Genomic DNA, 72,089 nt, shown 5'->3' with positions numbered 1-72,089 from the left:
CTGGTCCAATCAATTACAGAGGGTGGGCACACTCATTGTGATACACCGGGGATACTTGGCACATTTACACAACACTACAGAGATATGTATGAGGCTAGGCATACTGCGAATGAGGACGACATTGCCCAGTACTTGGATGACATTGCCATGGTGTGGTTGCCGAAGGGGCAACGGGACTTCCTGATGCATCCGTTGACAGCAGGTGAGATTAGGGATGCTATCGCAGCACTGCCAAATGGTAAAGCTACAGGCACAGATGGGCTTCCGGCAGAGTTCTATAAGGAGTATGTGGATGTCTTGGTGCCACAGTTGCAGGCTATGTTTGATGAGGCATATGAACAGCAGCAACTCCCGGATACACTGCGTGAGGCTCTCATTATCACATTATTGAAGCCAGGGAAAGCCCCAGACAAATGCGACTCCTATAGACCTTTATCGCTGATGAACACAGATGTCAAAATCCTCGCGAAAGTGCTAGTGACCAGACTGCACCTGCTAATATCGGTTATGGTCTTACCTGACCAGTCAGGGTTTATCCCGGCCCGCTCCACTGCTCACAACCTCAGGACTCTATTCGCAGTGTTACATCTCCTGAAACCTAAAATGTCAGCGGCTGCAGTCCTGCTGGATGCCGAGAAGGCATTTGATTCCATCGCGTGGACTTACATGTTTGCGGTGCTGCTTCGTATGGGGGTTAATGGCCAGACCTCGGGCGCGATACCAATTAGGCGTGGCACGAGACAAGGGTGCCCACTGTCGCCTTTACTTTTTGCGTTAGTTATGGGGTCTCTGGCCTGTATTCTGCGGCAATGGCACGCCGATGCAGCACTGCATTTTTTACAACGGCCGTTAGCAGTGTCCATGTATGCAGATGACATGGTCCTTTACGTGCGTGAACCGGCAGCGCATCTAGACAGGTTGATTCGTGAATATGTAAGGTTTGAATGGTATTCTGGCCTTGCCATAAATTGGAATAAATAGATTGTATTACCCTTGACGGACAGTACTACTCCGTTTGAGTTGGAATGTCCTCTAGCATGGACAACTGAGCCAGTCAAGTACTTGGGTATCTGGGCTCATAGGGACTCTCAAGTCGTTATTAGCGCCAATTATGGTACTGCAATAACGCGGCTAGAAGACCAAATAGCTAGATAGATTAAACTGCCACTTACTTTTGCGGACAGAGTGGCGCTCATCAAAATGGTGGTGCTGCCACGGTTTTTATATTTTTTTGTGAACATACCTATATGTCTCACGCAGCATTTTTTCTCTACGTTACGGTCACTGTTGATTACGTTGGCATGGGGGGGGGCAAAAAACCAAGAGTAAAATGGGAGACGCTCACAAGACAGTATGCAATGGGAGGTTTTGCTGTACCTGATATGCAGTTATACTATCTTTGTGCCCAGGCGCACAACGCATATTATTAGCAAAAGGCTCCGCCGTATACACCACACGTTGCAGTAGAGGTGGGCGCAACCCATCCAATACCCCTTAAGGCAATGGTAGTGAATAACACTACAGTTCTTGAAAGGGACGAAATTGACATGGTGAGGTGTACATATCAGGCATGGCACGAACTGGGACGTCGGGCTAAGAAGTTACCACTATATGCACCGGCGATGCCTCTAGTTCATCATATGGATATATCGGTGACTGGTGAGACAGGATCACTTAAAATGATGTATGTTGCTGGGGCGCACAGTATGGGTGATGTATATCCAAATGGGCAGTTTCTGCAACTCAATGACTTTGTGGGGGATAGGGAAAATATCGTTATGCTGACATTTATTTACAGCAGGTTGCGGGCAGTATTAAAAACATTGTATCCCAGTTTCCCAGCGGAACACTAGAAGCTCTGCAATCTCTGTACACTGCACAAAACACTACAATGCTGGTTTCACGCTTGTATACAGCCTCACAACGTGATGAGGAGTTAATTGCAGAAAACTCGCTAGCAAAGTGGAATGCTATCCTACCACAACCACTGACGGAAGAGGAGTGAGAAATTAGTTGCCGTCTCACGGGTCAATTTGCTGCAAATGGTAATCTTAAATATATTCACTATAAATATGTCCATCAGGTATACTATACCCCAGTACAATTGTATAAATTTGGTTTGCGAGACTCTCATTGCTGTAAAAGATGTGGGGATGACAACGCAGATTTTCAGCACTTAGCCTGGGCCTGTGCAAAAGTAGCAGACTTTTGGGGTGAGGTTACGACCACATTGTCAACTATGGTGGGTGAGGTAGTCGAATGTAATATGAAAGTTTGCTTGTTGGGACATGTACTGCATCTTAAGACTGTGAATCGCAAACTTGTGGCGCTGGCGCTACAGTTGGCGAAGCGCAGGGTCTCACTGCACTGGGATGGCCGCCCAGCACCTAAATTGGCACACTGGCTGCAAGATGTAACCTACTGTTGTGATCAACTCACGTGTTATGCGGAGGAGCTGCGCAGTGCGTCCCGTCCGCGGGACATTTGGGCCCCCTTTACTGCCTACCTGCTGGCTAACACTGCTGATTAATGCCATTTCTGCTATTGTACTCATGTGACTACCTTGCTCATCGATGTACTTGTATTTTATGACCACCTTGATTTTGTGTACATTTGTGATGATTGGCTCTTCTGTATTCTGTGCGATATGTAATGATATCTCTGATGGTTCTGTTCTATGAAACTTTCAATAAACAAAATAATTAAAAAAAAAAAAAAAAGTATGTACAATCAAGTGATGTGCCAGAATCCTGCCGAATGATATGTGTATCTAACAAAATCATAAATATTTACAACCATAAAAAATATTGAGAACGTCAGGGTAATTGATGGTACTTTTGACAGAAAATAAAAGAGTGATTGATCCCTCCATACTACTTTCTTTTTCACATTCTTTAGATGTTTTATGCCCAAGTATATGAGGGTCATTTGGGCATACCACCCCCATGTTTGTATTGTGTTGTCATTTTAAAGGAAGCCCGGCTTTGCAGACTGTCTTTAAAAAGTAAATTGTGTGCAAACTCGACTTTGGTGGTATGGGCGCTTTAAAAGTGATAATCTACCTTATTATTACATATTAGGTGCCCCCGGGTCTCCCCTAGGTTTCGCAGGGGTGAGAGGCATGTAACTATAAGCAAGGACCTTATGAGAGATGTTTTACATGCCCTGGTGAGGAAAAGCTGTCCATTTAATTTTCCCCATTGTAGGTACTTAGCTTCGTAGGCTCACATTGCAATATTTTATTTAGATATAACTATTGCTGGGAAAGGAGGAAAATATAGTTGAAAGACTTATAAAGATTTGGTATTGAGAAAGTCAACAACTTCCCACTGTTGAATTTATCACTAGTATAAAGAGAAGTTATACAACTGGGGCAAGAAGATGCCACACTTTGGAGGAAGTTGTCATGCTTTTGAGTGGCACTCAGTATCTCATTGGACAGAGATTCCCCCATGCTTGTCGCCCCAGAACACTGAATAAATATGTGAGAACTGCATAGGCTCTAAGATCTGCTGCCTGAAACTACAAGGAAAATGAGCACTGCCCTGCTGTAATCTGCATTTGCACCCAAAGGTCTGCACTCTGAATGACTGCACCTGCTGCACAATCCGGCAATACAGCCCCAGGGGCTGTGCCTTGCTTCAAGAAGGATTAAGCCGTGGAACCCCTGCAAGCTACAGGTTAACAGAGCCCACCTGCATCATCTTCTCAAGAGTACCCATCCTGGGGTGCATCCAGTGGACTTTTAAGGATTTGGACAGGTGCATTGTGGGAATTGTGGTCCAGACATCCCAGAGACCATCTAGGACCTATTTCAGACCTTTGGATTGATGATTTGGACACTTTGAGTCTACAAGGAGATCTTAAGGAAGCACCTCCTGATGTTTGGAGAACACTGGAGAACTTCTGTGAAAAAGCTCCATGAGGTGACTGACCCGACATCGAGAGTCATGCCGACTACCTTCAACCGTGACCCGGCCAGGATTTCGGGTTTGTCCCATGGAAAGCTCCGGAGCTCCAGACTTCCAAGCTTTGACCGGGGCATATCAGAAAGTCAAGCCGGCGAACCCTCTCCAAATCCAGCCTGATGAGGAGCATCAAGCGTCATCGGAAAAAAAGCTCCAGAAAAGTTTCTAAGTGTGAAGGTAAAATTTTGACCAGGACCTCTGGCTTAGTGATCCGACCAGGGCTCCATTGATGTCGGCTTCAAACTTTGACTTTGTCCGGGTCAAGCTTGAGCAGATGCCCAAGAGTAGGGCTATAGGTTTTTAAGAACCATAAAGTGGTTGATCTTTAAAAATTCATATTCCTGGTACCCTACATTGGAGCTTGTAGTTTTGGTATCTATTTGTTCATACATATATTTCCTATTTTAATAAATTGGTGTGGGATTTTTCTTGTGTGTTGTGTCTTACTTATTTGATGTATTGGTGTTTTTACATGCTTTACACTCCTGTCTCCTAAGTTAGGCCTGACTACTCATTGTCAGCTAACAAGGGTTGAGCAAGGGGATAATCTACTGAGACCTTTACTGGACCTTATACCGTGTTAGTGGCCTTATTACTAGTGGAAGGTGCATACTTACCCCTACCAATAACCCACTTTCCACAGATAATTAATGTCTTTCAAAATTGAGTACCCATCCAATAATCAGAACCACTGCAATCCTCAAAGAACAAAACCTTGAAGGTTGAAAGAATCTCTAAAATTTGCTACTAAGAGATGATAATACCCTGCATACATAGTGATTCCAACCAATATCATACCCAAAAAGTTGTTGTATGATTATGGTTCACAAGAATGATACGTTAAGAAGTAGCAAGAATGAAACATTAGAATAGGTATTCTGTCTAAGCTCCCAGAACCAATAGTGTTAGGAACTAATCTTTCTGCATTTAACAAATACCTATATTACTATCAAGCTGACCCCTCCCCCATAGAATAATGTTGGAGGCCACCTGTTGCTCATTGAGTTACTTATAATGCAATAGTTAGCAGTTTCACCTAGTAGTGAATTATAGGTGGGAGATAATGTGGCCAAAAATGAAATGAGTGTGACATCAACCAACTATGTTGTATTTACTGTGTTTAATGTAATACACATTTCTTTTTTAAAACAACATTTTTTAATTGGGCGTAAAGGGCAGTTTTTATGATTATTGAGATACTTATATAATGCTTCTGAAATGTACCTTGTTGGTTGCTATATGCAAAATAGAATAAAGACATTTTAGAAAAATTGTCCCAAGCTTCAAACGGGTAGTGGGAAGATCCCCAATACTAGTCAGCAGTTATTACATCAGTGAACGTTGACCCACCGAAGCGACAAAGGGAAAGAAAGGATGTAAAGGGAAATTGTGAGTCCATGCACAAGATGAACAAAAGATGAAACCTGTCTGGTGCTCACATGCAGATAGAATAATCAACGAAGTAGCTCAAGAGACTGCTAAACCACAACTTTCTGTCTATAGAAAGGTGCTTGTAGAACACTGTGAAGCGCTTGTTCCACAATGTCCATACTTTCAAATTAAAAGAGGTCTGATTTCTTGCACTAGTCCTCTACCTGAGCAAGCACCACAAGTCCAGCAATACGTTGCACACTATTATTGACAATTCAATTTACAACTAGCAATCTGTCATATAAGTAGTGAACATGTAGAGAATGAAAAAACTCAAGACAATTTACTTAATCCTTTTTATGAGCCTAGAATATTCAAACAGATAGATTACGCCAACTGTGCCTGTTAGAACTGACATCCTTGGCGTGGTATTCCCACAAACTTGTTGCCTTCACTCACTGATTTTTGTTGAACTCGTGTTTGTTAAAGAAGAGAGACCAATGGCCATTAATAACAGCAAACTGTGATGGAAATCAAGTAGTCATTCTTTTTTATGATTAAATAATCCTATACATTCACATATTTTTCCAACAATAAATCACAATGTACAGTGAGGTGCAAAAGTGTCTGTGCTTGGTACTCAGGAAAGTGACATACTCATGGGGGTATAGAGAAATGGTTGTGTATCACAATACTTTCTTAATAGATGACCCAGAGTACAAGTTTAGATACAAATTTCATTGGGTTCGCCTAATTCGTAGATGGCCTTTTGATCCCTCTTGATTACAGGATCATCCTCAGGACTCCAAATATATATAAGCCAGAGAAGAAGCTATATGGAATTAGAGGGGCAGGTGGGGTTGGTGGTGGAGGGTGAAGGGTTACATAGAAAAAAGGAAACATAAATAAAATAATATATACAGAGGCACATTATATACAATCAACCATCATAATATACAACCACTTACTTAAGACCTTATACCTTCAGGAGACGCAAAAAAAGGTTATGGGAGATCTATAAAGAAGAACGGGAAGAAGTAATAGGCATGTTGAATTACTGCCAGGGAGAGGAATTATCAAGGGCATAGGCCAATTAATACATGAATCTGTAGAGGGTTTTGGCTCTGTTGAAGCTCTGGTCCGAAAAGTGCAGGATGAATAAGGGTAATTTTCTGTGCCTAACAATATCTCAGATAAGAACCAAGGCAAAGCATGGAAGGGGGCACGTTTCAAATAAAAGACCCCCAAGGGAGGTAACATTCCTGACCCAGCTACCAAGCGGGAGGAGTAGCACAGCAAAATGAAATTAAGCTGCAGCAGCCCTCAGTGATGGGAGGCACAAGGTCATGGTGGCCCACCTCCTAAGAGCAGAAACCAACAATGTGTGAAAGAGGCGTCTTGGACACTACACCACAGTTGGCCATGATAAATGGTAAACAAAGAAAGAGGACTATGCTCTCATACCATGGACCGAGATTGGCAGCCATCTTAGAGTTACAGAAGCAAGGTTAGGAAAACAAAGATGAGCCAGTAATAGAGGTTCAGCAAGGGAAAAGCAAACAGAGGGGGTAGAAGATTAAATTAAACTAAAAGGGATTCATTAAAGACTCTATCATTGGTGTAAAGTCGGTAAAGGGGGTGCTGACATAACAGTCTAACAAATGATAAAAAAAGAAAGAGGATACGCACTGACACCATGGACCCAGTGAGGGGCCCATATTGGAGATACAGAGGTATGGTTAGGAAAACAAACTTGAGGCAGTAATTGTGATACAATGGAGGTGTAATTGACATTCAGGAAAAGTGAAAAGCTGACCAAAACAGACTAGGAGGGTTTTACTCTCATTCTACTTGCACTATATTGCATGCAATATTTCATTCATACACTATATTAAGCTAATCATTACATCGCATGCTAAGTCTAGGTAAGTAAAAGTGATTGAAGAATAGTAAATATATACTTATCTTGATGATGTAGCATTAGGCGATGTACTGGATGCAACATTTTGGTAGGTCGATATTATTGACCTTGATATAGTGTCATACAGCAATATTGGACATGATTTCCTACCTACCCAGCCACTTGGGATTGTTCAAACAGCAAAGCAGACATGCCCTGATAGTCTTCTTCTCTTATTGATCAATTCATCACTGACGATTAACCCATGGGATTCTGAACTGCAAATGAATACTGCACATCCAGTGAATGATTCAGTTTTTGGGGGTGCTACCAAAGTCACTTTTGATTAAATAAACTTAAAGAATCTAACAACTTTCTTACTGATCTATCTTAAGGACACCCTTTGGGTTTGTTGTGCTTTTCAAATCATTCATTCACCAATGAACACACAGAGCATTTGTCTGGTGATATTTCTGCACCATCAGCTTCTGAACACCCACTGCTGCTTCAGCTGAGGAAATAATTTCCAGTAGCCTCTTCCTGGGCAGCCTCAAGTCCATTTTGATTGAGTACAGCTCAGTGCCCAAATAATATTTTTCAGCATCCTGTATCATCCTTCCCTAGCACATAGAGGACAACTAATTTCCAAGCTGAACGTTAAAACCTCTGTCACAATCTGAATTCTGAATTTAAATATACAATTAATTTCAAATGAATTTCACTGGGGCGTTAGTTTAATTCCCTGACTCCACTGCGTTCTATGAGACTGTGTTGCAGTAACCATGCATTGTATTGTATTGTAATTGCATTTATATAGCGCTCACTACCCCTGACGAGGCGTTGAAGCGCTTTCTCGGCGAGTAGCACGCCACTCTGGGACCCATAGAGGATTAGTGTTGAATTAGTATAGTGAAACATGCAAGTACATTTTAAGTTCTGGATAGGTTAGTCAGTTATGTGGATTTTGAAGGATAGCAGAAGGATAGAAGAGGAAAAAAAAAGAAAGGTTTGTATTTATATAGCGCTTGTTACCCCTGATGGGGTGTTGAATCACGCTACTCCAGAAACCCATAAAGGATTAGTGTTGAATTAGTATGGTGAAATATGAAAGTAATTTGAGTAGTGGAAATTAGTCAGTTATTTGGATTGAGAAGGGTAGCGAAGGAATAAAAGGGAAGAAAGGTTTGCATTCATGTAGCACCTGTTTACCCTGATGGGTGTTGAAGTGCTTTTCTGGCAAATAGGACGCTACGCCGGTACCCAAAAAGGATTAGTGTTGAAAATTAGTATGGTGAATTATGAAGTAATTTGAGTGGTGGATATGTTATTCAGTTATTTGGATAGAGAAGGGTAGATTGCGGGATAGAAGAGGCAAAGAGGTTTGTATTTATATAGCGCTTGCTACCCCTTGTTGAGTTTTAGAAGCGCTTTATTGGCAAGTAGCACGCTACTCTGGAACCCATAAGGATTACTGTTGAATTAGTATGGCGAAACATGAAAGTAATTTGAGTGTTGGATATGTTAGTAGGTTATTTGGATTGAGAAGGGTTGGGGAGGGGTAGAAAAGGGGAAAAGGGTTGCATTTATATAGCGCTGGTAACCATGATGGGGTGTTGAAACGCTTCATTGGCGAGTAGCACGCTAGTCTGGAACACATAAAGGATTAGTGGTGAATTGGTATGGTGGAATATGGAAATTGAGAAGTGAACATGTTAGTCTGTTATTTTTATTGAAAAGGATAGTGGAGGGACAGAATAGTGAGATTCTGTTTTTTTGAGGTCATAGCAGTAGGAGGAGTCTTTTGGATGAGTAAAAAGGAGTTTTTGAGGGGAAGAGTCAGAGGGGAGAGTTTATAAATGTTTGTTTTGGGGGATCGGTATAGTAAAAAAAAGGGTGTCAAATGATGCAAGGAGGGGTAGAGTAGGAAAGAGTCTAGAAAGGGTTATTTTGGGGATCATAGTAGTGGTATGGGGTTTGGGATAAATGAGACAGTGGAAGTAGAGGACATGTTGATAGATGTATAGGGTGAGAGATAGGGTAGTGCATTGGAAAGAGTAGTAGAAAGAAGTCTGAGATGAGTTAGAAGGTTGGGCCAGAGGATATATTGAGAGAAGTATAGGCTGAGAAATAGGGTAGTGCATATGAAATGCCAAGGTAGAAGAAAGTGATAAATATATAGATCCATAAGTACATTGAAAGTATATAGATGCATAAAGTAGGTAAGTATATATAGATTAAAGATATTGATAGAGGTACAGGATGAGAATTAGGGTAGTGCATTGGATATGCTTTTTCAGGAGAAAGGTAACAGACACACAGATCCAAGTACATGGAAGGTACATAGATGCACAATGGAAGTAAGTACATATAGACCAAAGATGATTTTTATTTATTTATTTATTTATTTACAACAACATAATCATTCTACAGGTTTATACAAAGCAATACACAAAGATAGGTACATATATATAGTGAAAATAAATGCTTATATACAGAGGATTATGCTGTAAATTTCTGTTTACGTATGGTGCTTATGTGGGGAAGAGCCAATTCTTGAGTAGTTAAGGTGGTTGTCGGTGGATCTTATGCTGGGGGTTAAAGAGTTCCATAGTTTGGCTGCTTGAACAGAGAAGGGTGTGCCACTCATGGTTTTTTTCTTGTATCTTGGGATTTTGAGGCGGGTTGCCCCTTTAGAGCGTAGGTTCCTTTATTGAATGTGTTTGGTGATTTTATTCCTGATGAAGAGCGGTCCCATTCCATGTATTGCTTTGTTGGTGATACAAAGTAGCTTGAACGTGGATCTTCTGGCAACCGGTAACCAATGCAGGGTTTTTAAGGCAGGTGAGATGTGGTCTCGCGGTTTGATGTGCAAGAGTAGTCTGGCAGCCGAATTCTGAATCTGTTGTAGTCTTTTCATGGTCGGTAAAGGTGATCCGTGTTAGAGGCTATTGGCATAATCTTGACTTACTCCAAGGATGAGCTGGAGTTCATTTAACACTGTTTTCATACAATTAGGGCTTCAGTACATTTATAAGTGTGTCCTGTGAATTGAAATGGTCTTACTCTTTTGAGACTGTGTTTTTGTAGTAGAATGGCCCTCCCTAAGCTCCTTATTAATTCTCCGGTAGCTCATAGTAAGTTGGTAGTGATGACACCAAGAACAAGTTCAAAGTAAGTGCCAGCTTTAATGTGGAAAACCCCTTAGCCACAGTCAAGAAACTGTAAGGACTGATCCAAACTAATACAAAGACCACTATAGCAGTCTGTTGGTTCTAGAATAATGCGACAACATCTTCATATTGGTCACCAGTTTGGACTGCTCCACCATAAAGGGAAGATATGACCCATCTTACCTTTTTACAAACGTGGAAATAATGAAACTAACAAATCAACAAAAATAAAGTTGAAACAATAGAAAACTAATTATACAAATACAGGAGAGATAATTTGTCTACAATGGGAACACAAAAAGCCTTTTAGCAAATGCTTGCTCAAAAGGTATACGAAATCTGTAAATATATTAGAAGATAAGAAACATGTTTGTTGCCCTTCTCAAGATACTATTCCCACAATTTAAACTCTTTAACATCCTTCCATGTCACACCTGAGTGTGGTTTGGACACACTCTCTAAGAAACCACCCTTCCATAAGGTCACATGGCCCATGTTCGAAATCATCAGTTTTTTACTACATTTAAACAGAGTTTAACTATTTTCTTCAGTCTTGTGAGCTTTAACCAGGCCATTGTACTCGTAGGTGCTCTTATTCTGAACCATTGACACACTTTAATACACATATATACTCTTGATCGAGTACCAGTCATCATCTCCTATCTTCCTTTTCTCTTGCAGTCCCAGTTTCCCTTTTCTTCCATTCATCCTCCACATCCACATGCACCCAACCTTTCTGCCACTTCACTCACCATGGAACCAGGTTGGAATTGGGTCTTCTTCTACTGAACAACTTGAATGGTGTATTGCCCATATCCTGATGGGCTAACCTAAATCAGCCAATCTTTCAACTTCTTTCGGCGCAGCCCATTTACTCTCACCAGTTGGATTTCCTCTTTAAGTGTTTTAATAAATCTTTCCACAATCACATTTGATTTGAGATTAAAGAAGGCACATTTGTGATGCTTAATTCAATTTTGCAGTCAAAAAGTTCTCAATTTCCTTTGAACAGAACAGGACTCAATTGTGCCTTAACAGTTAATGGAAAGCTCTCCCTGGAGGCCATCTGTTCCGAAAAGTTCAAGACACTTTTAGTGCTGATATCCCTCACACTTTTGATTCCTGGCCACTGTGAAACTAAATCAACCAATACAAGCAGATACATTGTATACACTTCACCAGCCAGTAGACCTACAATGTTTAGATGTAGCCGTGTAGGCCTCAAGGAAACCTCTTCCCACGGTCTACATGGAATCTTGCTGTAACGCTTGGGAGGTTTCCTAGTGACTAATACCTTATCGCTTTTCCAACCCTCAATATAATCCGTAACTGGCCTTTCAAGAAGCAGATTAAACCAGGCTACCAGAAATCTAACCTCAACACTCAACATTTCCTTTGTTTTACACATGCCCAAGTGCCCCTCTTGGGCTATTTCTATCAGTCTTTCCTCTCACTGACCTTGGTGGAAACAATCTAGTTCCTTGAAACAAATAACCTACCTCAACTGCCAAGTCTCCTCTCACTGCCCAAATTGGACTTTATAACCTTCATCACCACTTGGTGCTTTTCCAATTCTTCCTTGCACTCTACCTTACCTCCTGTGACAACACATACCTTTTCCATGGAACACTCCTCATTGTCCATGTTTGCCATTACTGAATCCTCAACCCTCTCCAATTCCACAAGCCTTCATAAACATTCTGCCGTTGAATTAATCGAATCTGGATATATTTAGCATCATAGGTATACTCTTCCAGACCAATCATCCACCTGAGAATTCTGCAAGGGACTGTTTCCAGCCATTTCTTCAAAGATATCGCCTTAAGTGGTTAGGGATCTGTTCTTAACACAAATTTGATACTCCACAAAAGTTTTCATATTTACTCCTTTTCAATGACTGAATAATTGAGCTCCTGCTCACCTAGGGATTTAGAGGCGAAAGTCTCTAAAAAAGCCTCTAAAATCTCAAACTTCTGTAGTAACGTCACCCAGCCATTTTGAACTTGCATGTATCACCACAAAGACCTCTATGCCAGGGACAAATGTCTGAATGTTCAGGGCTTCTTCAAAGGCCCTCTTTACTGTGGCAAATCTTCCTCATTTTTTCTCATTCCAAACTCCACATTGTTTTTCATCAGTCTCCACATGCTGTAAGTTTTTTTCTGTAAGATTTTTAATTAAACTACTCCAAAACTCAATCATACGGTAAACGTACTTCATGTTTACACTTTGGTTTGGCCAGTTTAACAACTGTTTCCATGACTTCTTTCTTTGGTTTCAATCCAGTTGTGAAATCAAGTGCCCTAAATAATTAAATTCACTACATCCAAAACGGCATTTGTCTGCTCCCAGCCTAAGTCCAGAATCCCTGATTTTTTTTATAATAGCCTCCTAACACTCTCATATGGCTCCACACAAGTGCCATTAAAAAACAGAACAAAATCCTGATAACAGAGAACTCCCTCAATATCTCTCAGCATAGACGACATATCCCTCTGAAATACCCAAGATGCTGAGAAAAAAACAAAGGGCATCCTTTAGAACTTGAACACCCCTGTAGGTGTTATAAAGAATGTAGGTTTCTGAGATTCCTCAAGCAACCACATCTAATAGTAAGCTGATGTTGTTATGTTATGTTATATTTATCTGTATAGCGCACTAATCACTGAAGAGAGTATCCAGGTGCCCAAGCAAGTGTTTAGGTGTGTGGTCCCCAAGGTGCTTATACAAAAAGCCAGCTCTTCAGCTTCTTGCAGAACTCAAGAACTGGAGGAGGCTCTTATGTTTTGAGGGAGGTCGTTTCATGTCTTGGGTGCAATGTGGGAGAATGAGTGACCTCCAGCTTTGCTTTTGCAAATGTGGGGAATATGTGTGAGTAAGAGTAAGACAGAGCATAAGTGTCTGGTGGATTGATGAAAGTGTATGCAGCTGTTCAGGTATTCTAGTCCAGCGTTGTGTAGGGCTTTGTATGTATGCATGAGAAGTTTGAATTGACTGCGCTTGTGAATTGGAAGCCAGTGAAGCTTCTTGAGGTGCGCTGTGATGTGGATATGGTGTGGGAGGTAAAGTATGAGTATTGCAGCAGTGTTATGGATGGTCTGGAGTCTGTGTAGGAGTTGTTTGGAGATTCCAGCGTAGAGAGTGTTGACGCAGTCCAGCCTGCTGGTGATGAGTGCTTGTGTGACAGTCCGTCTGGTGTTCTGAGGGAACCAAGAATCTGATGCCAAATCCGATATCATAAACACTTTAGGCACAGTCAATATCATCATTATTTTAGTGATGTCCAGGAGAGAGCACTTATCTACAATCACTTTTTGTTTAATGTTGGAAGGTTTACACAGAGACAAATATCTCCATTGGACTTCCTTGTCACCACAAATGGCACCAGCCATTCTGCTGCCTCCACCATTTCTATCACTGCCAAGCTACTTACTTCCTAAACTCTTATGTAACTTTTTCACACACATACTCAATGGTAGTTTTCACATCATTAACACCACTGGCAGCGCAGTATCTTTCAATCTGAATGGATGCACATATGTTTTCAAGCAAACCAATTCAGGCTCAAATACTTCAAAGTATTCTTTCTCATTCATTGTTTTGCCCTCAACTTGTCTTACTTGTACTTGTCGCTCAGTGTTGGGATTTAAAAGCACTCCCAATTCTTTTTGTTTTAGCCAGTCCAAGATGCTGCCCCCTTATACAGATACAAAATATGTACTTTTTGTAATTATTTCTTTTGACTCTATCATGGCTTGGGAAAATCCCTTCATCTTAGTTGCTTGCTTTTAGTACTCTAGCGGTCTGCTGTTCATTCTGTAGTGTAACTTTCCCTCAATACAGCTTAGAGTAATGTTCATCTGAAATTAAAGTTAAATGAGAGCACAACTCAAACATTAGTTCTAAGTTCACCCCATCAACTTACCCCAAGCTTTAGGATTCCCATCTCCTTTTCTTGTGTCTATAAAATTATTTAATTGAAAACGTTCCTACTTTTACTTTTCTTTACCCAGACACTGGAACTCTGCTTCTACATGTCATAAAGTCAGTAGCAACTCCTCGAGGGAATTGCTGCGGGCGGAGGGGCAGGGCGGGGGGTAGGAAACTCCGACATACGGCAGAACAGAGGTAAGTAAATAAAACTAATTACATTGTGCACGCTGCAAAGCCAAAAGGTGATGCAGCGCGCAATGTAATTCGTTTTATTTATTTATTTATTTACTTACCTCTCTTCGGCCGTATTCTGCAGTTTACTACCCCCCCACCCTGCCCCTCACCTACCGCCCTGCAGCACTCCCTCGAGGAGCCCCTACTGTATATAGTGCCCTTTTTACCACGCTCGCATTATCCTTCTTTACTTTATAAACACACAGCATCATGTGCTCAATTCTCTTTGCCACTACCAACACATTACTTAAAGGAGGTTCATCTTTCATCCATAGTTGTTCTCCTACCTTGTCAATGCTGCAGGATAGCAAAAACTGATCTTTGACTCTCTCATCAGTCAAGTTCCCAAATGTAAAACTTGCAGAAAATATTTGAAGTGATGTTGCATAATCTTCCATTGATTCTCCCTCTTTTATTTTATATATAGCGCAAACTTGACCCAAAGGTATTAGAGAACTTTGCATGAGCGCCAGTTGCGTTACAGATGGATGCATTCATTTTTGTTAGGCACAGGGAGATTAACCCCTTCAATGCTCATGACAAAATGGTTCCATCATGAGCATCGGTGCTGCTGTGCTGATGACAGAACCGTTCCGCCATGAGGACAGGGGCACAGAGGGATTTCTTTTTCTCCCTCAAAGCCTCGAGAGCTGGGGAAGAGCTTCCCCAGCTCCCGAGCCCCCCCCCCCGCCGTTTCTGTGCACTGACGATCAGCGCTCATGTCGCGCTCACGTCATTTCACAGACACCGAAACTGAAATGAGCCTGTAGTAATGTGGTGATGTGTTGAGTGAGTTTGGACATATGACAGAGTGATTGGTTTATTGAGAGTGTGCGCAAGCGTATGAGAGTTGTAAGTATAACAGAGTTTTTTAAAAATAGAAAGGGGAAAAGGGTGGGTCGTCTTACTTGTTAAAAGAAAGTCAAAAATTCAAAGCTACGAGCTATAATTTGTGGTTTTGTTGAAAATTTAATGTAACTGTTTTCAAAGAAAGTTGTGGATTAAATCCAACGGAAAAAGTGGTTGTGGTGGCATTTGTTTTGTTCATTGCACTAGAAACAGAATGTGAAGTTAGTTGCAGCACTGGCGCCCTTCTTTGTTATTTAAGTATAGTATGCTTGGCCTTGCTGTATATAGGTGTCAAACCCTGTTTTTGTTATCTCTCTTCACTCCTCATGGCGTGCCTTTTATTTGCATTTTTTAACCAGGCTGCAGTGATTTTAGGCTTGAGGGTGTCTGTGCTGTTTTAGCCCCGCCCTTCAATTTCCCATGTTTACCAAACCGTTCCAGCCTCTGCAGTAGACATGGCGCTGCGTCTCCTCCAGTTGCACTGAAACTCATTGCTCCTGCAACTACCCCAAACCTGCTTTCACCACTTTCACTCTCACAGGGGAAAAGGTGTGTGTTTATTTATTTAAATTGTGTTTGTGCTTTCAGCGGTTAAGCGCTTGCAAACTAACAAGGCTCAGCTGAAAACACAAGCACTTGCAGCTTATGTTTTCAACTGATCCTCGCCCTTTCCCCTAGCCCCTCGCTCCCACTTTACTTTGTTTTAAGCAACCAAGCCAAGCATAGTCCTTTATTTACCATTTACCCTTGCCGTTTACCATTGACCATTTAATTCAGTCGGGATTACAGAAAAAGTGGCAAAAGCAGTCTGTTTCAGTTTGCTACTGCTACCTCTTTGTGCAGACCCTACTCGCACATTCATCTGCCCGACGCCGATAAAATGAGTAACTTTAAAATATGTAATAGTAATGATAAAGAGTGGCTGGTTTACTCAGAGCCCTACACAGAATCCTGCATTAATACCCCAAACAGTGCTCAATTTGAGATTCAATGAGTACTGGTGCCCACATTTCTGCTCAGAAGGAAGGGAAGATTAGAAATACTGCTGCATCTTCTACGTAAGTGCCTACATGTCTTTCGACCCCTCCCCCCCCCCCCGTCCCTCCGCCCCCCAAACTGATGCTATGGAAGGCGTGGAGAGGCACAGAAATACTTTTCCATGCAATACGGTTAACCGTGTAAGTTCTTCCGTTTTCCAGAATCAACTTTGTGATATTTGTGTTTTGTGCATCAAAATATTACTGTAAGCTATGTTTTAAATGCCATTGTTTCACCCTTGTTGTCCTGAATGAGGAATGCAGCGAGACCCCTCACGCAAGGCTGTCTTTAATTAGAAGAGTCAGCGGAGTGCAGCGCTAAGAGCCAGGCTCAGAAAGCATCGCTTGGCTGGATTAAACCACTTTGAAATGCCCCTCACCTAGCACGACCCATACACACCCTTATGACACATACCGGCCTGTTTATGAGTGGATGTTAATTCCCACGAGGGGGTGTCCGCGTAAATCAGATTCCTTGGACTTCATTTTAATGAAACTTCTCGTCTATTGATTAATTAAGCCTTTCACTCATTAGCAGTGACATAAAGGTGCCGATCACGATCCGGTAAAAAATGTCCCCGTGCGACTCGTATCGGGTCTTTTTACCGTACGAATCGTACAAGTGCCGTACGAACTGGCAATCACGATTCGCATGGTAAAAAGTCCATACGAACCGCACTGGGAATCATTCCCCACACGTCCTCGGGTCGGAAAATGTGTCCGACACGTCCTCGGACGATTTACCTTACAAACGTGAAAAGCCAAGTCCGACCGAGGAATCACGATCCATCCCGTGCGTCCGAGCGTACAACCGTATGGAAAAAACACCGCCCGCACCAAACTCCTATAGCAACCATGGAGACATGTGCCCGCATACGCGCCCAACACTCCCCCCAGCCCCCGTACGTTCGACACGTACCCCCCGTGTATGTATACCCCCACCCGTCTAGGTACACACCAGTACGTTCAAGTCGTACCCCCACCCCAGTACGTGTCGTACCACCGTCCATGTACACCCCAGTACGTTCGAGCTCCACCCCCACCCCAGTACGTGTCATACCCCCCGTGTACCTACACCCCAGTACGTTCCAGTCGTACCCCCACCCCAGTACGTGTCAAACCACCGTCCATGTACACCCCAGTACGTTCCAGTCGTACCCCCACCCCAGTACGTGTCGTACCACCGTGAACCTACACCCCAGTACGTTCCAGTCGTACCCCCACCCCAGTACGTGTCGTACCACCGTGAACCTACACCCCAGTACGTTCGAGCCCCACCCCCACCCCAGTACGTGTCATACCCCCCGTGTACCTACACCCCAGTACGTTCCAGTCGTACCCCCACCCCAGTACGTGTCGTACCACCGTGAACCTACACCCCAGTACGTTCCAGTCGTACCCCCACCCCAGTACGTGTCGTACCACCGTGAACCTACACCCCAGTACGTTCCAGTCGTACCCCCACCCCAGTACGTGTCGTACCACCGTGTACCCAGTACGTTCCAGTCGTACCCCCACCCCAGTACGTGTCGTACCACCGTGAACCTACACCCCAGTACGTTCCAGTCGTACCCCCACCCCAGTACGTGTCGTACCACCGTGAACCTACACCCCAGTACGTTCGAGCCCCACCCCCACCCCAGTACGTGTCATACCCCCCGTGTACCTACACCCCAGTACGTTCCAGTCGTACCCCCACCCCAGTACGTGTCGTACCACCGTGAACCTACACCCCAGTACGTTCCAGTCGTACCCCCACCCCAGTACGTGTCGTACCACCGTGAACCTACACCCCAGTACGTTCCAGTCGTACCCCCACCCCAGTACGTGTCGTACCACCGTGTACCCAGTACGTTCCAGTCGTACCCCCACCCCAGTACGTGTCGTACCACCGTGAACCTACACCCCAGTACGTTCCAGTCGTACCCCCACCCCAGTACGTGTCGTACCACCGTGAACCTACACCCCAGTACGTTCCAGTCGTACCCCCACCCCAGTACGTGTCGTACCACCTTGTACCCAGTACGTTCCAGTCGTACCCCCACCCCAGTACGTGTCGTACCACCGTGAACCTACACCCCAGTACGTTCCAGTCGTACCCCCACCCCAGTACGTGTCGTACCACCGTGAACCTACACCCCAGTACGTTCGAGCCCCACCCCCACCCCAGTACGTGTCATACCACTGTGAACCTACACCCCAGTACGTTCCAGTCGTACCCCCACCCCAGTACGTGTCGTACCACCGTGAACCTACACCCCAGTACGTTCCAGTCGTACCCCCACCCCAGTACGTGTCGTACCACCGTGAACCTACACCCCAGTACGTTCGAGCCCCACCCCTACCCCAGTACGTGTCATACCCCCCGTGAACCTACACCCCAGTACGTTCGAGCCCCACCCCCACCCCAGTACGTGTCATACCCCCGTGTACCTACACCCCAGTACGTTCGAGCCCCACCCCCACCCCAGTACGTGTCATACCCCCCGTGAACCTACACCCCAGTACGTTCGAGCCCCACCCCCACCCCAGTACGTGTCATACCCCCGTGTACCTACACCCCAGTACGTTCGAGCCCCACCCCCACCCCAGTACGTGTCATACCCCCCGCGTACCTACACCCCAGTACGTTCCAGTCGTACCCCCCCAGTACATGTCGTACCACCGTGAACCTACACCCCAGTACGTTCCAGTCGTACCCCCACCCCAGTACGTGTCGTACCACCGTGAACCTACACCCCAGTACGTTCCAGTCGTACCCCCACCCCAGTACGTGTCGTACCACCTTGTACCCAGTACGTTCCAGTCGTACCCCCACCCCAGTACGTGTCGTACCACCGTGAACCTACACCCCAGTACGTTCCAGTCGTACCCCCACCCCAGTACGTGTCATACCACCGTGAACCTACACCCCAGTACGTTCGAGCCCCACCCCCACCCCAGTACGTGTCATACCACTGTGAACCTACACCCCAGTACGTTCCAGTCGTACCCCCACCCCAGTACGTGTCGTACCACCGTGAACCTACACCCCAGTACGTTCCAGTCGTACCCCCACCCCAGTACGTGTCGTACCACCGTGAACCTACACCCCAGTACGTTCGAGCCCCACCCCTACCCCAGTACGTGTCATACCCCCCGTGAACCTACACCCCAGTACGTTCGAGCCCCACCCCCACCCCAGTACGTGTCATACCCCCGTGTACCTACACCCCAGTACGTTCGAGCCCCACCCCCACCCCAGTACGTGTCATACCCCCCGTGAACCTACACCCCAGTACGTTCGAGCCCCACCCCCACCCCAGTACGTGTCATACCCCCCGTGTACCTACACCCCAGTACGTTCGAGCCCCACCCCCACCCCAGTACGTGTCATACCCCCCGTGTACCTACACCCCAGTACGTTCCAGTCGTACCCCCACCCCAGTACGTGTCGTACCACCGTGAACCTACACCCCAGTACGTTCCAGTCGTACCCCCACCCCAGTACGTGTCGTACCACCGTGTACCCAGTACGTTCCAGTCGTACCCCCACCCCAGTACGTGTCGTACCACCGTGAACCTACACCCCAGTACGTTCCAGTCGTACCCCCACCTCACTACGTGTCGTACCACCGTGAACCTACACCCCAGTACGTTCCAGTCGTACCCCCACCCCAGTACGTGTCGTACCACCTTGTACCCAGTACGTTCCAGTCGTACCCCCACCCCAGTACGTGTCGTACCACCGTGAACCTACACCCCAGTACGTTCCAGTCGTACCCCCACCCCAGTACGTGTCGTACCACCGTGAACCTACACCCCAGTACGTTCGAGCCCCACCCCCACCCCAGTACGTGTCATACCACTGTGAACCTACACCCCAGTACGTTCCAGTCGTACCCCCACCCCAGTACGTGTCGTACCACCGTGAACCTACACCCCAGTACGTTCCAGTCGTACCCCCACCCCAGTACGTGTCGTACCACCGTGAACCTACACCCCAGTACGTTCGAGCCCCACCCCTACCCCAGTACGTGTCATACCCCCCGTGAACCTACACCCCAGTACGTTCGAGCCCCACCCCCACCCCAGTACGTGTCATACCCCCGTGTACCTACACCCCAGTACGTTCGAGCCCCACCCCCACCCCAGTACGTGTCATACCCCCGTGAACCTACACCCCAGTACGTTCGAGCCCCACCCCCACCCCAGTACGTGTCATACCCCCGTGTACCTACACCCCAGTACGTTCGAGCCCCACCCCCACCCCAGTACGTGTCATACCCCCCGCGTACCTACACCCCAGTACGTTCCAGTCGTACCCCCCAGTACGTGTCGTACCACCGTGAACCTACACCCCAGTACGTTCCAGTCGTACCCCCACCCCAGTACGTGTCGTACCACCGTGAACCTACACCCCAGTACGTTCCAGTCGTACCCCCAGCCCAGTACGTGTCGTACCACCTTGTACCCAGTACGTTCCAGTCGTACCCCCACCCCAGTACGTGTCGTACCACCGTGAACCTACACCCCAGTACGTTCCAGTCGTACCCCCACCCCAGTACGTGTCGTACCACCGTGAACCTACACCCCAGTACGTTCGAGCCCCACCCCCACCCCAGTACGTGTCATACCACTGTGAACTTACACCCCAGTACGTTCCAGTCGTACCCCCACCCCAGTACGTGTCGTACCACCGTGAACCTACACCCCAGTACGTTCCAGTCGTACCCCCACCCCAGTACGTGTCGTACCACCGTGAACCTACACCCCAGTACGTTCGAGCCCCACCCCTACCCCAGTACGTGTCATACCCCCCGTGAACCTACACCCCAGTACGTTCGAGCCCCACCCCCACCCAGTACGTGTCATACCCCCGTGTACCTACACCCCAGTACGTTCGAGCCCCACCCCCACCCCAGTACGTGTCATACCCCCCGTGAACCTACACCCCAGTACGTTCGAGCCCCACCCCCACCCCAGTACGTGTCATACCCCCCGTGTACCTACACCCCAGTACGTTCGAGCCCCACCCCAGTACGTGTCATACCCCCCGTGTACCTACACCCCAGTACGTTCCAGTCGTACCCCCACCCCAGTACGTGTCGTACCACCGTGAACCTACACCCCAGTACGTTCCAGTCGTACCCCCACCCCAGTACGTGTCGTACCACCGTGAACCTACACCCCAGTACGTTCCAGTCGTACCCCCACCCCAGTACGTGTCGTACCACCGTGAACCTACACCCCAGTACGTTCGAGCCCCACCCCCACCCCAGTACGTGTCGAACCACCGTGTATGTACATCCCAGTACGTTCGAGTCCTACCCCCAACACAACCTCCTAACTACGGAGCGCACCCCAGGCCCCAACATCACAACCGCATGTACGAGTCGTACCAAGCCACACACAAGGACAGCACCGTACAACCAAATGGCCCATGTACACACCGTACACACGCTCAAAACGCACGGACACAACCAGGACACAACAAAACAACACAACAATACACCATTCGAATGGCACAAAGCCACTAAACATGGCCAAAAAACACCAAAACAACACCTTCACTGACCTGCAACTGCCAAAAACAAACAGAGGCCCAATACACCACCACTCCTTATAACCAACCCACCCACAATTCAAACACAGCCACACCCACCAATGGACCAATAAAAAGGGCCCACACACACAAACCATGAGCCTTTGCAACAGACCCACTGCTGCCAGACCCCACAGACAACCCACAGCACCAGACCTCAACCTTTACTACACCTTACACTTGCACACCTTCACACAACCACCTTCACAAACACACCCTCATCACATTCACACACACACGCACCTGCACAACCACACCCACACACCCACAACCATCCACACACCACCCCCACCATCCACACCCCCCCCCCCACCATCCACACCCCTCATCATGCCCACTACCAAGAATCCAAAGTTCAGTAACCGAGAGTTGGAGGTTCTTGTTGATCAAATCCTCAGAGTCGAGCCACAGATCTTTGGAACATTGGTCAGAAACACCAGCCAGGCAGCAAAAACAGCCATGTGGCAGACCATCGTCGATGCTGTGAATGCTGTTGCGGACACCAGACGGACCAGGCAGGAATGCCAGAACAGGTGGTACGATCTGCGGAGGAGGGTCCGAGCCAAGAGGCAGGATGAACACGACCAGGCCAACGCCACTGGAGGAGGGCCCTCCCGCAGTCCCGTACACTACCATCCCTGGGAGGAGAGGGTGATGGCCATACTGCCGGTGGAGGCAGTAGAAGGATTAGAAGGACTCCGAGACCCGGGTGAGTACACAAACAACGCACCTCACATGGGGGGAACGGCATCCACAACCAACATCACTAACAGGCACGCAACCACCACAAGCCATCGCATGACTCAACCACACTCCATGAGCACGCACATGCCACTGCTGCCACCATGCCCCATGCACCCAGCTGGACAATGTCAAGTCACAGGCCACAGAAGACAACAACACATGACACGGTAACCCGGATGGCGGGAGGCTGGGCCCAAAAAAGCACATAGTGCAACTCAGAAGCAGACAACAATTCACTCTACCCATATGGCCTAGGTCACAGCCAGACAAACAGTGTGTCCCAACACAGGAATGACTTGCCAGCAAATGGCGGACGCCTTGCATCAACACATGGGGGTGAAGGCACTGTTTAGCACATGACAGCAGCTAATGAACAGCCAACATTGTGAAAGAGTGGCAGCACACACCACCACAGCAGCAGCGCACAGACACACATACACACATCACACCCAATGGGTGCCTGGAGATCAGAAACAAACTCACATCAACAAGCCAAGGGCCACTCAAAGATCTGCTAACAGTGTGTGCCCAGGAAGCTGGGCCGAGGTGACAGAGGGTGACACACGGAGGGAGGGAGAGGGGGACAGAGAGGGAGGGAGAGGGGGACAGAGGGAGGGAGAGGGGGACAGAGAGGGAGGGAGACGGACAGAGGGAGGAGGCTGACACACGGAGGGAGGGAGAGGAGGACACAGAGGGAGCGAGACACAGGGAGAGCTAATCAGCCGTGTTGCGTGTGTGAATGTCTGCTCGTCAGCAGGTAGACTGCGTGCATGTAGACAAGGGTGGCCAGTGCCAGAACCCCCCCTCTTCACCATGGCAAAACACAGGGCCATGTCACAACCTGTACACGAGCACAAGGAAAGCTACATGGATCATATAAGTGTGTGGATCCACTCCATGTGCGCATGTACAGTGCTACACGGAAGGCGCCAATGCATGGCTCGCCACACCTGCCCACTCCACTGCTGACTGCAGTCACACTTGACGCAGCAAGTAAGACTGTGCCACACATAGTTAAAGGGGCCAAAGTGGTGGCCAAGGGACAAACCCATGCACAAGTGCACTGTGAGTGGAATGCAAGACAGATCCTAATTCCAAGAGGAAATGTGCCAACTTTGAAACGGATGAAACATGGATGTTGCATGGACCAAAATTAACATTGTCTCTCTCACACACAGGTCAACGTCGTGGTGCACCCCCCAACACTGGGGGGGAACACTCACAGGACCCGGATCTGCAGGAGCCCGATCCCACCGGCAGCGACCACTCTCACCACTCTGCGGACGACCCTGACCGACCTGGCCCCTCTGGTGTCCAACCACCTGCAGCACCTGCGTCAGGTACAACTGTGCCAACCACCACCCCCACTCCTGCCACATCCCAGGAGACACCCAGGATCCCTGCCCCAACACCACAATGCAGCCAGGCTCGCCAGGAGGGACACGGTGTCCCGGGCACCCAGGAGGAGGCAGGCGACAACGCCAATGCCACCCCTCAGGGGTCCCGGAGACCCCATGTGCCCACAAGTGCAGGCCAGGCGCAAGTGGGCAGGGGTGGTGGGAGTGGAGGACGGCGGAGGCGCGAGCCTGACCAGTTGGCTGGGGATCCGGTATTTTCCCATGTCCGTAACATCCTGGACTCATACCGGCAGGACACCACGGGCATGGCCCAGGTTGTGTCCGTCCTCGAGGGGATCAAGGCCCAGCAGGCCCAGCAACATGCGGATCTAATTGCCTGTCTACTGGTACACCAACGGATGATGGAGGACAGACAGGCTGAGCAAGTGACGGCATTCCAGGGGATTCACGCTACACTCCGTCGGATGGCCGACACCATGGCCGACCCTCCCTGTGCCAGAAGGCGGAGAACATCACCACCCACAGGGAGGGATCAGGAGGAGGAGGAGGAAACATCCGACGGAGCATCCCAGACGTCGTCACGGCCTGCTGGTGAGCTTCCCCGCAGGAGGCCGGGTCGTCCACATGTGGGTCCAACACTGGCACCCCCCTTCTGCAGCACAAATGCGTGATAGCCATGGTACTGGCACACAAGCGTCGGCTAACAGCTAAATACCCACAGCTGCACACGGAGAGCCTGCCATACACCATAGATCCGCTGATGTGGAAGTCCCACACCATGTCAAGCCAATGCTAACCGTATGTGTCCGAGGGCAGTGTCACACACATTGATGCCATCATCACAATCCACTATCCCATCACTGATGACTGTCAACCAGGCAGACCATCTATTCAGGTGTACACATCTGCATGTCGTGTCCCATGGGGATGCGACATGGCTGCAGAGGAACCAAACCCCGACAGGGGCAGTGTGCACACATCGTGAACAACTGCCACACCCAATACACCCCAGATGCATCCCTTACCCCATGGAGACTTCCAAACGTGTCCGTGCCTGTAACGCTGAGTCAGCCCACGATGTCATGTCCATGAGGAATAGCAGTGCCACAACAATGCAACCAGCAAACGGCATGCGCAGGTACCTGGGGAAGAGAGACACACAAGAAGTCAGCCACAAAAAGCACAGCCACTTGCATGTGCATTTACTCGACACATGTATGGATGACAACATGCTAGGTCACAATTATGACTGGGGAAATACTACCATCACTGCCACCATCACTCCAGTGACACACCCACACACACCTCTGACCCACGTGCCATACATGCAGGTGGAGACACACATCACAACGCATGCCACACGGGGACCAATGCGTGCACACTCAGACACTGGTACTCACCACTAAGCAAAGAAGTCGCGTATGAGCCGAGTCCGGATGTCCTCTTGCGGCTCCACATCCTCCACATCACTAGCCCCATTGCCAAGCCCTTCGTCCTCCACGGGTGGATGGTCCTCGTCATGTTGATTCAGGATGAGTGGCACAGCTCTTTCAACTGCCATGTTGTGCAGCATGCAGCAGACCATGAAGATCTTGCAGACCTTCGCCAGGGCATAAGGGAGTGCACCGCCGGTCTTGTGGAGGCACCGGAATCGGCTCTTCAGCATGCCAAACGTCCTCTCTATCACTCGCCTTGTCCGGCCATGGGCGGTGTTATAGCGGAGCTGTGCCGGCGTGATGGGGTTGCGGAGAGGTGTCAGCAGCCAAGGCATGTTGGGATAGCCAGCGTCCCCTACATGGGAAGCACATGGACATCGTTAGAACTGGTGAAGCGGTCGTGCTGGTCGGCTATACAGAATACAGGACAGACAGACTGTACCCACCAACAACACATGCCCGTTCGTTGCGCAGCTGCATCATCATATCAGGCATCCCGCTACGCCTCATGATGTAGGCATCGTGTGCTGATCCTGGGAAACGAGCACAGACATGTGAAATCACCATATTGGACAGACACACCACAAGGGCATTGATGGAGTGGTAGTGCTTCCGATTGCGGTACGCCACCTCCCGTGCGTGTGGTGGTACCAAACCTACATGTGTCCCATCTATGGACCCAATGACATGGGGCATCCCTCCCAGGGCATAGAATCCACGCTTGACCTCAGTCATCTGTTCAGGGGTTGGGAACTTGATGAAGTCATCCAGGTGAATCAACATGGCCTCCAAGAAATCATGCAGCACACCGCTGAACATGCTCTGGGACATGCCACCAACATGAGCTATGGTATTTTGGAAGGTACCCGTGGCAAGAAAATGTAGGGCAGCCATTACCTTCAGCTGGGGTGTCAGTGCCGTAGGATACCTGTGCTGCGGTTGCAGGTGTGGTGCCAGTCTCGCCGTCAGCTCCAGGATCAACGGTTGGGTGAAGCGGTAGAGCCGGATCCTGTCATTCTCCTGCATGGCAGCCAAGTCTGGAATTCTTCGGGCAAGAGGCGGCGCTCTGCAGTAATTTGGAAGTGACAAGGAAGAGTGAGTGCACTACGACAACAACTCATGTCTACTGAGCACATGTAAATCTGGCAATACACACATGCTACATAGGGAGTCAGGTATGTGCTACATGCCCAGGACACGTATGGATGCAAGGTGACACTCCTTCCAAGACCCAGCTACACACGGAGATTGAGAACCTCCCCATGCCACGCCATGGGAATAGCTGTGTCCCAGTGCAAGTGAACAGCCCGACGCAAGACAGGAGTGACATACACCCACACATCAGCAGAAGTGGGATGCCGATTGCAGAGACTGGTTGCGGAACACCGGAGCCACAGGTCACATGACATTACACTAGGCCTGCCCACACACCTTGCCATGAAGGTGCACATGTCATGACTCACCACACATTCCTTGTGAGGATGCTGACATGGCCTTGTCACGCTACTCCGTGTCCCATGCATACATGTGCACCTCACATCCGATACCACATGTGGCATGGTGTGCGGAACAGTGTGCAATGACAATCTACACACAGACACATGTTGGTTGCTGCAACGGCTGCAGCTTTTGAGGGTGCTACAACATCAACCAGATGAAAATCCCGGACACATAAATGACATAGTCACATTGTGCACTGTGGGTAGTGACAAGTCATGTGTCATGACCCCTGTACCGGGCATCATGGGACACTTCCGTGTGTTGGTGTCCGTGCCATGCCAGTGACGCTCACCCCAAGTGCGCAGTACGACATGCACACATGTCAAAGGAGTCAAGGGCATGCCTGGCACACATTGCACCGTCACACAGTACACCTATGCACATCTCATCATACATCTGGTGCCTTCTCCACTCAGGAGGCATGTTCCACATCACAGCCTGTCACACCTGTGCCCCACACATGTAGTAATGCACAGACGATACCTTGATGTCCATTCCTGGACAAGTATGTCCATCCATGGACAAGTTTGTCCGCCCTATTCCTACCTGTGTGTCGCCTATCACCACTGTGATGTGTAAAAACCGCCGTACTGCTGCTAAGAGGGCCTGTGTATGTTCCCAAATCACTGTGGGAGTGCTGCCGTATGTGTACCCATCATGATGGGGAGCGTACAGGCATTTGTACGGTCCGTACCACTACGAGTACGCATACGCGTGCAGACCCATAATGATAGTGAGCGTAGATGCGTGTGTACGGTCCGTACCACTACGAGTACGCATACGCGTGCAGACCCATAGTGATAGTGAGCGTAGATGCGTGTGTACGGTCCGTACCACTACGAGTACGCATACGCGTGCAGACCCATAGTGATAGTGAGCGTAGATGCGTGTGTACGGCCCTATCACTATGGGTCTGCACGCGTATGCGTACCCGTAGTGGTACGGACCGTACACACGCATCTACGCTCACTATCACTATGGGTCTGCACGCGTATGCGTACCCGTAGTGGTACGGACCGTACACACGCATCTACGCTCACTATCACTATGGGTCTGCACGCGTATGCGTACTCGTAGTGATAGTGAGCGTACATGCGAGTGTACGGCCCGTACCACTACGAGTACGCATACGCGTGCAGACCCATAGTGATAGTGAACGTAGGCATGCATGTACGGGCCGTTGCCATGCATTTGGGGTGCCCTAGGGCCCCGAAACGCACCGTACCTGTGTGTGATGCTCCAAATTACATAGGGGACAAGTATTAAGGCCTACATGCATGCTGGTTGTCATGGAGATCAAGTTCAAATTTCGAAATTGTTCTGGAAGGTGCACAGCAGAAGTCAGTTGGAATTATTCTACTTTGTTGCAATGTGTTTGTGGGGCTGACATCATGCAGGAGAATGAAACCGATAGAGAACCCACAGACTGCTAGGTTTGAAGGGATTGGTGGAAACATAGGATGCAAATGTGAGTGACCAATCACTCTGTACTCCTGTGCATGAGACTGGGCAGAAGGGCACATATAAGGCAGCCAGGTCCCATGAGGGAGTACTTGCCTGCACATCTTTGCATTCGTCGACCCAGCTGCTGCTACTGATTCCCTGGAACCATGTCAAGGGCTGTGGAGAGGACACAGCCATTCACCCTGGAGGAGAACATGGCTCTGCTGGATGTGATCCTCCCACAGTACTCCATGCTGTATGGGCGACCAGGGTATCAGGTGAGTGCATAGGCCACTGCCACAGACTGTCCCTATGTTGTGACTGTGACTTCTGCCATTGTGTCCAGGTGTAACACACATGCCATGTACTGTCGGGGGGGTCCCGGGGGGGGGGTGCCTGATGTCTCCCAGCAGTGCCCTGAGACAGGAGGGGTGGGGGCCTATCACTCACAGCAGTGCCCTGAGCCAGGAGGGGTGTGTGCAGAGTCCTCCCAGCAGTGCCCTGAGACAGGAGGGGTGGGGGCCTATCACTCACAGCAGTGCCCTGAGACAGGAGGGGTGGGGGCCTATCACTAACAGCAGTGCCCTGAGACAGGAGGGGTGGGGGCCTATCACTCACAGCAGTGCCCTGAGACAGGAGGGGTGGGGGCCTATCACTAACAGCAGTGCCCTGAGACAGGAGGGGTGGGGGCCTATCACTCACAGCAGTGCCCTGAGACAGGAGGGGTGTGTGCAGAGTCCTCCCAGCAGTGCCCTGAGACAGGAGGGGTGGGGGCCTATCACTCACAGCAGTGCCCTGAGACAGGAGGGGTGGGGGCCTATCACTAACAGCAGTGCCCTGAGACAGGAGGGGTGGGGGCCTATCACTCACAGCAGTGCCCTGAGACAGGAGGGGTGGGGGCCTATCACTAACAGCAGTGCCCTGAGACAGGAGGGGTGGGGGCCTATCACTCACAGCAGTGCCCTGAGACAGGAGGGGTGGGTGTGATGCACAGTGTGAGCCTTGATCATTGATTGTGACATTGCCATCATTCCACCTGTGTACCCACTGTGGCACGTACTGCTTTTTCCCTCACCAGGGGATGATGTCCCTATGACAAAGGTGCAATGCGTTGGCTGCATGACATGCCTTGTTGTAACCAGCTAATTTGTACCCATATGTCTCTCTGTGACATGTGGCTGGTGTATTGATGTGGTGTCACTTGTTCCTCCTCACAGGTAGGCGCCACTGCCAAGGAGCAGATCTGGCTGACCGCCGTCAGTGCCGTGAGGGGTGTGGATGGTCGGAGGCGGAGCCTGCCCCAGGTGAGGAAACGCTGGCAGGATATCCGGTGCTGGACGCGGAGGATTGCACGGCTCCTGCTGGGGGACTCACCTGAGAGCCACAAGAACCGCGGCCGCCGCCGTCTGAGCCACCTCCACAGGCGTGTGCTGCCGGTGGTCTTTCCAGACCTGGAGAGGCGCTTACAGGCGATGCAGCAGCCGGAAGGGGGTAGGTACATGTGTGTTTGTTGTGTGTCACCGGCATTTGTAAGGGCACAGTAGCATGAATTCACTGGCATGGTTTAAAGGTGCTGTGCAGATCCTGTTTGCCCCAGTATAGCGCTGCACCCCTGCCACCCTTCCCCTCCTTGCAATGTGTTCCCTGGTCTGTGTGTAGTCACTCCTTCACAAGGTAATGTAGGCTGGCGCTTTGTCCACGAGAACAATGACTGTAGCATCATGTGTGGGGGTGGTGTGTAACAGGTTGTGGGACCTTGCCTGTGCACTGTCAAGTTCACTGCATGTGGGTTCCATGTCAGTTGGCACTGATGCTGACTCCAGACATGGGAGTTGGTCTCTCATGTGTCATGCCTTACAGCGCGCATGTCCTATGTAGTGGCCTGTGACATGATGTGCATGAGTGTGCGATACACATAGTGAAGGGATGGTGACGTGTGTTGCAGTCATTACCATTCAGTAGCATGTAGTTGCGTGCCCACTACTGTCCCCTGGGGCACCTTTTCCTCAGTGGTGTATGTGTCATCATAAACGTGGACAATCTCAGTGTCTACAGCGTAGGTTGTGCTCTGAGCCATTGTCCCCTGTCACCATGTATATAGACGTGCTATTTTGTACAGGTGTCCACTGTGCAGCCTGACCTGATTGTCCTTCTTCATACTCACAGTTGCCGGTGCCTGTCTGTCTTGTTATACTCATCTGAGGATGGGCACTTGTACCTCATTATTTGTACAGGCGCACCTTGGCTGTTTGGCGTCCAATCTTGCTTTTTGCCTGCCCCTGTGTGTATCACCCAGACTATGAGATGTTGGTGCCACCTGTGTCTCAACAATTTGCCTCGTGTAGGGTCTTGTTGGGGCGGGCAATGCCTATGTGTCAAATCCTGATTTCTACTTGCTGGGTCTGGGCAGTGTGTGATGTGTCTGGACACACACGCAATGTGCAGTGACCGAGTCATGTTGGGCATGTTTTCAGCATTACCTATGCAGCATGTGTCTCAAGTTCATGGATATGGTCCCTGGTCATCGGTATTTTCGCCAACGCTGTGTGGTGCAGATGCAGTGCTGGATTGTCCCCAGGGCCTGGGTGCTATGTCAGACTCCGTTTCCTGTGTTTAGCTATTGTCTCATGCTCTCCATGGTATTTCAGTGGCATGGTGGCTCAACCAACTGTGTGTTTCATGCCCTACATCGGTACCTTGTTTAGTAGATGTTAGGGATCTTCCTTTTCAGGCTATGCAGTGTTACCTATGTCGATTGGACTCATGTGACTGATGTGTACAGCTGTCTGATTAATTTCTGTCTCTCCACCCTGCCCACAGCATCGTCGGGGGACACAGAGGGAGACATGGACACAGGCAAGGCGGAGGGACCGAGCACCAGTGCCAGCCGTGACATCGGGGCTGGCACATCGAGTGGGACAGAGGTGGAGGATAGTGCGGCCGAGGACCTGTCGACTGTCACGTCAGAATACGAAGCTGACAGGTCCGAGGAGGATGTCTCCGAGTGGGCGGTGGCTGCACCAGCAGCTGACAGCGGAACAACACCTCGCACCGCCCCCTCAGTTCCCACCAGCCGCCTCCCACTTGCTCGTGTCCCTTCCCAGCGTGCCCGGTCACAGCATGTCTCCTTCCTGCCAGGCACCGCACCCCCTGCCCCTGTCTCCACTGCTGCCGCCAATGCAGAGTCTGTGGACATCCAGCGGCAACTGCAGGTTGGTCAGGCTGCGATCCTTAATGTCCTCCATGCCCACGGCAAAACCCTCACCAACATCGAGGCTTTCTTGGAGGGCATTCATTCATCGCAGGCTGACCAACGCAACTTGCTGAGGTCCATAGACTCCACACTGACTGCAGCAGTGGGTCTCCTGCAGCGCGACCTCCCCCCACCTACCCCTGCCCCATCCACACTTCCCACTCCCATGCCTGTCCCACGTACACCCAGACGTCGGCATGCACCCACATCAACGGACACAGGCACCACACCAGCAGGGAAGGTCCACCGCACTCCTCCTGACACGCACACACAGGGTGAGGTAGGCACACCCACTGGGTCGGGGGGCAAACGTGTGACACGCAGCCATAGTGGGAGTCCGCATTCCACCCAGTCCACTCCCTCCAAATCCCCTCCCCTCAGCTCTCCTGGCCACATCTCCCCAAGGACTCCTTCATGGCCGCTCTGTCCCTGAGCCCCACAGTTACACCACCACGCAAGCGGTCAAGGAGGTCCCCGGTCAGGGTGGTTGAGTCTCCCCCCCTGTCTCCACCCTCCCCCGGTGGCGCTGCGACCCATCCCTCTGACCCCCCCCCCCCTCCTTGGGGCCTGAGGTCCCTTCGGGTGCAGGGGACTCCCTGGAGGACCTTGCAAAGGTGTGTAGTGCCATCCTGGCCTCCGCCTTTGGCACTGACCCACCCCCTGTGGTGGAGTCCTCCATCCCTGCACCCACAACGCCGCCCCTTTGCCCTGATGTCCCTGCGGTGCCTGTTGCTTCCCCCCCCCCTGATGCCCTCACCAGTGTGGAAGACGATGCCATTTGACTGTGCAGGCAAGGTAGGGGACACGCATCCCACTGTGTCCCCCATCCAGCTGAGAATCATTGACTGCCCTATGGGCTTTGTGAAGATTGAACTGCCTGCGATCCACGGACATTGTGCTCATGCTGAATAAAGCTTAATTTTGTTTTCATTATCACACTACTGCTATGCTGGTATTGGTGTTGGTGGGGCTGCTACATGGTTTTGGGTGGTGTGTAAGGGTTTGGGTGTGTGGGATATGTAGTAGTGTACTGCTCATTGGTGGGACCCTGGGATCTGTGTGCCATCACAAGGTGTTGGCTAACTTTCTTTGTTCATGTAAGCAGTTACTGCATGGTGCACTTGTCCCAGGGTGTATTCCTTCCTCTGTGTACCCAGCTTTCTTCCCTTCAGGGTGTTCCCAATGTTTAGCGCAGAGCTGTGTCTACATGAGCTGTGTGTGTGACGGAGCCCTTCTACTTTGGCCATGCATGCAGGGCCATGTCTCCACCTGCAACAATCGTGGCATCCTTGGTGATCACTGTACTTGTGTGTGGAGTCTGTTGACATGAGTTCATGGGGACATGTTCCCTTGTAGCCAGTATGCATGTGGATAATTCTGGCCTCACACACATGTGTTACACCCCTCCTGTCTCAGGGCACTGCTGGGAGTGATAGGCACCCACCCCTCCTGTCTCAGGGCACTGCTGGGAGGACTCTGCACACACCCCTCCTGTCTCAGGGCACTGCTGGGAGGACTCCACACCCACCCCTCCTGTCTCAGGGCACTGCTGGGAGGACTCCACACCCACCCCTCCTGTCTCAGGGCACTGCTGTTAGTGATAGGCACCCACCCCTCCTGTCTCAGGGCACTGCTGGGAGGACTCTGCACACACCCCTCCTGTCTCAGGGCACTGCTGGCAGGACTCCACGCCCACCCCTCCTGTCTCAGGGCACTGCTGGGAGGACTCCACACCCACCCCTCCTGTCTCAGGGCACTGCTGGGAGGACTCTGCACACACCCCTCCTGTCTCAGGGCACTGCTGGGAGGACTCCACACCCACCCCTCCTGTCTCAGGGCACTGCTGGGAGTGATAGGCACCCACCCCTCCTGTCTCAGGGCACTGCTGTTAGTGATAGGCACCCACCCCTCCTGTCTCAGGGCACTGCTGGGAGGACTCCACACCCACCCCTCCTGTCTCAGGGCACTGCTGGGAGGACTCCACACCCACCCCTCCTGTCTCAGGGCACTGCTGTTAGTGATAGGCACCCACCCCTCCTGTCTCAGGGCACTGCTGGGAGGACTCTGCACACACCCCTCCTGTCTCAGGGCACTGCTGGGAGGACTCCACATCCACCCCTCCTGTCTCAGGGCACTGCTGGGAGTGATAGGCACCCACCCCTCCTGTCTCAGGGCACTGCTGTTAGTGATAGGCACCCACCCCTCCTGTCTCAGGGCACTGCTGGGAGGACTCCACACCCACCCCTCCTGTCTCAGGGCACTGCTGGGTGGACTCTGCACACACACCTCCGATTTCAGGATATGTACGCTTGGAACATACACGGTGGGGGTACGCTCAATGCATTCGAGGTGAGGGTACGAGTCTACTTACACTGGTGTGGTGGGGGTACGCTCCATGCATACGCGGGTGAGGGTACGGGTCGTACTTACACTGTTGGGGTGTGGGGTACGCTCCTTGCATATGCGGGTGAGGGTACGGGTCGTACTTACACTGTTGGGCTGGGGGGTACGCTCCTTGCATACGCGGGTGGGGGTACGGGTCGTACTTACACTGTTGGGGTGGGGGTACGGTCCGTGAGTCCGCGGGTGGGGGTAGGAGTCGTACTTACACTGGTGGGGGTGGGGGTACGGTCCGTACGTCCGCGGGTGAGGGTTCGAGTCGTACTTGCACTGTTGGCATGGAGGGTACGCTCCATGCATACGCGGGTGAGGGTTCGAGTCGTACTTACACTGTTGGCAGGGGGGGTACGCTCCATGCATACGCGGGTGGGGGTACGGGTCGTACTTACACTGTTGGGCTGGGGGGTACGCTCCATGCATACGCGGGTGGGGGTACGGGTCGTACTTACACTGTTGGGCTGGCGGGTACGCTCCATGCATACGCGGGTGGGGGTACGGGTCGTACTTACACTGTTGGGCTGGGGGGTACGCTCCTTGCATACGCGGGTGAGGGTACGGGTCGTACTTACACTGTTGGGCTGGGGGGTATGTTCCATGCATACGCGGGTGGGGGTACGGGTCGTACTTACACTGTTGGGGTGGGGGGTACGCTCCTTGCATACGCGGGTGAGGGTACGGGTCGTACTTACACTGTTGGGCTGGGGGGTACGCTCCATGCATACGTGGGTGGGGGTACGGGTCGTACTTACACTGTTGGGGTGGGGGTACGGTCCGTGAGTCCGCGGGTGGGGGTAGGAGTCGTACTTACACTGGTGGGGGTGGGGGTACGGTCCGTACGTCCGCAGGTGAGGCTTTGAGTCGTACTTACACTGTTGGCATGGAGGGTACGCTCCATGCATACGCGAGTGAGGGTTCGAGTCGTACTTACACTGTTGGGCTGTGGGGTACGCTCCATGCATACGCGGGTGGGGGTACGGGTCGTACTTACACTGTTGGGGTGGGGGGTACGCTCCTTGCATACGCGGGTGAGGGTACGGGTCGTACTTACACTGTTGGGGTGGGGGGTACGCTCCATGCATACGCGGGTGAGGGTACGGGTCGTACTTACACTGTTGGGGTGGGGGTACGCTCCATGCATACGCGGGTGGGGGTACGGGTCGTACTTTCACTGTTGGGGTGGGGGGTGCGCTCCTTGCATACGGGGTGGGGGTAGGGTCCGTACATATCCGTCCCCACGCTATGTGATGCTTGTGCGGCCCGTACCCTGGCCTTTGCCACGTGGGTGCGATCCGTCCCGCCATTGTTGGGGTGACGTGTGTGGGCGTGGTCCGACTCGTACCCACGCTCTTCAGGCGTGGGTACGGGACGTACCTGTCTGGTTGTGTTGCCGGTTCACGTGGTGACGGACTTCCGTTGTGGCGGTCGCTGGCTTATCAGGACACGCCCCCACCCCCTCGTGGTGACCAGGGCATGGGAGTCAGGTATGTCCAGGCCATGTGTGGTGTGTGACTTATGTGGTTGTTTTGTGGCCTGCCCTGGTCCTGCCACCCCCACCCCACCCCACTTTCCCCCCTCCCTTAGTTATTCTGACCTTCTGCGGCGTCTGCGTCGTAACCTGTAGAGGAGGTGGACTGCTATGAGGGCAGGGATGACTCGTAGGTTCGGGTCCATGTCTGTCCGTCGCGTACTGGTACTCCTTGATCGCGTCGTCCTGTCGCATACGGGTCCTCCTTGATCGCGTCGTCCTGTCGCGTACGGGTCCTCCTTGGTCGCGTGGTCCTGTGTGTCCGTCGCGTACTGGTCCTCCTTGTTCGCGTCGTCGTCTGTCCGTCGCGTACTGGTGGTCCTTGTTCGCGTCGTCCTGATTTCCCAGCAGTTTTTGGCTGCCACAAAATATTCACCGTGCGGGGTGACGTCGGTGCGAATCGCAATTCCTGGGTCGTGAATGGCTGGCTGCGAGCGTCCCGACGTCAGGTCGGCGCTTTTCCGGATCGCATTGGTAGGTTTTTTTTGGTCGGTCGGGCTTTTTTACGATTCGTACGGTACTGGTGTACCCGTGCGAATCGTAATTCCTTGTTTGTAAAAATTGACGACCGGGTACGCGTCGGACGGAGATTATGCTCCGTCCGACGGTTCGTACCCGGTTTTTGCCGGATCGTGATCGGCACCTATATCTTGAGACATTCATTGCTTTAAGTAATTCCTGGCGGTGGGTCTGCTCATCTTTGGCGCTTTTGCCGTCGGATTACAGGCCGCCAACCTGGAGTCCAACGTGGAGGAGCTCTGGGTGGAAGGTAAGATGTGACCCTTGTTTTCCTAGTCACTCTGCTCCCCGATATAGCCGTGCTACCCCTTAGAGTCAGCAGGCAGCTGCAGTGGTCTACGGGCCTACACAGGACCTCCACATGCTCGGAGGGAGTTGACTGGCAGCTGAGTCTTGGGGTGCTCGGGGCTCCCTTTTTATCATGCTTGTTTTACTCTTGGACGCCATCTTGTCAGAGCCTGCACTGCCCCCAGAACCGCTATCTGCAGCCAGCCCTCCTGCCTGTGTGTGGTCCTGTTTTTTTGGACGGCTTTCAAGTTTTAGAGCAAAGGGAAAAACATTTGTCTCAAGGTAAAAAAATGTTTTTCTAGCGAGAGAGATTTACTGGGACATGCCCTTTTGTAAGTGTATGTTAGCTATCGATGTGTACTAAGGAATTTGTTTAAATAAACTTGTCTCTTTCTGTTCTTTGATTTCTTACCTCTCACGCATGGTAATCCTGATTTGATAACCATGTAAATGTTCACTCGATTTACGATAGCTTGGTAGTTGTCACTGGCGTTGGTAGTTGTTACGAGTGTAGTTGGTGTATTGCTTTGTTTACATATAAAAGTCGCTATTGGTGTTGTGGGGGAACAGGCTTTAAATCTTGATTATACTTGTGAGCAGTTTAGGCCTAACGTTGTACTATCTGATGCTTGCAGTAACCACGCAGACTGAGTGGGTTCGCTCAGCTCCGATGACAGGCTGGCGAAGCTGAGTACGACTGAGCTCGCAGATTGTTTGTTGTGCCGGCGTCCTTGGCTACCCCCAGGCATTTCACTCAACTGGATTCAGCGCCTATTTAAACTTTACCTGAACCTTGGAGGGGACGCTTGACTGCACGGCGCCCGAGGTGTTGTAACCACTTTCTGCTGGGGTGGCTGCTGCGGTCCTCGTGGTAACGGAGGCAGGAGACCACAGCCCCCAGAAGCCCCTGCAGTGGCCCCGCCCCAAACAATCTCGCTTTCGCGCCCGGAGGCGCTCATAAGCTGCAGACTTCCTCCGCGTCGCGGGACGCGCGCGGGACCAGCCGGGCTAAGCCCGGGCAAAGGGCGGGCCGTCTGTGGCCGAAGGAGGCCGGGCCTGGCCCTGTCCCTTGCGCCTACGCGGGGAGCTAACTGTGTGGAAGTATCCCCGGCCTCATCCATTGGACTCCGAGACTCTTGCATCCAGCACTGTTAATCAGGTCGTTTTACTCCTAGTTATATGTATGTTATTTGGTGCTGTTAAGATTGATTTCTTTGACAGTCCCCATTGGTGGGTCTGAGGTGTCCACTAAGAGGCATTGATGTGGATACTGTACTTATCAGGCACATTACCTCCAATTTCTGCGTTAGTATAAACAGGTGGGGTAACGTCAACAATAACAAACAAAAAAAATTCTGGACCATGGTCAAGTCAAAGAACCACCAACCAAGGATGGAGGGAGGGGTAAAGGGTACCCTGGACGCTTTTATTATACGCGCTGAGTCACTGTTAGCCCATGAGATCCAGCTGACTGAGCAGCGGCTCTCGCTAGATTCCCTAATAGCCAAGAAACGGTCCTCGTTGGGCAATATAGCTCTCTGCCCCACGCCCGGTGGAGGGGCCCGTTTATCCCAAGTAACACAAGCCCATCCAATCCAGTCCGACTCCACTGACATACTAACGGTGGCAGAGTGTAGTTCACAGGGGGACTCGGATACATTAGGCCCGACCATAACAGACCTCACCAATAAAGGCAGCCCGAAGCAATTGTCTGGCAATACCAACACCCTGTTGGTTATCGAAAATAATACATTGGGAGGAGAAGATCTAAGGGGGGCGACTAGCGTCCAACGATTAGCGCCTAATACAGAACCCACACAGGCCCCCATTAGTGAAGTGATTACACGCTCCAAGAGATCCCAACTAGTGACAGGGCAAATAGATAGAGGTGGAACGCTCTTAGCAAACCGTCCTAGCAAGCCTAGCCGCAGAGGGCAAACTAAGCCTAGCAAAGGAGGTAATATGAACCCTGAGAACACAGTATGTCCAGCTTGCCAAAATATAAACGGGGTGGTGGGGCTGCATGACATCACCACAGCATTTGGGGAAAAAATGGAACAGCTCCTACTTCTACATCTGGATCCAGTCATGACAGCAATTTCCAACCTGGTTGGGAAAATAAGTAGGATGGTAGACCCAGTTAGCGGACAGCCATCCAGGACCAAGCCACAGAGGAGGGAGGAGGAACCAGTAATGGCTGATTGTGGGAATAAGGCCGCTACTAATATTGACCCCGGGCCCAGAGATCACAGGGAAATACACTTGGAACAAGTGAATACAAGTAACGGGATCCCGTGTTGTAAGGCCCAGGGTAACACACAATTCCTTCCTGACCCTAAGGACGTCTGTCGGGGACTAAAAGAGCCTGATAATGCTGACAAGATCATTGGGAATGTTTGCGCCCAGAGTACCCCAGGCCTCCAGACACTGGATTTACCCCCCGCTTCTAGCCCCTACTCGATTGTGTTAGTGGGCGTGCCTGGCCTGAACAAAGATAGTGAAGAAACGACCAGCACACTGATTAATAAAGCCTCGCACTGGCTACTCAGTAATACATCTGCCAGGAGTTTGCAGCACAGGCACATCCTTATGGCTAGGAGAGCTGCCTGGATTGGAAACACTGAGAAAAAATTTGCGGGCGACTGTGTGATTGTCAATTTTAGGCACCCTGAGCTAGTCAGAGATCTGCTTGATAACCGTCACGAGGAGGGTGGCAATGGGTCCTGTATTAGGATGTTACCCCTGCATTTCTTTTACAAGAATAGAGCCCTAGAGACTGGGACGAGATGGCAGGGGTCTGGGGTCGTTAAGAAAAGGAGGGAGGAGGTTCGTAGTAATGTAGTGAACAGATTTGCCCCCCGCTCAAGTTTGTCCGCCCTGGATGAGCAAGACTGACTGACGAAAATAGGGAGCGGGGAGATTGAGATAGAACCAGATAATCATCGCATTATTGGAGACACATACCCACTAGGGGCACCTGATCTGGAACTAGGGGCACCTGATTTAGATTTAGTAGTTGGCAACGCAGTAGGGTTGGGGAGGGAAGCTGAAATCATGACCCCTTCAGTTAACTGTTTAAATACACGCACTCCCCCAAGAAAGTCGCCTGGAGCACTCAAGGGCCCAGATTTAAATCACAAAGAACTGAGGCTGATTTCCTGGAACATTGCAGGGCTTGTAACCAAGACCCAAAATTTGGACTGGCTAGACTTCATTAAAAAACATCATGTCATCTGTCTCCAGGAAACATGGGAAACAAGCGATAATGCGTCATTCATCGAAGGCTATAAATCGTTTTTTGTCGCGGCCTGGAAATCACCCATGGGCCGCGCCAAGGGTGGGTTAATTATGTTCGTGGCATTGGCACTGCAAGGGAGGTGGGTAGACCTGGGGTGGGATTCAAGTTGCCTCCAGGGTGTAAGATTTACAACTAAGGGTACAAAGATCATTTTTATAAACTTTTATAATGCGGGACAATCTCTGTTAAATTTGGCTGAGCTGGAGGAGAGGCTGACTAGCCTAATTGACACAAGGGATGCAGGCACCCAGTTAATCCTTATGGGGGATTTTAACTGCCATCAGTGCCCCCACCTGAAATGGGAAGGTGGTACGTGGGATGCCTGTCCTTCTACTAAGGGCTGGCACCCGGAGCACTCCAGAGAGGGTCTGGCACTTAGCAGAATTTTGAGCAAGTTTGCTCTAACTCACACGATGGACATGATTGGGTGCGGGACGCCTGATACAATGGTTCCGTCCTTTAAGGGGAGGGGAAATGACTCAATTATCGATTACATCTTCATATCCATTGTCTTAGAAAGTAGGGTAGGCCACTTTGAGATAATGCCAAGCGTGTTCAGTGACCATAACCCTCTGGCATTGTCACTGGTGGACACGTTCTGTATCAAAGTGGCTAAAAAGACCATCGTGGGCGCATATAGGGCTAGGGATCAGGGGAGGAGAATTAAAGGGAGTAACATTGATGGCGATGAACTCCATAGAGTTCTCCTCGCCAATGCTGAAAATTACACCTGGAGGTGCCTAGATCCTAACGTAGAGGGGACGGACCTGATTACAGCGTTCGAGGGTACTGCTCAGCATATAGATAGCCTTTTAAGAAGTAAACCTAAGCCCCAGGCAGATTTTCACCCTAGATGGTTCGATAAGAACTGTTCAAAGGCCCACAGGGACCTGAAGTTGGCTCTAACAACAGTCCCAAAGGATAAAGGAAAAATCGCCACATGCAGGAGTCGCTACAAAAAAGCGACCAAGTTGCGGAAAACTTCCTTACAAATTGACGCATGGGAATCTTTAAGAGAGGCCGCAGAGCTCAGAGACATGAGCAGCTTCTGGAGGGTAATAAATTAAATGCCCCGTGTTTCCAACCCCCAAACAAACCCCAAGTGGCGTCTCATATCTTGCCAGAAGCGTGGGAGGCGCACTTCATCAGCTTGTATAATCGCGGGGAATTTGAGGAGCAGACAATTCCAGTCATAGGACTCTCTTCCTGTGCCTGGACACCCATTACGGTGGCTGAGGTCCAATTGGGCATAGATGGCCTGGTATTGAGAAAGGCGCCAGGGCCGGATGGGATACCCCCAGATTTATTTAAAAGCCAGATAGACCTTTGGGCGCCCATACTAACTAGGGTGTTCAACACAGCTATTGAGGTAGGTATGCCTAGATCCTGGTCTACGGCCGTCATTGTGCCCATATTCAAGAAGGGTAATAGAAATGAACCACAATGTTATCGCCCAATATCCCTCATAGATGTTACGGCGAAGGTCTTGGGGAGAGTCATTCTAAACCGCTTAATGATTTGGGCCGATGAAAACAACCTCATCACGGATGTGCAGTATGGTTTCCGAAATGGGCGTTCCACAACTGACCAATGCCTTAATCTTTATCATCTGGTGGCAAAGTACACCGTGGCCAGGGAAGGTACAGTTTATTTGGCATTTATGGACCTCTCAGCAGCTTTCGACTGTGTGAACAGAAGAAAGCTGTGGGAAATCTTGAGAGCCATGGGCGTGGACCCAGGATTGATCCATGCTTTACGAATGCTCCACCAAAACACCACGGCGCGGGTCAGATTTACTGATGAGGGCGATGTCACAGAGGACTTTCAGTGTCGCGGTGGGGTGAGACAAGGATGCATCCTTGCGCCCTTCCTGTTCACGCTCTACATCAATGGGCTCGATAAGGCGCTCGGAGACTTGGAGGCAGATTGTCCCTGCATCGGGAGGAGAGGCATACTCGTCCTCCTATATGCAGACGACGCGGTCCTCTTGGCGCGCACAGGTAGGAGCTTGCAGACCCTCATTAGCGGATTTGTTAGTTTTATGGCAGACCTTGACCTAGTTCCTAACCTCACAAAGTCATACGTTATGGAAGTGGGTAAAACCCCCCAAAAGAATTGCGTTTTTACCATAGGTACACATAAACTCGAGAAGGTAAAGCTTTTTAACTATCTGGGGATCCTATTTGATAAAGACCTAAATTTTAAACCCCTCGTAAGTCACAAATGTAGCCAACACCCTAGTGCGGTGGGGTCAATAATGAATTATGCACGCAGACTTGGCCGTTGGTCACCCAATGAAATAGCGCACTTATATAGTTCTGTCTGCTGCGCTAAAACCCTGTATGGAAGTGAGGTGTGGGGCTTCACAGACGGGGAAAAAATTCAATTGGACGAAAACAAGTTTTTAAGAAGACTCCTGCAAGTGCCTCAAAGCACCCCTTCCTTTATAGTCCACGAAGAGCTGGGTATTTCCCATATTAGTCAGAGGGCTTGCCTCAAACCTATCATTTGTTGGATTAAAATCTGGACAAACCCTGAGGCAAGTCTAAGTAGACAAATCTTGGAGGACTGTATGAAGGGGGACAAGGGGCCGCAAATACCCTGGCTCAAATATGTAAGGGACACACTAAACAGTCTGGGCCATGCCAATTTCTTTAATGATCCCGCCACACTAGCTAACAGAGACAAGGGTGTCATAAAGGCAGACTTCCTACGATATTCAGCCAGGGTTAGAGAGGAAAGGGAAGGGCGGAAAAGCACCGTAAGACAATACCAGCTCACAAAAACTTGTGTGGGCATGGAATTTTACCTGTCCAATATACACAATAGACAGGATAGATTCCTGATGACAAGATTCAGGCTAAACCTTTTGCACCATATCCTATCAGTCCTAGCTGGTTTTGCAAGCGATGTAAGCATAAAAGGGTGTTGCGGCTGCGATCTACGATCTCCGCAAGATACCCTTCATTTCGTCCTAATTTGCCCATTTTATGCCTACCCAAGGACACGGTTTTTAAAAACCATTCTGAAACGCTCCAAAATCAGACAGGCTAAAGTGGCCCTTTTATTTCTTAAACTCTCCGCTGACCCCTTTGTATTATTTAGCACTGTGCACTTTTTGCGATTGGCAGTTAGACTAAGAAACACCAGAGGAAAGGACTAACTGTTAGGGTCGCTCCCCAGTTTAAATGTACATAAAATATACTAATTGTCTGAGAAAGTCGCATATAATGGATCATAGTACTTGACTGTCCCGTTTTTTACTCCCATGTATAGTGGGGTTTTATCATTGTCGATTTTACGTGTTTTATGTATAATGATTGAAGTTTTTAACTAAAGTAAGATTGTTTTATGATGTGCATTTTTTATGGATATTCTCAAATACCCGAATAAAGATATTTGAATTTGATTTGAATTTGATAGCTTGGTAGTTGTCACTGGCGTTGGTAGTTGTTACGAGTGTAGTTGGTGTATTGCTTTGTTTACATATAACAGTCTCTATTGGTGTTGTGGGGGAACAGGATTTAAATCTTGATTATACTTGTGAGCAGTTTAGGCCTAACGTTGTCCGCTCTTCTGGAGCTGTGTGATAATGTATCTTTGCTTGTTTGTGGTGCATTCATACCGCATTATAAGATAGACCCCTGTAGCCATTTATGACCATTTTTGTTTACTGATGAGAATATGTGCAAAACTTACAATGACATTGCCTAAAGTCGGTCCTCCCAACACACTAAATCTAGGGGTGGCCAGCATACGGAAACGTTATATAATTTTACTTGGATTTAGGCTGCATTCTTTCTGTGTAACTGAACTGTGTTTTCTATTAAAAGAAGGCAATTCTGTTGGTCAGGTGACTGTTTAAGTTCTTTATTTCTGGCTTTCAGGTAACAAGAACGTCAATTTACAGTTTAACATGTGATACATAATGATCTGGACTGCATGCAGTGCAATGTGTTGTGATTTTTTTCGCTAGCCAAGTAATGCTCCCCATTTTGTGCTAAAGGGTCTCTTAACATGTAGCTCGTCAAGGCTGTCTTGTGTTTTTAACTGTTTGAATTATCGCCGTTCGAAAGCGGCCTTGTAACAACACATCCTGGGGTACTTGTGCCCACCCCCTCCCCCCTCACTGGCGGTAACTATCTCCCTCGTTGATGCTCACTTCCTCAGGTGTAGAAGAGAAGCTTGCAGTACACGCATAAGTAAAAGGCCTTCGTTTATAATAGAGGTTTGTCTGAAGCCCAGCACATCACAAATTCAGATGTGCCCCTTCTTACAGAGAGAACAAGCATTTGCAATCCAATAGGTCTCACATTTACGCAAATTAAAGGTATTAGCATTGTAAATAACAATGCCTTTTATTTATGTTTTAAAAACCAAAACATAAATAAAAGGCATTGCCATTTACAATGGCAATAGCTCAAACCTGCGTAAATGTGAGACCTATTGCATTGCAAATGCTTGTTGGTTTCAGTTGCCGATCAAAAACAAGAATAAACTTCCGAAGATATTGAGCGCTTATAGAGTCCTTGCTGCAAGAAGGGGCATGGCTATATAAGTTGGGAGTGTTTATACTGTAGTCCGAAATGTCTCTGATGCATTGCCATGTTGATGGGACCATGGTCGTTTTTATTCTTTCACTGTGAAACTTTGATTTTGTTACTATTGTAACGTGACTGCTGTTTAATAAAGCGAGAATGAGAATGCATAAATATCGCCTCTGTGTCCTTAATGGAATTGAAAATTCTTGTTCACCAAAGTTACAATTGTTTTTATTACAATTCGAACAGGTCTAAGTTCTAAACTTCCTTAAACTGCTTAGAAAATACAGTGATATGATATGCTTCTGAAACTGACTCAACTTTAAGGGTTTCAAGAGCAGAATTGTGTTCTTCAAACGTCTATTTAGGGAAATGATTATAATGTATGATGGTTACGGTTTAGTAGCGGTCAAAGCATACATTGCAACATTTGAACACTTCTCATTGATGGGTGTCGCGTTTGAGATAAGGATCAGTGTTGAAATACATTTAAAGTGCACCGCCTTATAATCTTCATCACTGTTCAGCTTTGGGTCACTGGATTCCAAGTTAACATGGCTATCATGTGCATGACTCTTAGCCACTTGAATTTCCCATCAGGTGGCAAATTTAACAAAGACAAGGATGTGGCTAAGTGCCAAGGGTCCCTACTAGGGGTACAGAGACAGTTGGCAGGAAACTCAATATAGAGGGTCAACAAAAACCAGCACACTCATGTAGAGAATCAATGAATCTCCCTTAGTAGAGATTTAAAAATAAGGCAAGAAACAATATTTCACCAAATAGCCTCACCACCTGCAAAAAACGTCTTGTTCCTTCTTCACCAAAGAATTTCTGAAAAATACAGTATTGTTGGGCTATTTATATACAACTCACCTCAAGTTTAACTGCCTCTTGATCCTTAAATGACTTGTGATATTATTACTGTAGGCTGTGGCATTCACTACTCACTTCACAACCTCAGATTTCTGCAAATATGAGTCAGCCTGATGCGATTCGTAACCATCCTCTAAAAAAGTTTCAAGCAGGTTTCTACATCAGTGTGCAGACATAGAGCTACCTTACCAACTATTGACTCCAATTTATTTGGAGTCCCACAGAATGAGAAGGCAAAGACAGTTGACAGTAAATTCGGTTTATAAATAGTTTTACTTTTCTTGTTTCCTCCCAGAGAAAGATGGTGGACTACTTAGTAAATGGAATTGTGTGAGATTATATACACCTGGAATTCGTGGAAATGATAAAACTAGTGGTAGGTGGAGGATAAACAGGTGATACCAGTTGAACTGTAGAAACCAATTGGAATAGAAGAATTACAGGTAAGATTTATGGAATGGAAAATAAAATGAGGACCAGGCACAAGGAGTAGAGGAACTGGGGAGAAGGCAAAAAAAGCAGAAAGAAGCAGATGGAGGAAGGATTGAAAACAAATACGCAAGGACAGAGGAGGACTTTAGTAACACAAAAAATATTACATGTATAATAAAACCTTTGGGGATGCCCTTGATGGCATTAACTAAGACTCCAACTTTGAAACAGTATTTTGTTAACTTTTATATACTGGTGCACACAGGTTAAAGTGAGGAAGGCTTGAAATAGAAGGGTTAGATTGAAGGTGAGATCGAGCAAGGGGTCACAGGAAATTAGTAATAGTTGACAATTCTTTGTCTACATTGTTATTGCTAGTGGTGTGTGATTCAGTATAAGGGCATCACCAGGTATACCTCACATGATGTTGGTTGAATGGCATGGTTACAATCCTCTGGGTCTAATCAAAAGAAAACATTTGTAGATGTTGGCAATTAAATATTATCTATGTTTGTTGATTGCCTTTGCTGGTTTTTGTACTAAGTTTTTTGTGCTACATTTTTTGTACAAAGTGTCTTTTCAGAGAAATTGTCTGTAGAAGCAGGTTTGGGTGGGTGTATGATTGGAAGTGAAGTGTTTTGTCAGTAATGTTGTGATGTGTTGAGTGAGTTTGGACTTATGGCAGGGTGTGAAAAAGAGTATGAGAGTTGTAAGTATAACAGAGTTTTTTAAGAATAGAAAGAGGAAAAGGGTGGGTCGTCTTACTTGTTAAAAGAAAGTCAAAAATTCAAAGCTACAGGCAATAATTTGTGGTTTTGTTGAAAATTTAATGTAACTGTTTTCAAAGAAAGTTGTGGATTAAATCCAACGGAAAAAGTGGTTGTGGTGGCATTTGTTTTGTTCAATGCACTAGAAACAGAATCTGAAGTTAGTTGCATCACTGGCACTCTTCTTCGTTATTTAAATATAAGGAGTGAAGGGCGGGGCTAAAGCAAGAGGGACACAGACACAGTTGAGCCCAAAATCATTGCGGTGCACTTAAGAAATGCAAATGAAAGGCACGTCACGGCGGCGGGAAGGGCGGCAAAGCAGTTTCAGAAAGAAGGGGGGGAGTTACTGTAAGAGAGAGCGCGAGGGCTGGTGCACAGTCATTACGACGGCCGCCATTGTCCCTACTTTGAAAGTGAAAGCGGGAAATGCATGTTGAGCGCATGAATGGGAGAAGCTACTCATGAAGCAAAGCAGTTTCAGAAGGAAGAAAGGGAGTTACTGTAGGAGAGAGCGCGAGGTCTGGTGCACAGTTATGATGACGGCCGCCATTGTCTCTGCTTTGAAAGTGAAAGCGGGCATGGTGCGATGAGCGCAAATCAAAAAACAAGTAGTCCCTAAATTAATAGATAACAGCCAGCAGCGGAACTAAACTGTAGTTGGTCGGTGCTACTTCCAGCAAAACGGAAGCCAAACGAAAGTGACCTTTCAGACCACTAGCTAATCAATGAGCTACATAAAAAGAGCAATGCCAGATTTAACCAATTGCAAGCTAAAAAACAAATATAAACGCAATGGGTGTAGTTTCACCACTAATACTGACTATTTGATACCTCGTAGAGGCAGCGCATGCGCTGCCTATGCGAGACCTACAAAGGGTGTTTGGTAGCCAAGTATCATAAGGGTCCTCTAGTAAGAAATGGGTGGGATCATAATGTAAAACCTTATGGCTATTTCAAATATATCTATGAAGCGTTAGAAATAGCATCATTATAGCACATATAATCATGGTGTGGAATAACTCTCACCTCTGTGTCCCCTAATAGAATTGAAGGTCTTGTTCATGAACGTTATAAATTCTATGATTCTGTGACAGAACTGGAGACTGTGGATTATGCAAGTTGAAAGTTCTTCATTTATCACCGAAAATGCCTTGTAACAGAACTGCTTCAAATCTGATTCTGAGGACCAATCAGCCATCTGTATTATATCCTACAGGCTTGCATCTAAAGAACAAGCATTTTCAAATCAATAGGTCTTGTATTACTGAAAGTGTGAGCTATTGTCGTTGCATTATTATTTGCAACACTAATAACTCACATTTTCAGTAATGCGAGACCCATTGCATTGCTAATGCTTGTTTGTAGTTGTCATAAACTCAGGAAGTTTATTTCCGATGTACGCATTGAAATTGAGAGCAAGAATCTCTTTCTTTGGGTTAATCAGGAAATCTTATATTTATGCAGCTGATATTCGGTCAAATGATGGCCCTCTATCCTTTAGAAGGAGCATGCAGAGACAACTCCTTACAGACAGCATGCAACCCTAAATCATGTGTGGGATTTAAAAAGGTCAGACAAATGTCTTCATGCATTGTCAGAGCATCATCAGAATCACACAAAACCGTGAGACTTGCACATAACTCAAAATAATTAGGGAGCAGCTGTCAATCAAAGAGCACAAACCATCAATCTAAGCACTTACTAATAAAATGAACTTCATTAGTGGACCAAAGGCAGGGTCCATAGCCCCAGGTTCATAGGCCAGGAGTCAGAATGTAGAGGTACTAGGCTAAGCGTGTCATACCTCTCTGTCATCCACACCCACTTTTAATCACATCTATCCACTATTTCCACTACTAGTCAATATCCCATTCCTTTTTTATTTATTTTTTACCAATTATCTGTCCGGATGTAGCACAACCCCAGGCCTCAATACACAACAGGAAACATCATGAACTGTGCATGGATAAACTGTGAACTGGTGGACCAGCACCGTTGGCCCTGCATGACATCTTTGCAGGAGTGGGTGAGAACAGATGCACCTGTATTTGTTAGATTACCACAGTAGAAAACAACAGCAAACAAGCTCCATTCACATATGCGTGGCTTAAACCTTGATGTCTAGGAAATTCTTAAAGAATATGTGTAATCTACTGCACTATGTATGCTAAAATACAAAAACTGGGTAATTCAGCAATCCTGGGGAGAGGATGTAGCCTTACCGCTAGAGTGGTCGACCTTGAAGCTGGGGAACCAGGTTCGAGTCTCGGCAACAATGCTCAACATTCTTTGATTCTGGGCAAATCACTTAATGCCCCCATGCCCAGCAAAAAAATTAATGTCTCTGTAATAAAACAGGTGCTCATGTAAAGCGCCCTGATACCCGATGTCTCAGGTCTAGCTCGCGCTATATAAAACTCTAAAAAAAAAAGAACAATATTTTTCACGGTATAAAGATAGAATATCGACGGGAAAATATGGACTAGCATTAATATCGTGGTAAGAATATCGACTGTGAAAAATATCGTAATAGAAAATATCTTTTTAAAAAATATCGTTTCGTGAGAATGACAAAAATATCGTCATAAAAAAATATCGATGAACAGAATATCGTTGATCAAAATGTCGTTTCATATAATATCGACAGAAAAATATAAGTTGTTATAAAATTTATAAAAAAATATGTATTATGTTTTTAAAAAACTTGCAAAACTCCTACTAGTAATAATATGTGTAAAAAAATATTTTCTACAAAAGAATTGTTAACATTTTTGTAGCGGGTTATTGGTATTATAGGGGATAAGGGTGGGTAGTAATTTAAAATTTGGTTTTTAAAAAATTTATAAAATATAAACAAATTAGAAAATATTTAAGAAATCCAAATTTTAATTTGAAATTTCGAATTCTTCACGAAATTAAATTTGTAATTAAATTTTATAATTTCAAATAAAAATTTTAGGAGCGGGTTTTTGGTATTATAGGGGATTAGGGTGGGTAGTAATTTAAAAATGTAGTGTTTAAAAATTGTATAAAATATTAATAAATTAGAAATGTATAATGAAATCAAATTTTAACCTCGAAATTTAAAATTTTACACGAAATTTATTTTTTAATATTAATAAAAAATATTACATTAATATTGAAGAAGCGTTATTTTGGTATTATAGGGGAATAGGGTCTAAAAAATAATTTAGATAGAAAAATGTATATTGTTTACTAACCTGCACATTTCCTGACTTATGTTGGATTGGAGTTAGAATAGTAAATTATTATAAAATATAAACAAATTAGAAAATAATTAAGAAATTTAAAATTTATTTTTAAATTTCTAATTGTTTACGAATTTAAATTTGTAATTAAATGTAAAAATTTCTAATAAAACTTTTAGGAGCGGGTTTTTGGTATTATAGGGGATTAGGGTGGGTAGTAATTTAAAAATGTAGTCTTTAAAAATTGTATAAAATATTAATAAATTAGAAATTTATCATGAAATCAAAATTTAACATCGAAATTAAATTTTTTACACGAAATGTATTTTTTAATATTAATAAAAAATATTAAATTAATATTGAAGAAGCGTTATTTTGGTATTATAGGGGAATAGGGTCTAAAAAATAATTTGATAGAAAAATTTATTTTGTTTACTAACCTGCACATTTCCTGACTTATGTTGGATTGGAGTTAGAATAGTAATTTATTATAGTTTACTATCCAGCACTTTCCCTGAGTTATGTTATGTTTGGAGTTAGAATAGTAATTTATTATGGTTTACTATCCAGCACTTTCCCTGACTTATGTTGGATTGGAGTTAGAATAGTAATTTATTATGGTTTACTATCCAGCACTTTCCCTGACTTATGTTGGATTGGAGTTAGAATAGTAATTTATTATGGTTTACTATCCAGCACTTTCCCTGAGTTATGTTATGTTTGGAGTTAGAATAGTAATTTATTATGGTTTACTATCGAGCACTTTACCTGACTTATGTTGGATTGGAGTTAGAATAGTAATTTGTTATGGTTTACTATCCAGCACTTTCCCTGAGTTATGTTATGTTTGGAGTTAGAATAGTAATTTATTATGGTTTACTATCCAGCAGTTTCCATGACTTATGTTGGATTGGAGTTAGAATAGTCATTTATTATGGTTTACTATCCAGCACTCTCCCTGACTTATGTTATGGTTTACTATCCAGCACTTTCCCTGACTTATGTTATGTTTGGAGTTAGAATAGTAATTTATCATGGTTTACTATCCAGCACTTTCCCTGACTTATGTTGGATTGGAGTTAGAATAGTAATTTGTTATGGTTTACTATCCAGCACTTTCCCTGAGTTATGTTATGTTTGGAGTTAGAATAGTAATTTATTATGGTTTACTATCCAGCACTTTCCCTGACTTATGTTGGATTGGAGTTAGAATAGTAATTTATTATGGTTTACTATCCAGCACTTTCCCTGACTTATGTTATGTTTGGAGTTAGAATAGTAATTTATTATGGTTTACTATCCAGCACTTTCCCTGACTTATGTTGGATTGGAGTTAGAATAGTAATTTATTATGGTTTACTATCCAGAACTTTCCCTGACTTATGTTGGATTGGAGTTAGATTAGTAATTTATTATGGTTTACTATCCAGCACTTTCCCTGAGTTATGTTATGTTTGGAGTTAGAATAGTAATTTATTATGGTTTACTATCCAGCAGTTTCCATGACTTATGTTGGATTGGAGTTAGAATAGTCATTTATTATGGTTTACTATCCAGCACTCTCCCTGACTTATGTTATGGTTTACTATCCAGCACTTTCCCTGACTTATGTTATGTTTGGAGTTAGAATAGTAATTTATCATGGTTTACTATCCAGCATTTTCCCTGACTTATGTTGGATTGGAGTTAGAATAGTAATTTGTTATGGTTTACTATCCAGCACTTTCCCTGAGTTATGTTATGTTTGGAGTTAGAATAGTAATTTATTATGGTTTACTATCCAGCACTTTCCCTGACTTATGTTGGATTGGAGTTAGAATAGTAATTTGTTATGGTTTACTATCCAGCACTTTCCCTGAGTTATGTTATGTTTGGAGTTAGAATAGTAATTTATTATGGTTTACTATCCAGCACTTTCCCTGACTTATGTTGGATTGGAGTTAGAATAGTAATTTATTATGGTTTACTATCCAGCACTTTCCCTGACTTATGTTGGATTGGAGTTAGAATAGTAATTTATTATGGTTTACTATCCAGAACTTTCCCTGAGTTTACAATTTATTTTTGATCAAAAGGGTATTTAGTCCTCTGGAACGCGTAGACCCTCGGTTTGAGTCGTCACATACTGTAACTACATATTCTGTGGGAAAGTTATGTCAATCCTGGCTGCGACATTCCACCTTAGCATCTGTCAAAGTTCATTTATCGAAGTTACATGACAAAATAGATTTGAATTATTTTGTTAAAGGTCCTGTGGGTGGCAGAACCAAAAGGTGGGCGTATGCTATTTACAACGAAGTGTGGAAATTTTCGCAAATTGAGGCGGCTTCAAGATTGAGAGCTATTGACCAAGCAAACATGGAAAAGGTTTTAGCCGTTATAGATAACAGCATTAGCACTCTCTCTTCCAGAATTTATACATTAGATAATATTGTTTCGTCAGTTGTTGATATTGTGCATGATGATATGTCTGTGTTATATAATGGTCAAAACCAGTTGCGTTCTGTTATGCAGTTTGCATGGACATTGCAGACGTTAAAGGCAGGGAGGGTCATATTGAAAAATTAGAACCGTTACCTTTCTCTGTGGCGGAAATCAATTCAGTCACGTGGCTTATACACGGGTTGATAACTCTACCGTTCGCACTTCTTAAGTTTACGTCTTGTATGAAACATTATGCTCTGGGTAGATATGAACAGCTGGCCACCGCTTTCATACATGAGGTTTGGTCCCTCCCCTTTACGTATTGATGTACTAGGGACGGAACTGAGGTTTATCTGAAGGGTGAGGAATGTACCATGACACCAGATCATTCCTTGGTATGTAGGCACATTCAATTACACGGTGCATGCAATGTACAAGCCCCGATTTTGGCCTGCGTCCTACGAGGTGTCCCAGTGCCTGTGATTACGCCTTCTTTGACGCTGCTTGCAAACAGTAGTTATTTAATTTTGAATAATGAAGCTTGCTGCGGGATGTTAGTGGGAATCCCATATATAGTAACTGTATCGCAGAGGGTTGTCTGCTGCAATAATGTTCTCTTTTCACCCCCGCACGGGCGGCTGGATGTTTCCATCTGGCCTTCGATTCCAACCTTGAAAGCAGAGTTCAACAAGTTGAGCAGAATAAGAGCTGTATTGTCCCAAAAAGAGGTGTCATTGACTTCCTCTCGTGAAACATTTGTCCTTCACGTTGCTAATACGCGCACTGAGGTACAGGCGGTTTTGAATACTGACCTCCCCCTACATTTCGGAGCTTTGATCCTAACTATTTTCAATGCCTCGTCCACGACCGGCCTGGCTCATTTTTTTAAACTTGTAGGCTCAGGCCTCGTGACCTCTTTCCAAACTATTTTTGGTGTGATTCTGGCATTTTTTCATTCGATTTTCTCGAGCATCTTTGGAGGTGTTCCGCTGCTTCTGGCGCTGGTGGCAGGTGTGCTGCTTTTACTTTTCATACTACGGAATGGCTGCTGTTTCTGTGCCACACGAGCACCTGTCCCGTCTGCATCTTCTTCGTGATAGGATGCTTGACTTTTATGGTACTCTGCCATTGGCGACTTTAAGCCTGGCTTTATCCTTCAGGTATTTCTACTTCACCTGCGTGCAACCTGTATTTCACTGCCTGGATTGTCCCTTTGAATGGCCTCTGGATTTGTGCTTGACCAACACGGTGTCTCCGGTGCCGGATTTCGATCGACTGATGAGGCCCTTAGTGTCTCACGAGTTGGCCTGTTCTGGTGTCCGGATTATGGCTTGTGGTGCGGCGCATGGTATCCTGGGTAATTGGGACATATCAACGGCTGCCTACGACTTCTTGGCTATGAGCTATTTAGAGGAACATTCCGGTTGCCCTCTGATTGTGCTAGAGGCTCCGATGGTTGAAGAACACGTATGTTCCTTTTCTTTAATTAATTGGATGGCTGAGACTTTTAGTGGCCCTGCAAACGATTTTTTGTTGGAAGCAGTTGCCACGTATGCTGCCTATACATTCATGGATTAACTGAACTATCCTCCTTTGCGCCTGTGCTACTGGACAGCAACCTAGCACAGCATTCATTTTTTTTTTCTAATCATTGTGTTACTTATAGTATTTGGATGATAGTAGTTGTTAATATATGAAGTAAATTGTACATTTACTTAGCAAGTTTAAATAATTTTTGTCAGCTATCTAAGTAGACATGGATAAGGTAGCTAATAAATGTTTTTACATGTAAGTTTCTGGTCGTTGTTGATAAGTTCAACATGTTCTTTTTTCACTCTAAAGAAGAACACTTTTTAATTTAGGGAGTTTATCTACTTTATGCTAAGTTCGAATGAAAAAAGCAATGGGATTTTACTTACTTCAAGTGTAGTATGACGTTTTGTAGTTGTAGTCGTAGGTTTGTATTTTCTTCTCTCAGCAAGGTAACCGTTTTTCTCCAAGTTTGGCCCAAAAATGGTAAATTACGTTAAGTGTATAATTGTTTTTATATTAGTGAGTTAATTAATGGTAGCTTTTGATTGGTTCAATTAGTGAAATTTCAAAATCATTGGTCGAGAACGTTATTTTGAATTAGAAAACCGTTAAATAATTATATGTGTGAATAGTTTTGTAAAGTAAAATAGTTTAAAAAAGTGTGTAAAATAAAAGACTAGTGCATATCGAGTTGGTAATAAAAAGACGATATTTTTTGTATATTTCTATAAGCAGATAGGTCGTCGATGTTAGTGTAGTCGATATATATGCCTAAGGTCATGTTATTTAAAATAAAGTCGATCATGTAGTAGTCGATATTTATGTTGTCGATATTAGTGTGAACGATATTAGGGTTGTCGATAAAAAAAAATCGATATTTGTGTGAATCCTTGTTTAAGTATAGGATGACGATATTAATGTAAGCGATATTTTAGTGACGATATTTATTTCTGACGATATTTATGTTAACGATATTCCATCATGGAACCATTTTTCACTACACAGCTCTATGTAAATAATTTGTCCTTTCCTCTTTTGTATGGTCTTTTAATATCAATCTACCCAGTCCAACCACTATCCATTTTTGTTTCAGCTTTTTTGATGCTGTAACACCACTACAACAAAATGTACTGCAATAGTATTAGAGATGACTGTCATGGCTGGCAGACTGAGGTATCCATAGTAATGCATGTCACCTCTAGTGATACAGGACATTGGTGAAAGCAGCTGACTAGTAATGCCATTAAAAAAAGTACAGTCTCTCTTCGCTGGCACAGACAATTAGCGCAATGGGATAGAACCAGTCCCTGATATTTCAGAAGAGCCACCAGCATCTTCTTGAGCATGGAATATTCACACCCCCAAGAGGTCCTCATTGAGGAGTGCTGGCAGGGCAGAGTGGTGACATTTGCTCTTCCACTGCAGGTGTGACAGGTGAGTTATTCTTTTCAAATGTTGTATCAGTTTTAAACCGCACGCGCAATGAAGGCACGACCTCTCCCAAAAAACGCACATACACACACCTACCTAACTGACAGCAAAATGCAGAACTCCTGCAGAAACGGAGAAGACGAGAAGGCAGTTTGTCAGGCTGAGCAGTGGAGCGTGACTTCGAGGAATTTCAGACTGCCACATTCAAACTATTCTCTTAGGTTTGCATTTTCACAATCGAACGACTTGTAGCCACCTTAAAAACAGGCATACGGTCTCTATAGCAACATCCACTTGCCTGTTTGCCGTAAACCAAGCGCAGCACCTGATTTCTGATTCCCCGCAGGACCGACTTCGGAATTAAAAAATAAAAACCAGACTGCTCTGTCGGTTCGGGATTAGTATGAAGTCACGTTGATACTTTTCCACAGGGCAAAGGCATAAAGTACACAAGCTGCAAATATTACAAGCCTGCTCTCTGCCCTGTGGGTTGGTGGTGTAATTAAACAAGCCTTAACACACAGTAGTGCAGCTCGCCCATACAGGCCACGGCAAGCCTCCATCAGACGTGTGCGCCCGTAACACAACCAAAGCTTCCAGCCAGGATTTAAAGGCGCATGCACTTCAAAGAAGTGCTCCATATAAATAATATTAATACAACAAGCAGAGTGAATTGGGCACGGTGAGGGTGCTGCAGCTCAGTACACACCAGATGCCCCTGTAATACAGCATTTCACGGCTGGCACAGTATGGGAGTCTACATATGGCCTAGGTGGTATCGCCTTTCTAAAAAACAGATGGGAGGAGAGGCTATTACTCACTGTAACAGTGTGATGGCCAACACAAATATTCCCTTAGTGAAATCGCCAGAGAGGGATCTAAGAACACAAAGGAGAGGCATTCAGGCAAATGCACCAATAACATTCCAGCATTTCCAAAGGACACAGATAACAACCAATGGCAATCAGTGGGTGTGCCAAAGCCCATAGAAGAGGATACAACAGGTCTTGAAGCCAGTGTTGGATTGGGATTAAGAATCGTGCCGGGCACGCTAAAAAAGAGTGGCCCACATTTGCATATTGCCTTTCTGTAAAACACTGCTTCGGCAAAGTCTTATAAAAACAAAAAAAAGGGGGGGGGTCCCTGACAGAGGCATGTTTTCTTAACTTTACTTAGATAAAAAAATGCATGATTAGTTCACACTGGGGAAATACACCTGAAAACCAGTGAGGCCACTTCTCCTCAGGCCCCCTTCCCCCACTCAATATGCATACACTAATGGGCTGGCCCAGCGAGAGAAAGGAAGGGACACCTCTGCCCATTGATAAAAAGGAGGTAATGGACACCCATCTGCCTCCAGAAAGGCCATTCAGGCACCCACTGGGCCTCTGGCGGCATACGAACAACACAGACGCTACAAAATCGGACCCCCAGGCTGCCCAAAACAGCAGCCCAGAGCTGGAACTCAGGTACCGGCCCCTCTGTCATTGCCCGAGTGCCCGCCTTACCAATCTGACCCTGGTGTAAGCGCTGTCGAGGCTTGACCTAAAAAGGATTGCAAAATCATGGCCCCTCTTGGTGAGTGGTTGCCGAAAAGGGAAGTGTCAATATTTGCTTCTGACAGAATCTATTTTACCCACTTGGCCAACGTGGGTGCCAAAAGTGGAGCTTAATGACTGACAACAAGGATGAGCAATTGACTAGAAAGGCATGAGCTGAGATATCTTGTCCCATTCTCGTAAACTGGTTGCTAGGCTGTTGACAATGTGGCTGTTTTCACACCCTCACGTATTAAAGAAAAGAAGGGGGGCTGTGGGCTAGTGGAACTGGAATAATTTTCATAGTGGGGGTGCTGCCATCAATGTTGCATCTCTGAAGTCATAGGGATTATGACAAATCCAAGCAGGGCCGAACTGTGAACAAAAACCGGCTCTGGCAAACTGCTCGGCCACCCCCCCCCCCATTGGGGGTCCGGCCGAGCACTTTGCCAGGGCGGTTTCGGCCGATTTTGTTACAGGGCCGATATTGCAGCTATGCTGCAAAAACGGCCCTGTAACAGAAAACGGCCCCCCAGGGGCCCAAAACCGGCCCCCACCCTTGCGGCCCACCGGGTAAACACCCGGTGCCCTCTACGGCCAGTCCGGCCCTGAATCCAAGCGTCACACAAAGAACAAGTGTAGCAAATGAGCCACGTCCATTCAGCAGGAGAATTGTAAAGGTGTGGTATGTAGCCGATGCTGCATTTTGGGGCACATTGCATATATTCGACATCAGAGCCTTGGATCTAGCAGACAGGCTCATACACCAAAAGCTGTTACTTTTGTTTTGTTCAAAAGAATGAAAAATACTTCACAATAGACATCAAATACACGTTTTCCAAATATTGTGTAGTAGAGTGTCTAAGGGTTAACTCTCACTTTCCACACACTGACACATGAAACTGCATCTAAAACAATCCCTGAAACAAAAGCGAAGCATCTTGCAGGCCCCATTCCAACTCTGCTCTCTAAGAACAGTATTGTTTAAAACCCTCACAGAATGGCATTTCATTTTATTGAATTATCAACACAGTCATGGAGGCAGGAAGGCCCTAGTCTATGTATGCCTCTGAATACAAACAGTGCAATGGACTATTTACGGTAGCTGCTGTCTGCATGCATTATAGACGACAAACTTTGACCAAATGTATTGTAGCATTTCAAAAATGCTGTCCAGTCCGTTGAGAACGCCCTAAAGCGCTTTTTGGTTGGTCGAGCAAGTAGCGCCTTTGTTTGTTATGCAAGGTCAGATGGAGTGTTCAGTGATGTATTTCTTGTAGGTTTCTATTCTATAGGTGTGTACATGGAAACTTTGTTTATTCAATATTTGCTTGGTTTTTTTTTTAATTCTGTTTTATTTTATTTGCAACAGACAAAAGAACAGTATAGTCAGTTATTAAACATTAGAGTCGCTATAGCACCGGTTACATACATGGACAGCGTAAATCAGTATGACGTGTATGATACTATGAAAGCATAGTCCGTTCAGTCCATATTCTCCAAGACGGAGCGTCGGGCCTGCGGAGGCTCACATATGTCCCCTCTGTATTCATTCCATTTTGACCACACCTCCCCCCACTTTCGGGGGCACCCCCGCACCGTGTACAGTCTTCTCTTGCAACATACACCAGTCCATGTCTCTCTGCCAATCGGCCAGTTTCGGCGAATATTTGCTTTTTTATATATCTGTATCTATGTGTGCTGTATTCGGGTTACCAAATGGATGCAAAGAGCTATTGCAGGTCGCCTTCACGCTCCACGACCTTAAAAAAGTCTTTGGCCTGCTGCCTCTATAGCGCCATGAAATTCCTTGGCGATTTATATCCGGATTATGCGCAGCTAGGGTTATTTCTCCCTTTGTGATGCGCCTGTTGGATTAAATTCTGAACCAGATACCAATGCACAAAGTGCTTGTACATTAAAATCAATATAACACCGGCGCAAATACCGTCCTCTGGCGGCCCTGTTCAAAATCATTAAGGTAGAAAGTAAAACAGGAGGCACGAAGATTACTGTTAACCGGTCAGGGAGTTATTTGGTAAGCAAAGGAATATAACATGTCTGTTCCCTACTGGAATGGCTGCCTGGGGAGTTGACTCCATTCATCACCTGTCTATTCTGAAGTAGCCCCATTAACAAAGGCTTCGATCCGCGGCGGCGCGCGGACTCCAGGAAATGCATTAGCAGAAGTGAGGCGGGTCCAGGCGCGAGCGCAGGAGCGCTCGGGGCCAGACCTGCTGAGTCAGCACAGCCAAGAGTGGGCCGCACAGACAGCCCGGGGGGCAGCACCGCCGTTTCCCGAAGCACTCAATGGAAGAAGGTTAATTAAAACTCGGAAGTCCTGCAGAAAACTCAAAGAGCGACACAGATACAGATGCTTCATTTATCTTGTTCCCATGGAAATATAGTACTCTTAAATGTACGTCAGAATAGGTTTTTGAGGCTATTGCTTTACCTAATTATGGCCAGAAATTAGTAAATATGTAGAGGGGCATTAAGATCCGGGTGCAAGTAACACCTGTTTTAGCAGCAGATCCCATTAAGAAAAGGTGCAAATCATCTTTACTCTCGGCTCCGCATGGGCACGTTCCACCGAGTTTTATCTGTGTTAAATAGTGTTTATTACGGGTATAATTGCGAGTGCAAAATAGGTGCAATTTGAACACGGTATTCCTCGTTTATTAGAAATCTTCCGTAAAACTGGCAAAAACACCCCCGAGTCTGGGCGTAATCACAGTTTATTCGAATGGGAGATTCCCACAGGCTCTAAAAGGAGACACAAAGCGTCATCCCCAAGAGGGCTCTGTTCGATTGTGACAGGACGCGGAATGCCCTTTGCCACTCCGCAGAAAATTACACGAGGGGAGAAAACAACTGCTCCCTAATTGTGCATGCATCTTGGTGGCTGTATTCAGCAGACAACACGGCTTCTGCACAGTTTATATCACTTTCTTTCATTCATGGTTCAAGAAAACTTTATTCGGATAACATAGAATCCATAAAAGCACAAAGACTCAACAACAAGCAAGTTCAAAATGTACAGATAAGACCATTAGCAGCATGTAATATACAATAATCTTTAAAATCGTAGGAATTCATAGAAACATAATATCAAAGCTCAAAGACTAGACATCTTTTATTCATTTTACGCCTGTCTTGACAGCACAGCTGTGTAGAGTTAGTGTTACTAATGTTTTAAAGTATACATCTGGTGGGCTTTGTCTCCACCCACAGTAGTGTTTTCTCTCACTTCATGCTATTTATTGATTGTTTGGTGTATCCTGCTCCTATCATGTGCTTCCATTTCGATTTATAGATAACTATTTTACCTATCTAAAGTACACTGAATCATCACATATTTATTTTTTTCTCATGCATGCATTGTTTGAAGAAAAGAATAATTTATTGTTGTGTTTTTTCACTTCACAGGCTTTTGAATGTTTTAAGCGGGACTCAATGCAAGTCAGACCGATTGGCGTTGATAATGCTTCATTTAACAAGCATTGGCAAAGACCATAGGTCTCGCCTATGCAAGGTCTATTAGCTTTGTAAATTTTTTTAGACATGTAGCACAGTACATAGTTTGAAGTCAAAAATAAAAGCGCTATGATGCGGCCAGCTATGACCGTGTCATAGCACTTATGTTTTTTAAGCCATGTTGCACAGTAGTACCCTCTTCTGTGCAATATGTGTAGGGGAAGAGGTGTGGCGCCGCAGCCAGGGTGACTGCCTCGGGGATCACGGTTCGATCCCCGGCGCCGGGGGCAGATTAGCCCAGCACCATGTGACTCTGGGCAATAGCTTGCTTAATCTTCCCGACGGCCCCCAGCGCCTAGAGACCCTTACGGGTGATTGTTTGCGCTTTACAAATGTGGATTATTATTATTATATGTTAAAAAAAAAAGCAGAGAGAAGGGAGGATGGTGGTAGCAGCAACAACAGGAGGGAGAATAACTACACGGGGAGGAGGGAGGGAGCAACAGACAGTGGCAGCAACACGTATAAAGGATGGGTGGGAAGGGATAGATGAATTGATACCTTAACCATAGCGCGAACAGCGGATGTGCACTAATTAAGTTCAATCAGTCAGTGCTTGGTCCATGCTCCTCAACAAGGAATCGAAGTGACGCTTGGCCTGCGCTGGCTAATGTGGAGGCTGCAAATAAGAGTGACACTGAAGCTAAAAAAGGGACAGCAATGGCGTGGGCTCCAAACCCTTTATTGTAAACAATAACATCTCACCAGGGAGAGCGCAGGCAGCGCATGCTCTGTTTCAGGCTTGACCTAAAAACCAAGCACAGGATGTTCAACGACTACCCACTCTCTGCAGCTACCACCATTTACAGTATGTGGATGAGTGTTAACTGTAACGCTCTTGCCAGCAGCAACTGGATCCCTTGCACGTCATGAGTGGAATCAGTTAAAACCCTTGACAGGATATAGTACGTACAATGGGGCGCCTTCACCTTAAGCAGCAATGCACTGACTAGTAAAGTTGAAAGGTCATCAATACCCGCAGCCTCTCTCATCGATATGTGTATGCTGATTTTCATAAATATGAAAGGGCCCAGCACCTCCATTTCCACTCTATGTAGACAACACATACGTCTACAGAGGGATGGCAAATTTGCTGTCATCTCTGATGGCTTGACATTCTTTCGAGGCTGGATGGCGATGAGCTCCCCTAAAATAGAATTATGATATGTCAGAGGTCTTGCTACTACTGCAGGCTCGTATCACCTACTTAACTTCTCCTCCTTCACCTTACTTAGAACCCCGTGTATGTTCGGACCTGACTGCGTTTCTAAAGCCTTCCAGGAACTAATACAAAGGTAACTTAGGAATGAACTTCAGAATTGATGCTGCACAAAGGACACTTCTTAGAGTGGACACAGCGGCTTAGTCACTGTGATCTACATTGCACTGTTCTGAGTACTCTTAAACCCAGTCTTTGCTAGATAAGTCCCCTAAAACCTGGCTTCCCTGAGCACCAGCTGGACACTAGGAAAACTCTTAGTGCAGCTTCCCACCTCCCTAAAGTCTCATGGGCCTTCAAGCAGCATTAGTCTGTCAGGGGAGTCCGGCCTTTGCACATATGAATTTCCGATAGGGTTGAAGCCGTCAGTCAGCCAGCAGTCACGTGTCTGAGATTTGCCTCATATTGATTCACCCAAAGGCCCTTCTACAGTCCACGGCCTGTTCGTAAATATAGCTCAGATGGTTACTGTGCCTAATGCAGCGATCTGAGTTCAGTCACCAGAACCGAGCTACTAACTCTGGTCGGACAGTTTACTTGATAAATGTAGCTGTTCCTTTACTTTATTTGGGCAATCACATGGACTCCGCAGTGAGTTGAAATCCCTTATGGGACAATACCAGCTCCTCTCATCGAAGATGCTGCACTTTCTAAATGGCACTGCCAGAAGATCTCAGCGTCGCTGCTATTCTTGTAATTGGGTCATTACCCGCAACTTTGAGCACGAGAAGTCCTCATTTCCTTGGCTGAGTGTCTGGGGAGGCCAGAATAGCTAAAGGCCGATGCTATTATTTTAATGGGTAAACAATGGCGATTTTTGGGTGTGGGGCGGTCGTGTTATTTAATGGGCTAGCTTTCACACTTATCAATAGACCTGATATGCACTCAATTGAACAACATTAGCATTTCATACTAGTTTAAAACTGGAATGGATAAATATATGTTGCATGTTTACAGGGGTCCCTTCTGGAAGAAAGGTGTGTTCCTGAATGCTCCTTGCAACAGAACTCTTGTGGAGTCACGTGGCAGTGCTGAGAAGAAGGAAAGTATGGTTCTATGCCTTCATAGAATGGATAAGGAAGTTCTGTATTTTTTAGTGCCATGTGCTGGTTCTCGTAAAAGATTTACGACCATGCAGCCTGCAGGATTCCCTCACCACCACCTTTTAACAGGGCCCCTCAAGTCTCCTTAAGCACTCTCTTTCAGATGCATTTAATTAGTTATATAGCGCCACTCATAGCAGTGTAGGGTGTCAGAGCTCTTTGCCGAGCACACACATTACACAGAGACAATCAATCATACATGTGTAAATCAGTGTATATGAAATGAGACATAAGCCAGAGGACTACAAGGTGTAGGAGTCACATGTCATCCATACTGGTAGACAGTATAGTTTAAGAGTGCTTGGTCTGGAGAAGCACAAACTCAGAATTAAAACCGGAACACCACAGTTGGGGGTTCTCTTTCATGAGAAGAATTGACTTTCACCCAAATGAACCCTTTTTGCAACATTAATCTATACCTTCCAGTTTGCATGCTTTGATGACGCTAATAATTCATTGTTCTTTATTAGGATTTTAATTTATGAACTGCAAATAGAAAAGTATCTCTCAGAAAAAAGCAGTAACCCTCTCACCTATTTACATTATATGCTGTTTGTGATCTTCAGGTACATATTCTGTGCAGCAGGCATATTAACCCAGTGCGGTACCTTATGATGAGCCAAAACTTCAACTAGACAAAACTCCGATCTCTCACCAGGAAAAACATTAATCATGGAGTTATTTTGACATTTTTATGGTTGCCTGAAAATTGCTAGAGTCCATCCTAGGTCCCCGAAACCAGTCCTAGGATTTTTGTTTCCGGTCCAGGGAGCACCTGGCTTTGCAGTTCGAGCTGGACTGTTCCCATGAGGCACAGGGTCAAGACTGATTTACATATGGCCAGGTCTAAACTGGGGTGGCATGGTGAGCAAAAGAATGATGGATATAACCCAGATCTCTTGACTGGGGGTGAATGTTTTAATTTGTTCTGCATTCCGTCCATCAACTGTGGGTATTTTGCTTTCTCACCGAAAGTGCACCTGGTATGCCCAGACGTGGGTCCCGGGCTCACTGTGCCACTGGATTCATGCTATCCTGGCTGATGAGGAGTGAAACCCCGAAACCAGTCCTAGGATGCTTGTTTCTGGTCCAGGGAGGACCTGGCTTGGCAGTTCTGGCTGGGGTTGTTCCCAGGAGGCACAGGGTCAAGACTGATTTACATATGGCCAGGTCTAAACTGGGGTGGCGTGAGTAAAAGAATGATGGATTTAACTCAGATCTCTTGACTGGGGGTGAATGTTTTTATTTGTTCTGCATTCAGTCCATCAACTATGTGTCTTTTGCTTTCTCACCCTAAGTGCCCGGGTATGCCCAGACGTGGGTCCCGGGTTCACTGTGCCACTGGATTTAAGCTATCCTGGCGGATGAGGGGTGAAACCCTGAAACCGGTCCTAGAGTGCTAGATTCTGGTCCAGGGAGGACCTGGCTTGGCAGTTCGGGCTGGACTGTTCCCATGAGGTCAGGGTCAAGACTGATTTGCATATGGCCAAGTCAGTTAGAAAAGGAGACTTGACCACTTGCCTTTTCTAACTGACAACACTAATCATGCTAAGTTAGACCTAGCAATAGAAGAAAAGGAATGGGTTCTTCATTTTTCCAAGATTTTTTCAGTTGGTACGGATTCTGTTAAACCGCAGGATTCAAAACTTCAGAACTCTAACTCCCGGAATGACCTAGATAGCACCTATCCCATTGACCTACAGTTCTCATTGAAACAAACCGCCCAGGCTCTGAGTGCAAGCAAAAATGGAAAGGCACCGGGCCCAGATGGCGTGCCTATCGATATATTTAAAGCTCAAATGGACCTCTGGACCCCCCTTCTAACTAGAGTCCTGAACGCATCTTGTAATATAGGTTTACTAGTTTCATGGTCAAAATCCGTACTAGTTCCCATCTTTAAAAAAAGGTGATCGGGAGTCAGTAACCTGCTATCGTCCAATCTCTCTCTTAGACTCCCTTGGAAAGGTGGCAGGTCGAGTAATTTTAGAGCAACTACAAGATTGGGCGGATGATGGCAGGATTATTTCAGATTTACAGTACGGGTTTCGCCAGGGCCTGGGGACGATCGAACAGGCCCTAAACCTTTCACTTTTTATAGACAAGTATGTTTACATCAAAGGAGGAGACCTGTATATGGTCTATGTGGATTTATCAGCCGCATTTGATTGCATCTCCCATTCCAAACTTTGGGCTTTAATGGCTGATATGGGGGCTCCACTGAACTTGGTCAAGTTTATGAGGGAACTTTACGCAAATGCCACTGCAAGAGTGCGTTATGGGGTGGGGGGGAGTTGACGGAAGACTTCCCAGTAGAAAAAGGGGTTAGGCAAGGATGTGTCCTGGCCCCTTTCCTCTTTACACTGTATACTAACGGGCAGGAAACAGAGATGATGAAGGGATCTCAGGATCTCCCAATGGTGAATAATCATCCAATACCTGCACTCCTTTATGCAGACGACACCGTCATTTTAGCTCGTACCCCCGTGAACTTCAAGTAAAATGAGGGGTATTTATCTAAACCAAGAAAAAATAGCTACCACGCAAAAATACTCCTATCTAGGCATAACAATAGATCACAAACTATCCTGGAAACCGGCTGTAGAAACGAGAAAACTTTTTTTTTTAAGAACAACTACAGCCCTTGTCAATTTTACCAGGAAGTTGGGAAATAGAGCTCCCCCTGAAATTATTGCGATCTATAAAGCTAAATGTTTATCTGTGGCTTTGTACGGGGCGGGCCTCTGGGGCTTTGTGGGTACGGATAGCATTCAGAGAGTTGAAAATTTGTTTCTGAGGTTTCTTCTTGCAGTTCCTGGGAGTGCGGGTACCTTCGCTTGTCATACAGAGCTGGGTCTTGTTCATGTGACGGACCTAGCCAAAGTTGAACCACTTTTATTATGGCGCAGGATTTGGTCCTCAGAGAAAGCAACCCTCTCTCAGTCTATTTTGTCCGATTGTCTAACCATGGATAATGCTCGTAGGTCTAGGTGGCTGTGGTACATTGCGAGCTTTTTTCACGACTTGGGCTGGGATAAATATTATTATAATCCCTCCTCAATACGTGAGGTTTCGAGGAAGGCCCTAAAAAATAAAGGTCTCGCCCATTTGGAGGAGCTGAGACTGATGAGCGAAATCGCCAAACCTTCTGTTACCCACAGTCTAACGATACAATTGGTACCTACAAATCAGCCGTACCTCACTTTTAATATCACGAGTTACAAGCGTTACCTATTGGTAAGATTTAGGATGAGTTTCTTTCACCGAATGGTTACATTTCCAGTGCGAAATAACTGGGCTAAAGTACTTTCTTCCTGTCCCTGTGATGACATCTCTCTACAATCGACTCTGCATACCATTCTTTTTTGTAAATTTTATACGGAACCAAGGAAAAAATGGCTTATTCCGTTTCTGAGGCGTATTGGTCACAGACAATGCCGCCCAGCCTTACTTTTCTTACAGATGCTGGAGGGAGAGCAGTTGGTATTTATAGTAGTTAGTTTTCTGAAATGTATCGTTCGTTATCGTAGGAACTTAGACTAATATGGCACGGAGATCAGCTAATGTCATTTTTAACTTTAATGGATTTATTCTGTTGGTTGTGAATCGTTTAAACCAAAGATCAAATAGTTGCCTTGTATATGCCCTTTCAGATTCCTCATAAAAGGTGAGGTGGGGTATACATTTTTTAACTTGTAAATATTATGTTTTTAGGACCGGTATTTTTATTGTATATTTCTTATGAATGATTATTTTATTGTATGCTTTTATGATTTGCAACCAAAATCGAAATAAAGCAAGAAAAAAAAAAAATAATAATAATAATAATAATATGGCCAAGTCTAAACTGGGGTGGCATGGTGAGCAAAAGAATGATGGATTTAATCCTTGATTTCTTAACTGGGGGTGAATGTTTTTATTTGTTCTGCTTTCTGTCCATCAACTGTGTGTCTTTTGGCAGCCAGGAACAATGCAGCAGATGCTTTTAAACCAAAATAACTTGGAAACTCGGCTCCCCCTCAAGTCAGCACCGGGTGCGGTGGCACCAGTCGCACCACCCTAGAGCCGGCCCTGGGTGCATGAGGATGTTCCTGCCATCTCTACATGGAGTGTGTAAGGGGAATGCGGCAGGTGCAAGGAGAGAACCAAAATAACGGAGTATACTAGAGAAAGGAAAGCAGTACTGTAGCATGAAGAAAGGGCCGTGTGCAGAAAGAGAGAGCATAAATGTACGAAGAGACCACAGCACATGTAAAGGTGTGGTAGAGGAAGTGAGAATATGGAGGAATAAAGGAAAGAGGAAAAGGAAAGAGAAAGTTTAGATGTGTGGGGTTGGGGAGGCTGGCTTAGGAAGAGAAGACCTTCTGGAGCAGGGCAATTATTACTGGGTAGAATCATAAGTATTTGTAAAGCTCACTTCACCTAGAAGCAGGGGCGTAACACAGGCCCCCGCATCCCCCGTAGTGCGGGGGGGGCCCTAGGCTGCAGGGGGCCCTCTCAGCACTGTACTCACGCCAGAGAGCCAGCCTCTTATCCCCACCCATGGTCAATCGTAAACACCAGCCAATGCACCAGATTGTCCGAGAAATCTTTGCTCATGCCAAATTGGGAGGCAGGACATTTTTATTAACAGAAAAATGGTCTTCAAATCACAGAGCTGGGCGGCAAGGGATCTGTTAGCACCCTCTGAGCTTAAAAGGTAAAGCATGCAAGCGCAGAAGGCAGATTCATACGTTTTCATTTGCACAGCTGCAAAGGAGATCACGTGACATAATAAAAACAAAAGAGCTGTGCAGGTGCAGAAAATGACATTGAAAAAGTGACCTTCAAACCGGTAGCAAAAAATGCAAACATTCGGACCTGAGCAAACTATTCGAACATTTTGCGTCTACAATGGCAGGTGTGAGTGTGAGACTTTACATGTCAGAGAAGGGCACGACGCCAGCATTGGCTAGCACTGAGCAAAATGAGGGCTGCATCTTTTACAGTTCCGCTAAGGCACGGGTGCTCAAACATTTCCCTGGGTGCCACAAAGTACTGTTGTGGCATGTCCGAGGGCCTCACTTATGCCAGCGGGGTGAGACTTGGGACAGGGCCGGACTGACTACCGCGCGTTTTGGAATGCTGCTGAGCTGGGGGCTGATTTCGTTGATGGGGACCTGCGTGTACTGAACGAAATTCGTTTTGCTTTAGTTATTTCGAAGTACACGCAGGTCTCCATGAACGAAATCAGCCCCCACCGCAGTGAAATCAGCCCCCTGCTCGGTAGAATTCCAAAACGGTAGTCAGTCCGGCCCTGACTTGGGATAATGAAAGGCGGGCGTGGGGGGATGTGAAGCAGATGCATGGTGTGGACAACAAACCGAGTCTTGTGACTTTTGTCTGCCACAAACGTTCCATTCTCATGCACCAAGTGCGCTAAGGCAATATTTTTAAGTCCACAATAAGGATGGTAGTCAGCAAGGGACGGCAGACCTCCATTCTTGCGTTCACATATCCATATCGTACATTTTTTTTTTTTTAAAGCAGCCCTGTAAAGGGGCAATTCCTGCTATATAAAAAGAAAATCTCCCATTTGAGAAGCTATTGTAGAGGGGGGGGTTCCCTGAGGCCATCTGACATGATTCTCAAAGGGAAAGCTGCCCCTAAGATGCAGCATCCTCTTCGTGAATCAGAACCCACCATACCTTGGGTGTCACTTTGTGATCAATGGCTGTGGTCCAATCATTGATGCGGGTCATTACGAACCACAACTTGGAGGGTCTCGCAAGGACTTTCTTAAACGCAATTTAGAGTGGGCAGCATAACCCATTTATGGGTCAGAATGGTATTTCCTATTTGCAGGTTAGTAACTAGAAAAAAAACTTTAAGGTTGAAAACACTGCAGTTTTGAACGATGCAGGGTTTGTGATCACAAAGGTTCTTTTTACATCAGTTCCTGCGTGCCCTACATTTGTTAAGAATGAAAGAGTAAAACTGGAGTAGCATTTTATATAAGTAGCCACAATTTCGTTTCGCGATTATAAATGTATATATTTTGAATGTGATCAGAACGACTCCTGTGCTTCTGAAATTAGCATTGTTTGCTTCATGCCTCCTACGACTACACCTTTAAGTGCAAGTAATATTTGTTTAGGGCGCGGCAGCTTTTACTTGTCAGAATATATGATGAATAAACTGTTATGTGGGTTTCCTGAATGCATCTCCTTCGACCATGTGTAGGATCAGCATGATGGAATTCCTAACTTAAACAGAAAGAGAAAGACATATTTACAAAGCGAGCCCTTCAAGAAGGCTGTGCCTTGCTAGCTTTGAATCCAACAATACATTGGAATACAATGCCAGTGTTCATCGTCAGTGCACCTGAAGGCACATTCTCAGAAGTGGTTTTATAAGGTGATGCCAAAGATGCAATGCACTCTGTGGCAAAGTGTTCTTTAGGTCTCGCTTACAGACAGCTTTAGCTGTTTGTTGTCTAGGGGGTGGCCTACAACGCAATATTAACAAAATACATTGAGTGGACTTTGGGTCAGCACCTTGCTTATAACCAGATGGATTTCTTGTCAGTCTCACTTCCCTGACTTTTGATCTGTAGATTTTCACCCAGGTCTTTCATTTGTACCTTCCCTGGATTATTTCATCTTTACAGTGTTTCTTACTGCTTGAATGAGTTTTATCTTTCCACCGCTTACATTTTCATTTGTGTTTCAGCACTCCATGGAGGTGTCGGTCTTTCTTTGCTCTCACTCTCCCATCCACTCCTTTTCCTCACATTCATTTGCCCTCACTCTCTTTAGGGACTTCCCGTTCCCCCGACTCCTGTTACCCCACCTCGCCCCTTCCCATACACCTCATTCAAAAAAAGAAAATGAATATTGCTTTGGTGAGGGCTCGGCAGCTGCACTGTCACTAGGAGGCTTGCTTTTTTTTCTTTATGCAGCATTGTATGGATACCTTTTTTTTAATTCGCCATTTTAAATGGAAGTCAGCTGCCATGGAATAGAAAATTAAAGTTTTTAAAATGGCAAAATACCTGTCAGTGCAGCACAACGCTTGTGCATGTTGTGCATGCATCGGTAGCCATCATGGAATGCTCTTTGTCACAAAAACCATTCCAAGATGGCCAGAAATGCATCTGCATGCTTCTAAGCAGAGTGTTGGATATGTACTGTGACACATGTGCTGCTGGTTGCTCTATAATAAGTAGCACAACGCATTGCATGGCAAATGTATGGAACATCCGCCTTTAGCTGTAATTAGCATGCTTTCAGATCTAAGAACATTTGCAAATGTAATTACTTCTACCTGCGACTTTACCCAAAACCAAGTGATCTGCGATTGTTTATGTTTTCTGCCTATCTTCTCCAGTAGTCATTCAACTGAGATGTTTTAATTTAAAACAATGAATACAACTGAAGTGAGGAAGAGGTGTTGGAAAAGTATCAGTGAGGTAATACAAGGAAGATGGTTCATGATTTACTTCTAGTTGACTTATATCAAAGAGGCGATAGATTTATAGGGTTTCACAATACACGGCACCTCACTTCCTCATCAATTCCCTGAACCACTCCCTGCCTCGCTCACTCACTCCACATCCAAGCTCCCTGCCTCACTCACTCACTCCACATCCAAGCTCCCTGCCTCGCTCACTCACTCCACATCCAGGCTCCCTGCCTCGCTGACTCACTCCACATCCAGGCTCTCTGCCTCGCTCACTCACTCACTCCACATCCAGGATCACTGCCTCGCTCACTCACTCACTCCAGATCCAGGCTCCCTGCCTCGCTCACTCACTCACTCCACATCCAGACTCCCTTCCTCAGAGGGGCTTAACAAAGGCCCCCTTAGCACAGTACTCAGGCCTGAGAGCTCCGGATTAAATCCGGAGCGGGGGCCCCTCCGTGTACCTTGCAGGGGGGCCCCCTCAACTTTCGTTATGCCACTGCCTAGAAGGGTATCTTAGTGCGATATTCTGTACATCGCAGTATATGTTCGATGGAATCGCCCCGCAGACTCAACGACAAAGCAAAACAGAACGGAAAACACTTTCAGTGGATCAGGCCAGGCTGAGAGATGAAATCAGATAACTCTGGCAGAGTTTTTAGAAAAAGATGGTCCGCCGTTCTTGTTTTGTGATTCCACTGCTGCAGGAGCGTTGACTGTAGTGTATTAGGTAAGTGCTCATGTTTTTGTTTACATCCCATGGTATACCCCTACATCAAAGGCTATTTTGGGTATAAGTACTGGGGATCTTTCCCCATAATTTCAGACACTTTTTGGGCCTGTTACCAGGCACTGCTGGATCTGCATTTGCACATTGCCAAAAAGTCTGCTGTGCTGCCAAGAGGAATTGCAACTCTGTTAACTGCTCTGCTGTGTTGGCCTGCTGCTTTCTGATTGCTGTGTTGCAGGAGGGACTGCCACTTTTCTACCTGCCTTGTTGTGCATTCCTGTTGCCTGCTACCTTCTGTGTGCTGAACTTAATAGTGCTCTCCAAGGGCTTGCTGGCTTGCCCCCTGTCCCCGAAGTCTCAGGGCCTTCAAAGACTTCAACCATTGCTGAAATACTCTGCCATATGGGAGTCCAGCAATTACACTTGAACTATCTGGGCCTGTTCGCCAACTTGCGCTACTCCAAATCAAGCTCCCTGTTGGGAGCAGAGACCCAGCATTGGCCGTTTTGCCCTGACTAAGCGTGACTAGTGAAAAAGATTGAGCGCATCATAGTGTTAACACTCTAAGCATCTTTGACCAGCGACCCCCCAGGGCCAAGGAAAGTCCTCTCTGTGCGGCCCTGTCTGGTTGCCTTGATGACGAGAGTCTCTGTGTCAGAGCCACCCACCTGCGTGGGGAGCTCCGACACTGCATGCCGACCTTGACCAGAGTGACGCGAGGACCCTGCAGCTTCCAAAAGGTATTGTGCTTCCAACCCCAGTACCGCAAGGTCTGTGAACCCACCTGCACATCCCCATGCAGCTCTCCTTTGTTGCACGCGCCAGTCCCGGTAGAACCAGTGCAGATTTCTAGATGAGTCTCGGTTGGGAATGACCTGTGTTTGTAAACATTCACCAGTGATCCAATGCCTGGATCAAGAATACTTTAACCCGCATTTGCCCTAGCATTACCGTAAAGGATCAACTAGTAGTGCATGCACTTTGAACACTGTATTTCAGTTGTGCATTTAATGTGATAACTTGGAATGTACTCATTGGATTTTTATCATTTTGGTCTTGGTTTGGTCAGAATATAATAAGCTATATTTCTAAACATGTGTGGAGTCTTTCTGTGGTGTATTCGTTGTGTTACTGTGTGTGTGTTGCACAAATACTTTACACATTGCCTCCTTTAATAAGCCTGCCTGCTCTGCGCCGAGCTACCAGAGGGGGAGCACAGGTTATCTTAGTTGTGTATCTAGCTTGCCTTAACTAGAGTGGTGGGTTCTGCCTGGCCTGGGTATATACCTTAGCCAAGCAGAACCCCCATTTTTAACACATAGGCATAAAATGTGAAAGGGGATCAGAAGCATTTTCTCTGTAATTATGGATTTTCCACACTTGGCACACATTCCACCCTTAATAGCATTATTTCCAGATTGCAACAAAAATATCTGTTTCTTTGTAGGTCAAATGGATCAAAAGTTACTAAACAGAAAAACCACACTTTGTACATG

This window comes from Triturus cristatus, chromosome 9 (assembly GCF_964204655.1).
Source record: "Triturus cristatus chromosome 9, aTriCri1.1, whole genome shotgun sequence".
NCBI classification, from domain to species: Eukaryota; Metazoa; Chordata; class Amphibia; order Caudata; family Salamandridae; genus Triturus; species Triturus cristatus.
This window is presented reverse-complemented; position numbering follows the sequence as displayed.